At 41.3% G+C, this 72,089-nt stretch overlaps 2 protein-coding genes across 2 annotated transcripts; one reads left to right on the top strand and one right to left on the bottom strand.

Annotated features, from left to right (window-relative positions):
• Window positions 1-51,344: 51,344 nt before the first annotated feature.
• LOC138871902 (uncharacterized) lies at window positions 51,345-51,851 on the bottom strand. The gene has a single exon (XM_070149824.1). It carries the CDS (start codon window positions 51,849-51,851, stop codon window positions 51,345-51,347), a length of 507 nt encoding a protein of 168 aa, XP_070005925.1.
• Window positions 51,852-65,097: 13,246 nt separating this feature from the next.
• On the top strand, window positions 65,098-66,066 carry LOC104228823 (dof zinc finger protein DOF5.4-like). Its single transcript, XM_009781370.2, has one exon. It carries the CDS (start codon window positions 65,098-65,100, stop codon window positions 66,064-66,066), a length of 969 nt encoding a protein of 322 aa, XP_009779672.1.
• Window positions 66,067-72,089: the final 6,023 nt, after the last annotated feature.

Genomic DNA, 72,089 nt, shown 5'->3' with positions numbered 1-72,089 from the left:
CAAGGTCCCCTCCATTATCTTTTTGTCAGCCGGCCGCATCTGCTCACCCTATCGTGGTACCCATTGCCTGACCTTCATCGAGGGCTGCTTCAGTTGAATCTGCGGCCTTGGTTACTCCTGCGAGGGCCGCTTCTCAGGACGAGGTCTCGACCGATGTCGTTTGCCCAACAGGTGAATCACCATCTACTGGGGAAGAGGAGGGGCTGTCGAAGAGACGGAGAGTGGAGTTTGAGATTGCGCCCCCAATAGTAATTCATCTGGATGACTCTCCCCCGACGGGCTCTGGAGATGGTGTTGTCATGGCTCCCCATGTAGGGACGGAACAGACTATCGGAATTGTCGGTGTCTGTGATCGACAATAAGAAATTCCTGCCATTGCCTTAGCTCAATAAGAAATCCCTACTGTTGTCAGTGACCAACAACCTGTCGTGGTGGAGAATCAGACTTCTGGGGCTGCCGTTATGATTTCGGACGTACGCTCATCTTCTGCAGTGGGTCGTGCTTCCTCTTCAGCAGTAGAAAGAGGAAAAGCTGTGGTGGTTGACCACTACGAATCTGAGTCGGACCTGGACCCTGATGATGTTAGGATGTTTGAAGAGGGCCTTACTCATTCGATGGTTCATGCGGAGGGCTCGGCATATGTTCTTCAGATCCCTTCTGGTATCAATCTCTAGGGGGAAGGGGAGGATCTGGTGCCACAGTTCAGCCTGCTATGCTCCGAAGCCGAAAATGAGGCCCTTCGGTTTGTTCCTGATGCTGATTTGATGGACGAGGTGGCCGCTATGGGCTTAAGGGTACGTTGCATTTTACTTTTGTTTTCTTCCTTCGCCCTTCTCGAAAATATTAGTCTAACCCCGTATATGCATTTTTCAGGCGTATATGGTAGAAGTGGAAAGCATTCGCAGGGCCAACATCCGGGCCAAGATTTTCTTAAAGATGTTGGAGAAGTATCGTCGATACCGCAACAAGTGTCGCGAGATGCATGATAGGCTGAGGACAAACCCCAGTAATCGGGCTCTTGGTGAGGAGTTGGAGAAAAGGGACCAGGAGTTGATGCAAACTATCCGCCGCAAGAGTGCACTCGAGGAGAAACTTTAAATTAAGGATGAGGAGCTCGAGTTGGGTAAGGGAGTCGCCGCAGAATGGGAGCATCTGCAGGGTAAGTTGAGGTCGATGCAGTCAGAGATGGATCAGAACTTGATCAAGGTTGAGGCGATGAGCGTGGAGTGGATGAGAAAATTGACCGCGCTGGAGAATAAAGTCGCTGGGTTGGAGAGCATCGAGAATGCCTGGTCCGAGGCTTCGGCGAGGGCGGAAGCCTTGGAGAACACCATTCGTGTCCTCTAATACGAACATGAGTCGGAGAGAGTGACAACTACACTCATAGAGGCAAGGCTCGAGGAGCGCATCAGCGAGATCGATCAAGAGGCATCGGTTCTGGGAGATCAGGTCACGGCACTGGAGGCAGAAAATGAGAGATTATTGGCTCAAGTTGAGTCTTCCTCCACTGCCGTATATATATATATATATATATATATATATATATATATATATATATATATATATATATATATATATATATATATATATATATATATATATATATATATATATATATATATATATATATATATATATATATATATATATATATATATATTAGAGTTCGTGGGAGGCGGGTACTGTGATTGAGGCTGCCTATGAAGAAGCACGAGTGAAAGCGCGGGAGGCTCGCATCAATTGTGGGTATGATGCGGCGACGCCCGAAGCTAATGAGGGTGCGGATGATGGAAATGGGGAGATTCTTGAAGATGGTGATGGTGGTGGCTGTAATGACACCAAATGAAGAATGTAGTTCTTGCATGTTTTTACTTTCAGTTGTTTGTCGTTTGTTGTTGTTTCTTCCCCCTCCCTTTTTTTTTTATTCTTCTTCCTTCTTCCCCCATTTTTTTATCGTTGGCTTGGGCCATATGTAAGCGGCGATAGTCCGCATAATGATTTTGTATAAAGGAGAGTCTTTTCTTTGTTATTTACCATGTACTTACCTTTATTCCATCTGTTTATAGCTTTTGGAGCGAGATGAGCGCCTCTACGGCGAGTCCCGATCTTTTTTTCTAATGGCTTTTGGCCTTAGAAGCATTTCGACCTAATCGAAATAGTGCCTCGTCATTGTTTGATCTAGGTCAAAATTTTCTCTTATTGGCAGAGGCCCTTGGCCTTAAAGGGTGTTATTTCAAACTTATCGAAATAGTAACCCGTCGTCGTTGGATCGAGGTAAAACTCTTCTTCTTTTTGGCGAAGGTCCTTGGCTTTAAAGGGTGTTATTTTGAACTTATCGAAATAGTAACCCATCATCGTTCGATCGAGGTCGACTCTTCTTCTTTTTGGCGAAGGCCCTTGGCCTTAAAGGGTGTTATTTCGAACTTATTGAAATAGTAACCCGTCGTCGTTCGATCGAGGTCGAACTCTTCTCCTTTTTGGCGAAGGCCCTTGGCCTTAAATGGTGTTATTTCGAACTTACCAAAATAGTAACCCATCGTCGTTCGATCGTGGTCGAACTATTTTTATTTTTGGCGAAGGCCCTTGGCCTTAAAGGGTGTTATTTTGAACTTATCGAAATAGTAACCCATCGTCGTTCGATCGAGGTCGAACTCTTCTTCTTTTTGGCGAAAGCCCTTGGCCTTAAAGGGTGTTATTTCAAACTTATCGAAATAGTAACCTGTCGTCGTTCGATCGAGGTCGAACTCTTCTTTTTATTAGCGAAGGCCCTTGGACTTAAAGGGTGTTATTTCGAATTTATCGAAATAATAACCCTTCGTCGTTCGATCGAGGTCGAACTCTTCTTCTTTTCAACGAAGGCCCTTGGCCTTAAAGGGTGTTATTTCGAACTTATCGAAATAGTAACCCGTCGTCCTTTGATTGAGATCGAACTCTTCTTATTTTTGGCGAAGTCCCTTGGCCTTAAATGGTGTTATTTCAAACTTATCGAAATAGTAGCCCGTCATCGTTCGATCGAGGTCGAACTCTTCTACTTTTCGGAGAAGGCACTTGGTCTTAAAGGGTGTTATTTCGAACTTATCAAAATAGTAACCCGTCGTCGTTCGATCGAGGTCGAACTCTTCTTCTTTTTGGCGAAGGCCCTGAGCCTTAAAGGGTGTTATTTCAAACTTATCAAAATAGTAACCCATCGTTGTTTGATCGAGGTCGAACTCTTCTTCTTTTTGGCGAAGGCCCTTGGCCTTAAAGGGTGTTATTTCGAACTTATCGAAATAGTAACCCGTCGTCGTTCAATTGAGGTCGAACTCTTCTTCTTTTCGGCGAAGGACCTTGGCCTTAAAGGGTGTTATTTCAAACTTATCGAAATAGTAACCCGTCGTCGTTCGATCGAGGTCGAACTCTTCTTCTTTTTGGTGAAGGCCCTTGGCCTTAAAGGGTGTTATTTCGAACTTATCGAAATAGTAACCCGTCGTTCGATCGAGGTCGAACTCTTCTTCTTTTCGGCGAAGGACCTTGGACTTAAAGGGTGTTATTTCGAACTTATCGAAATAGTAACCCGTTGTCGTTCGATCGAGGTCGCACTCTTCTTCTTTTGGCGAAGGCCCTTGGCCTTAAAGGGTGTTATTTCGAACTTATCGAAATAGTAACCCATCGTCGTTCGATTGAGGTCGAACTCTTATTTGGCGAAGGCCCTTGGCCTTAAAGGGTGTTATTTCGAACTTATCAAAATAGTAACCCGTCGTCGTTCGATTGAGGTCGAACTCTTCTTCTTTTTGGCGGCCCTTGGCCTTAAAGAGTGTTATTATAAACTTATCAAAATAGTAACCTGTCATCGTTCGATTGAGGTCGAACTCTTATTCTTTTTGGCGAAGCTCTTGGCCTTAAAGGGTGTTATTTTGAGCTTATCGAAATAGTAACCCGTCATCGTTCGATCGAGGTAGAACTCTTCTTCTTTTCGGCGAAGGCCCTTGGCCTTAAAGGGTGTTATTTCGAACTTATTGAAATAGTAACCCGTCGTCGTTCGATCGAGGTTGAACTCTTCTTCTTTTTGGCGAAGGCCCTTAGCCTTAAAGGGTGTTATTTCGAACTTATCGAAATAGTAACCCGTTGTCGTTCGATCAAGGTCGAACTCTTTTTCTTTTTGGCGAAGGCCCTTGGCCTTAAAGGGTGTTATTTCGAGCTTATCGAAATAGTAACCCATCGTCGTTCGATCGAGGTCGAACTCTTCTTTTTTTTGGCGAAGGCCCTTGGCCTTAAAAGGTGTTATTTCAAACTTATCAAAATAGTAACCCGTCGTCAGTCCCAGTTTTTGGAGAGCCAGATATCTTCTGGGAGAGTCCTAGTCCGTTTGGCACTGCTCGCAACGGAGGGTACGACGTCAGAGAATGTGAAGCGTTGCTGTTTCGCTTAGGTTCGCTCTGCGCACAAATTGTAGTTTCTTTTTTTTGGCTCCTATCTTCTGGCTCGGAGGTATTGCCGGTGGGATGTATCACAATTGTTTTGCAGTAGTTTTTCGTCCTTTAATTGAAGTGTTTTTTTGTTCGCCTGCGTGGCCATTATATTCCTACTTGAGTAGAGACCGGGAGGCGAGTTAGAATGAAACTTTCCTTGCCCCCATCCGGTAGTCCGATGGGGGAGAATTGATTGGTAATGTCGTTCGCCTTGTTTGGCGTATCAGTAGTTGATGAGGTGAATATTTCTAAGCTTGATTGTTTTGCTCGGCTCTCCTCCCCGTACTGCGCTGCTCCTTCGTCTCGCGTGAGTTGGATTTTCTCTTTGCGCTCTTTTTGGTGAGCGATTGTATTTCTTGTCTTTGATCTGGGAGAAACTAGGAAATTTCACTAAGAAATCTCCACAGACGACGCCAAATTATTTAACTCAAAAGATATTGAAACTTTTTTGAACAAATCAATCAGAGATGAAGGGGTAAATCATAGTCAGACATAATAAATTCCAGATCAAAGAACTAACAGTATGGATCATACGTAGGATGAAGAGAATGTAATGATCTTATTGAGATTTAAAGTTGTGTCTCCCATCAATCGATGATGAGATTGCTTTACATATTTTTCTAGAGATTCATTCTTCTCTCTCAAGAATAATAGAAGAGAGCTATTTTCATTTTCTTCGAGAGATAGCCGGAGCAGCCCTCTTTTTGAAAATTTTCCCTTGCTATATATGGCACCCTTGCCCCTTTGTTTGGCTCGACGTCCTCTTGCCTCCAATGGGTCTTAGTCGTGATTTTAGGCGCCGTTCTTGTCGACTCGTCGGATGCCGGGAAAGGGGCATGGAGCGGGTTATATTATCTTTCACTGCTCGGTCACTTAGGCGGGACGTTGGTCAGCTCGGTCGTGATGGTCAGATTTTGACCAATACAATATGGATTTCATAGAGTAAAAAAAAAGTGGGACGTGCTATATATATTCAAAACGTACAAAATATAATAAATAACATAAAGACAGATGTAGTAGGAGTTACAAATCAAACGATACACAACTTGATTTTAGAAGTGTGTCACTAAAAATTATAAAACTGGTCATCTTTCATATCGAGTCAGTGAAACCGCTTTTTTGTTTCTCAAGAAAATATATGTTATAATTTGAAACAATTAATTATTGATAACTTTCGCGATCGTTTGGCAAATTTGTTGAACGACTTATTACCCTCATAATTACAAAAGTAGAATAAGAATTTCTATTAACCAATATGGATAATATTTCAAACAGTCCAAAACAACGATTATATGATTAAAGGAATTGATCATTGTAGTTATGGTCTAACAAGTTATATTTGACACGCATTAGTCGTTGAATTAATTTAGCGATTGACATTTAACTATTTCTAATAAGTTTTCAAGACTCCATAATTTCACATTTGACTTGTTGAGGACTTGATGTCTTGCATCCATTATATATATATATATATATATATATATATATATATATATATATATATATATATATATATATATATATATAATGTCACCTCTCTACCAATTGTCATAGGCATCTGTACATAAGCTATATATATGTTTTATATGAGCGAATTCACTGTTTGACCAAAAAGTATAATACTCTTTGTTAAACTAACTAAAAGATAATATGGGGTGAAAGGTGAATCCTAGTCAAGCATAACAATTTTTAGATCTAGCTAAGAATTTAAGTGGTACTCCCTCCGGTTCATAATAAGTGACCAGTTTCCTTTTAGCACGTCCATTAAGAAAATACTAAATCCTATACAAAAATACCTAGTATGACTAAACTACCCTTATTAAATATTGGTCACATAGTTATAATGAGGAGTGAGAAAACTTTTTAGGGCTATGCACATAAGAGTAAAAGAGTAAAAACAAATTGAATTTTTCTTGATTACCTAACTGGACACTTATTTTGAACCAAAATGAAAAAGTAAACCGGTCACTTATTGTGAACCGGAGAGAGTATCATTTACCTAGTGCTCAGAGTCGTGTATTCAATCATTAAATACACACTTTGGAGAATAAATGAAGAATGAATGATGAGCAATAAATATGAAAAATGACAGTAAATGTAAATAGGAAGAACTATTCACCCAAATATCAAATGATGTGGAAGATTCTTCCTTCTGACAACGAAATATGGCAGTAAACAAGAATATGAACAATGCTTTCTTGGATCATGTGAGTGAAAGGAAAGAGTAATCAATAAAATCAATCACTATGGAAAGGTGAACTTTGTATTTTCTTTCAAGGGTCAACTTCTTACAATAGTTTTTTCAGAATCAATCTCACGTGCCTCTTTCCTCTCTCTTTTTCTATTTGCACCAGATGTTCTCTAAAAACCCTAAAAAAAGTACAACAAAGAGAATATTCTCATCTCCAGTCTCGAGACTGCACTAGTTGTTACTCCTATTCCCCGCTATTCGACCTCAGCTTCTACGGCTTGCTCAGTGACTGCTCGTTGTTGGGCTTGGGTCAACCTCGACTTTGCCGCTCAAAGTCGACCTCTTATAACTTAACGACCTCCTAACGCCTGATTTCCTAAGTCCGATTTTGACCCATACATTCACCGCTAGTAATGAGTGAGTTAAACAGTAAACTAAATATCGATAATTGGGAGAAGTTTTATTGTGTGCCTCACATAACTGACATTAGTTGTGTGAGGCTCCTTTTTGTCTCACACATTTTTGGACCACAATCTTACATTTCTGGATCCACAAAAATCTGAGAAAAAAAGAAGTCTCATACAACTAGTGTTAGAGCTATGAGACACAAAATAAAATTTTCCGGCAATTGGTGTGAAACAATAGTTGCAAGAGTCGGACCTCGTCTTCCAGCTAGAGTGAACGTCAATCAGAATCGAATTTAGGACTTTAAATTTATGAGTTTTGAATCATATTATTTTTTTTTGGCTTATATGTTTTTGGATGGATTAAAAAAGGCAGCCTGGTGCATTAAGCTCCCGCGAAATTTTTTATTTTGTGTCTCATACAACTCACACTAGTTGTATGAGACATTTTTTTGTCTCACAGTTTTGTGGACCCAGAAGTATAAGATTGGGTCCACAAATTTGTGAGAGAAAAAGGAGTCTCACACAACTAATGTCAGTTATGTGAGACACACAATAAAACTTCTCAGCTCCCGCTATGCGCGGGGTCCGGAAAAGGACCAGACCACAAGGGTCTATTGTACACAACCTTACCCTGTATTTATGCAAGAGGCTGTTTCCACGGCAGCCTTACCCTGCATTTGGATGGATTATTTATATATATTAAGTAAATTTCTTAATACAAATATAAAGTTTAAGTCAAAATTAATAGGTTTTGCCGAACCTTAACTACTATTGTTGCTCCCGCGCCCTTGAACATCAATAAGTTAGGTTTAAGTTATATGATTTATATATACATTTAATTTAGTATAATATAAGATGGCCAATCAGTTAACAAGTTACATAATTAACTGGTGGAATAGCCAATATCATAATCAAATATATATATATATATATATATATATATATATATTACATTATGTATTGTATTGTGATTGCATAGTATATAAATCCAAAGAAGTGTAACAAATGTGAAACCGAACTGTAACAATGTCTGCACTATTTTTGCAAATAATATGTTTTTCAAAGTCCTTTACCTTAATTTACGGGTCTTGTGTCCTTTTCCATTTGGTTTCAAGCACAGTGTAGAGCTACTATGGAGTGTACAAAGGACATAGAATATGTGACCTTCCAACCATATTTGATACTATATATTTCCATGGATGGCGACTTCGTCCTCTCCCTTACTGTTCCTTCCTTTGTCTGCATCATTTGTTAAGGTCGTCCCTCTCAAAATAACTGTGCAATTTCCAATCTTCAACAGTTTGCACTTTGCTTATTAAGTTGCATAAGAATGAGCAAACTTAAAGAACAATAAATATACTGTCAACGCCATTAGTTTACTGTTTTAATTATCTTTCCAACATGCCCTAAGGTTGGCCAAGTGCAATGGCAAAGCTAGAAATTTTTCCAAGATTGTTCAAATTTTAAAGAAGTAAAAATAATTCTCGATAAAAGGTGTTCAATATGTGTTATATGCCTCTAAAACGTAATATTTTACTTCTGTACACAGTGTAATTTTTCGACGAAGGGTGGTTAGTTGACCGCCCTTATGACCGTGTGGCTTCACCACTGGCCGAGTGGTTTCCCATATGGGAAACTTGTGATCGATTTCTCTCACTAGCAGCTTCCTCATTCAGAGCTCGTCGCATATGGCATGTCTAGTGCGGTTTATATCTCCTGTGTAGTTTGTGAGCTATTGCACAATAAGCGGATTACTCAATGCGCACCTAAAGAGTAGCGGCTGCGGGTTTCCTTGGGAGTTTTTTTTTTTTTAAAAAAAAAAAACTATCTTTCCAACATGAATAGTAATGAGCATTTCTCTTTTCTTTATACCTATTTATTTATTTTTCACATATACAGGAAAGTTTGATCCTAGAGACACAGTATATTGGTTCGACGGCAATACTATATATGATATTTCTATTCATGCGGAAATTGATTATAATGAAAGCTTCTTATTCTTCTTCATTTTTTTTTTCTAGTTAACTTTTCCAAATTTGGTTTTTCTTTTTCAATTTCGGATGGGTAGCCTATTTCTTATTTCTTTTTCAATTACATCATGAACAGAAGAATAAAGGTTTGGTACCGCCCAAGACTTTGTAACAAAGACGAATAAAAATTGACATTTTCATAGTAATAGAGTTGTCTAATGAATTGACCTATCATATTTAACACTATGCCGATTTAAGTACGATGATTAGTTTGACCAACTCCTCTTTGAAACCCATAGCGTTTATCTAATTATGCATAATCTAAGACTATTTTCACCGGCCGATAGAAACTTCCTGACTATATATGTCGTTTTATCTTAAATAATTCCTATAATATTTAAACAAATTAAAAATTTAACGTCGTTCTAAGTTATAACACCGTACAGAAATTGAATCTGTTTTGAGTGTTTGACTTGCACTAAAATTTAAGGATATGTCAAATTAGTGTTTGCTTTTGACTTTCTTAATATATTGCAAATTTGTGCAACTAGTCCATTTCGAAGGAACATAACCATCCTTTTGACTTAAAAAGGAATGCTCCATTATTTCTTAATTATTCAAATAGCAGACACTTATTTCTATTTTTAAATAGGCAAATTTTTGGGTATTCGTCTCTCGCAACAGCTGAAGCCTGAAAGTATCTATCCATGCAATTTAAGATTTCCTCTCCTTTTTCTGGGCATAGCAATTGTTGATACAAGCAATATACTTCTCTCCGTTCATTTTTATTGGTTCACTTTGAACTTTTCACGCTCCTTAATAAATAATAAATATAGTATATATTTTACCATGCAACCCCTAATAATGATAGCCTTTCAAAAAGTCTTGAGAAATAAGTTTGAAAATGAGTAATTGAGGGTAAGACATTAAAAAAGATTGTCTTTCTCTTGATTTAGTATAGTGAACAAATAAAAATAAAAATATATTTTTAGAATAGTGGACAAGTAAAAGTGAACTGATAGTGAAAACTACCGTGTAGATTGAAATTTATAAATTACGGCAATTGAATTAACCCATCAATGATTTTAAAGTAGTCGGATCGATAATTAATGTTGGAGAGATGGACGCTATTCCTCGACTGTATGAAAGATTTAATTAAAGTCTTAAGAATATTGCATTGAAGCAAGTGAAGTTACTTGAAACAACTAGATTATAAGTAGTTGACATGAAACTATATTAAAGCTGGTAAAAGATGATTCGAAAAGAAGAAAGAAGAAAATGAGCTGATTATGTATTGCGTTCTATGCATGATATCCATCAACTATAAGAGAATACCCATTAGTAGTTACGAGACAAATCGTTATAGGCCTAACTTATTTTATTTTGCCGTGTTTCCCTCGGTAAAAGCTCAATAGTTCCAAGTTAGGGAATAAGAGACTCTTCGCTTGACAATGTATTTTCATTCTTTTAATCACAAAGACGAATTATTCGTTTCGATTTCACGTTCAGCTGATGTTTCCTTATTCCATACTTTGTGAGAAAGTGATTACTTGACTAATTAAACTATAACCTATATGTGTATTGGTCAAAATTTGGATTAGACTTAATAGCTGCAAATGGACGTGGTCGAGGATTAAGCCGACCACGACATAAGGGCGAGGAGTCATCTTAAGAAAGATTAACACCGAGGTCGAGCAACGGCCATATGAAAATAATGGTAGGATAAGTTAGAATAGAAAGAAGGAATATTCCATTGAATATTTTTCTGTTGTAATTTTTAGGGTTTTCCAAGGATATCCCCTATAAATAGGAAGAGATAAAGAACTAGAGGGAGATCTTCATTTTTTTGATAAGAGCACATTGTAAAGGGTCGACTAAAGGGAATATACCAAAGCTTGTTGACTGACTACATTGTCAATTTATGTAGTTCATTCACAAGATCCAAAGATTCCTTATACATCTCCATTTCCTAACACCCCAAGTTGTTGTCATGGAAGAAAATCGTCCAAGTCACCTAACATTTGGGGTGATAAATCCCTTTTTATTACATTTAATGCCATTATCTATATTTACAACATTCTTTTATTACTATATTCATTGACAATCATTGATCATACACTTGATATTTATTGTTCTTGAATACGGTCTCATCCCATTGATATTTTCTAATTTTAGATCTAGAATACATTATGTTTAACTAGGATTCTTCTCTATTTCCTCATTAATTGGTTTAACAAAAAGCTCAATACTTTTTGATCGAATAATTTGGCGCCGTCTGTGGAGAGTTTTTAGTTAAAGTTTTAGTTTCTTCTAGATCATAAAAAACGACATCCATCTTTTTCTCGTTTGCACGAACTAACAATGGCAGGAAAAGGAGATGAAAGACAGAAAGCAGTAGTGGGTGTCACTACCAACCTCTTGAACACCATCAACGAGAATGACAGAGAAGACGAGGAGAATGTGACGCCGAGTGCTACACCCAGGCGGAGTGATTCACCTCCCCTTCATGAAAGTGTAACCGCTTCACGCTAAAGGGGAGCCTCCACATCCACGGCTGAGGAAGCACCACCAACAGTGAAAAAATTACTGGAGGAGTGGCTGCATATTACTCTAAATAACATACTCGACAAACCCGTTCAAAGGGCAAGTAGAAATGCTACGCAAACGGATACCACAGCAACCACCGGCGAACAACCCGCTCCCCCAACAGGTAACACTCACACCGCTGTTGATGCAGGTAATGATGCACTTGCGGTCATTCTAAAGAAAATGGAAGAAATGGAAAACGAGAATAAAGTACTCCACGACCAGAAGAGAGAATGTTAAGAAAGGGTTGATAAGATACCTAGCGCCCAAAACTGCTACCAAAACGAGACGTCGACCAGTTCGTCAAACAACCCTATAGCAAGGAGGCAGCCCCACATGCCATACCCAAGACTTTCAAAATGCCACCATATTTGAAGATATACGACGACACAACAGACCCCGAAGATCACATCATTCATTACGTCACAGTAGTAAAAGGCAATGACCTTTCAAAAGAGCAGGTACCATCAATGTTGCTAAAAAGGTTCGGCGAAACCCTCATAGGGGGAGCCTTGACGTGGTACTTACAACTACCGGCACGTTCAATAAGAACGTTAGAAAAAATGGCCGATAAGTTCGTCACTGCCTATGCCAGGGCTAAGAAGGCAGAAGCTAGGGTGAATGATATATTCGCCGTCAAGCAATCACCCGGCGAAGGACTCGGGGACTTCCTCGATCGGTTCAACAGAGTGAGAATGAGCTTGCCGAATGTATCAGAAGGGATGGCAGTGGAAACTTTCCAAAATGGGTTGAACAGGAATGGGTCAAGGGCGACCAGAAAGTTGTTGAGTAGACTCATGAAATACCCTCCCACCACTTGGGAAGATATTCACAACGCCTATTGCACCGAGGTGAGAGCAGTTGAGGATGACCTCAATGGTCCAACACAATGACTAACGTCAGTCCAAACGGAGCCGAGGAAAGATCACCGTAATGATGGCCGAAGAGACCATTCAGGACCACACCCCAACCATATGTTAGAACGGCCATCCCTCCCTCTTCTCGCCATACCGAAGAGCCGTTTAGGCCACATACAGGGACTCAGCGAAATGAAAGAGGTATGCCTCCACTATTATATGCTCACAATTTTGTGTTTCCCCTTCAGAAATAATGTACGAGCTAGAGAAACTCGGACCAAAGTTAAAGTGGCCACAAAAGATGAAGTCTGGCCCAAGCACCAGAAAATTGAACATCCTCTGTGAGTTTCACCAAGAAGGGGGCCACAAGACCGAGGACTGCATAGCCCTACGGTAAGAAGTGGTGAACATGCTTCACTAAGGATACCTAAGGGAGTTAATGAGCGACCGAGGAAGAGCCAACTTCGGCCGCGGACGAGAAAAACACCAAGGCCCTCCAAAGCCACCCTCCCCCGCCCACACCATCCAAATGATCATCGGCAGGGGCGATGAAGCCGCAATCAACTATGTAAAGTTTACCATCACATATAAACTGAAGCGGTCGATCAACCACGAATGGTATAATGACCTTGAAGACAGTATCACCTTCGATAAGTCAGATACCCACAATTTGATCTTTCCTCACTTCGATGCTCTTGTTATTACTTTACGTATTTCAGATGCTGATGTAAAAAAGAAAAATGGTAGATGACGGAAGCAGCGCGTGTATTATTCACCCTCGAGTTCTCGTACAAATGAGACTCGAGGACAAGATAGTACCATGTTTCATAACACTAACAGGTTTTAATAATGCAGTTGAGCGAACCTCAGGAGAGATAATGTTGCCCATTCGGGCCAGGGGCGTTATCCTAGAAACAACGTTCCATGTCATAAACCAGTAGACAACTTATAACGCCATCATAGAGCGACCATGGATACACGCTATGAGAGCCATCCCGTCCAATATGTATCAAGTAATCAAGTTCCCTACTCCTTGGGGGATATTCAGCATCCAAGGAGAACAACGCACTGCCCAAGAATGCTACTGCATCGCCCAAGATTGTACATACACTCAACAGTTAAAGGGAACAGACTTAGAAGCATAGCAATTACCAAAGTCGGGGCCCGAACTCGACAAACGAAAAGACGTCATCAAGGACCCCAACGTCGTGGAAGCCATAAGGTCCGCGGTAGAAGATCTCAACACCGTCCAACAAGACATAGAGAAAATAGCAAAAGGGCTTACATAGGCCACAAACTCTCAGAACCAGGTAAATTTCATAAGTTTCTAATTGACAACGCTGATCTGTTTGCTTTCTCCTACGCAGATATGCCCAGTATCCTGAAAGAAGTTACCATGCACAAGTTGAACGTCGATCCACTCTACCTTCCAGTACGATAAGTAAGAAGAAAATTCAATGATGCAATTAATGACGCCGTCAGTGATGAGGTGGATAAATTACTCGCTAGCAGATCTATCCGAGAGTCGAAATACCCCAATGGGTCGGCAACGTAGTCATGGTGAAAAATAAAAATGAAAAGTGGCGGTTGTGAGTATATTTCACGGACCTAAACAAGGTCTGCCCGAAAGACTCCTTTTCGCTGCCTCACATCGATCAACTCATCGACGCAACGGTAGGGCACGAGTTGTTGAGCTTTTTGGACGCTTACTCAAGTTACAACCAAATCCTCATGGAGGAGGAAAACCAGGAAAAGACTACTTTCATCACTCATTAGGGAACGCACTATTACAAAGTCATGCCATTTAGGTTGAAGAACACATGGGCGGCTTATCAAAGGCTAGTCACAAAGATGTTCAAGGACCAACTCGGTAAAATAATGGAAGTTTACATAGACAATATGTTGGTCAAATAAAAAGGAAAGAAGACTACATCAACCACGTGAAGGAAGCCTTTGGTATACTAAGGCAATAAGGTATGAAGCTGAACCCAAAAAAATGTGCCTTCGGCGGAACTTCAGGCAAGTTCCTCGGCTTTCTAGTGTCATAAAAAGGCATCGAGGTCAACCCCGACCAGATCAAAGCCATCAAGGGAATACCCGAAGTACTGACCAGCAAGAAATAGGTATAAAAACTAATAGGCCATATAGCTTCCCTATTGAGATTCATCTCACGATCCTCTGACAGATGCCATAAATTCTTCAACGTGCTTAAAAAGGACAACGGGCTCCAGTGGAATTCAGAATGCATCGATGCCTTAAGAGAACTAAATGCATACTTGTCCTCGCCCTCGTTACTCACCAAAGCAGAACCCGGCGAGCGCCTCCTGATATATTTGGCCGTATCAGAGTTCGCAGTAAGTGCAGTACTGGTCCGTGAAAATAAAGGTACGCAATCTCCAATCTATTACATTAGCAAAACCCTGATCGACGCCGAAACAAGGTACCCCAACCTCGAAAAATTGGCCTTACCATTGGACATAGCTACACGAAAGCTTAAACCATATTTTCAATGCCACCCCATATCGGTGGTGATGACATTCCCCCTAAGGAGCATCCTACATAAACCCAAACTGTCGGGGAGATTGTCCAAGTGGGCCATAGAATTGAGGGAGCACGATATAACATATTAGCCGCAAACAGCGATAAAATCGTAGATTCTCGCCGACTTCGCCACCGATTTCAGTGCTAAAATAATGCCTGAGGTCGAGCATGAAACTTCTCGTATCTCTCCCAGGTTAACCGACCTATGGCTCCTATACACCGATGGCACTTCCAATGCGTCAGGATCTGGACTGGGAATCGCACTCGAGGTCCCAACAGGCGAAGTCATCCTCCAATCCATACGATGCCCCGATATGACTAACAATGAGGCCGAGTACAAGACTATAATTACAGGACTAAATCTAGCTCTCAAATACAGAGTAATATGAGTCGTCCTCAGATGAAACTCACAACTCGTTGTCAACCAAGTCACATGGACTTTCCAAATCAAAGAGCAGAGGTTACAAAAGTTCCAGGCAGAAATTCATAAACTACTACCAAAATTCGACGAATGTCAACTCGACGAGATACCTCGAGCGCAAAACATCAAGGCAGACGGCCTCGCCAAGTTAGCAGAAACCATAAAGAACATTGCAAAAGAAAACATGGTTACCCTACTCCACTTGTCAATAGACTAACTCGAGGTACACTATGTAAATTTGACTTGGGATTGGCGCAACCGTATCATACCATATTTGCAGGAGGGAGTACTCCCATCAGACAAAAAGGAAGCCAAAAAGCTTCGAATGCAGGCGACCAGGTACAACATCGTAAACACGACCTATACAAAAGAACATTTGGAGGTCCCTTAGTGAAATGCCTAAGGCCGAACCAAACAAGACTCGTCCTTGAGAAAGTACACATAGGCCACTGCGAAACCCCATAATGGTAACCGAGCCCTCATCAGATGCCTCATACGAGCAGGTTATTATTGGCCCACTATGAAAAAGGAAGCCGGCAACTACGTCAAGAAGTACGAGTAGTGCAAGAAATACGCTCCTATGATACACTAAGCGGGCGAGCACCTCCACTCAGTCACATCGCCATGGCCGTTCACCAAATGGGGAATGGACATTGTCAGACCCCTTCCAGCAAGACGAGGTAATATATGATTTCTTTTGGTTTTAACTAACTATTTTTCCAAGTGGGTAAAAGCAGGTGCATTTGCCCAAATATGCAAACAGGAAGTTATCATATTCATATGGAGAAACATCATATGCCACTTCGGCATCCTCAAAGAAATCAGTTGTGACAACAGACCCCAATTCACCGGAAAAAAGACCGCCGAATTCTTCGATAAATGGCACATCAAGCGAATACTCTACGCCATATCACCCTGCCAGCAATGGCTAGGCCAAATCCTCCAATAAAACAATACAAAACATCTTGAAGAAAAAGCTTGAGGACGCCAAAGGACTGTGGTCGAAATTGCTACCAGAAGTTTTGTGGGCATACCCCACCACGCCAAAAACAAGCACAGGAGAAACACCATATTCACTAGTTTATGGGACTGATGCAGTGATACCAGTTGAGGTCAGGGAACCAAGTTTGAGATACTCCAATGAGAGCGGACCAAACAATGGTGAGAGTAGAAAGCAAGATCTCGACGGAGCGGAGGAGCGAAGAGACATGGCTTACATAAGAATGATAGCCCAAAAATAGCAAGCAGAACGATATTACAACAAAAAGGCCAAAGTACGGCCACTCAAAGTCGGGGACTATGTATTCAAAGCCAAAACACAGTCAAGCAAGGACTCAAGAGAAGGTAAACTAGGAACCAATTGGGACGGGCCGTACAAAATCACGGCAACAACAAACAAAGGATCATTGCAACTAGAAACAATGGAGGGAAAACTACTACCAAACAATTGGAATGTCGTCCACCTCAAATACTTCAACTTCTGAGAACGAACGCCCTCCAAGTCGTACTCTTTTTCCCTCACCCGGGTTTTGTCCCAATTGGGTTTTATCGGGGAGGTTTTTAATAAGGCGACGAAGGGGATGTCTCGAAGTTAAAGTATGATTCATCGCCCCGCCTATCGAATACTTTTCCAGGCCGAACGATGAAGGGACTAGGTAGACTAGAACTTCTCCAATGTATGAATGAAACAAGCAGAAACATGTAATATTCTCCAATGAATGAAATAAACAAATTTACATTCGACCTCGCTCGAATTACTTTTCATTCGACCTCGCTCGAATTACTTTACATTCTACCTTGCTCGAATTACTTTACATTTGACCTCGCTCGAAATACTTTACATTTGACCTCGCTCGAATTACTTTTCATTCGACCTCGCTCGAATTACTTTACATTTGACCTTGCTCGAATTACTTTACATTCGACCTCGCTCGAATTACTTTTACTTTACGTTCGACTGCACCAAAACAGTACATGCAAACGGCCGAAAAGTTAAGGACTCCCTCGCATAGAAAACACAAAAAAAAAGAACGAGAATCTACAAATACATAGCAAAAGGTAATCGTTCCATTTCAATTGTCTAATTACTTTTTACAAAGGGGCTCGAGAACGCCCTCACAAAAATAGCAAAGCCAAAAAAAACTACGTACAAAAGCTTCACACCACATCGTACCTACCAGCATACTCGTCATCATACCAAGGATCGGAGGCAAGCCCATTCGCGACATCGTCATCATCATCCTCGCCGGGTGTACCAGGGTCGTAACCATAAGCTTTATGAGCGGCACTTGCCTTGACATGAACGCACTCAAACTCCACCTCAATGACCTTTCCAGCAACCAACAAAGATTTGTACATGTCAAGTGGAGCCTCGGCATAGACCCATATTTTGTACAACTCCTGCGACATGCTGAGATCGGCAGGAGTATGAGATATAGACGGCTGTGCCTACTGCTGTATCTTCTCGGCCCTCAAGGCAATGACTTGCTCATTTAATTCAGATAAATCTGCCTCCAAACCCATGATCCGCTCCTCCAACCTCACCAACATAAGCGCCGACGTCTCCGCCTCATTAGTTCACTCGGACCTGCAAACACGGAGAGCGTCATCTAGGGCCGCCGCCTCAACCATAGAGGCCATCCTGCCTTTCTCGGCCCAACCCAATTCTTCGATCTTGGCACTCAGCTCATCCTTCAGATCGGCAATCCTTGCCTCTCTCTGCCTGAGTTCAACAGTTAAGGATGCCACTTATGCCTGAGGGTCAACATTCTCATCTATCACCCCCTTACCCACCTGAGCTCGTGCTCTTTGGCCTTTAGCGCTACCTGAAGCTCGTTGCACCTACTGATGGCCCTCATGAGCTCATCGTCCCTCTCCCTTGGCTCTTCATCTTTCTTTGCCAGCTCATCATCCTTCTGTTTGAGCCCATCACGGAGCAACTGAAACTTGCCATCCTGGCTGAGAAGGTCAGCTATCATTCGATGCTTGGTACGGTACTCCTTGTACTTGGAGGTCACCTTCTTAAAAATGGCCATCCTTTGCTCCTCTCACCGGTCACGCTCAGTACCCATAATGAGAGTCTCTCATGCAAAAAATAAAGGAGGAGTCAGTGTAAGCATATTACATATACAAAACAAATCCTAACATAGAAAAGCACTTACTCGCAGGGCCATGCCAGATATACCCAACGATAGATCCACATCATTCATCGCCTGTAGCGATATGTTCTCAGAAGTTGCGCATAGGGGAGCAAAGGCTGGCATTGCCCGTTTTGAGTTGGCCAAGAGATCGTAGTCCGCAGGAATGACTATATGCCGGTTAGGACCCTCCATCCTTATCTCCACATGAGTAGTCCTCTCCATGAAGGTTCGTACCTCTTCAGGGTCGATATCCGAGCCAGATTTGTTATCCCCTGCAAGGATAGGTCTACTTCCTCTGACCGCCGATGATGAGCCACCTTCTGTGGCCCGTGTAAGCTCTTCGTTACCACGAAACCCCTCAACCCTAGAGGGTATCATCTCCATGACGATACTTGCCATAGGAATGACCTCGACATCTGGTGTAAGCACAGATTTGGCTTCCAAAGCAATAAATCTTTTTGGCTCAACGTCAGCGACAATGGCCTTCCCGGTCTCCACCCTTCGACTTTTCCTCGACGATGTCTCATCGCCATTAGATGGCTCGTCTACAAGGTGAAAGATAGGTCGAGAAGAGATTTCATCCCGCACGACAATAGTTTGAGGGACGGAGTTCCTCATTGGCAGAACTTGAGTCCGACCTCCTCGAGTAGACTCAACTAAGGCAAATTGCATTCCAGCCAATGCGATAGCTTGGGTGAAATGCAGGTACTGGAGCCTTCACTTTTTTTTGAAACTCGCCGACCTAGCACCAACAGAAGGTTGCGTCAAAAGGCAATAGTAAACATCAATAAGTTAAGGTATAAATAACACTTATTGGACGGAGTCTTGGGTCCAAAGCGCTTGTGAAAGGATGGCAAGTCGCAAATTCCCACGGTGTGGGGTAACATGCAAGTCACCCAATCTTTAATATCGAAGATGGGAGAGGGTGCACGCCTCTCAGCTGAAAATAAGGAAGCCATGAGATTCGAAAACAAAAGAGAAAGAAAGAGAATAACGAACACACGGCAGGACGCTTACGATTATAATTCCATTGCTCGAGAAACCCGGTCAGATTTGCCACAGGTGCTCGGTCTTGATGAAGAAGTATTTATGCCAGAATCGTCGGTTTGTCGTATCATCCATCCCGACCACCAACCCCTTGACCCCACGATGTCATAGATGTATCAACATGCCTCTATAAAAGCTGGGCGAGAATAGATGCAGCATATGGCAAATATTGACTTCGCAGCCAGCCAACTCTGCATACTTTGCCAACATCAGAAAAGCTTTGTATAGATAAGGGGAGAACTGCGCCGGGCAAACATTGTAAAAGCGGCAAAACTCCTTTGCTAATAGGGGAGAGGAAGAAAATAACCAACCAATAATGGGTAAACATAGAAAGCATAATATCCAAGTCGGTAAACCTGTACTATGTCATCTCCCGCCGGGATAATCTCGACGTGAGAGGGAATACGATACTTGGATCGGAGGTCGATTATTTGACGCAATCCCATCTCAGAAAGCTCTTGAGCAGGAGCATGAGCAGGTTCCTTTGGGAAATCATGTCTGACTAAAGGATTCTTGGGAACCACCTCCTCCATGGTAGGAAAACTAACTTCCTCCTCAACCACGGATTCCTTACCGCCGGGAGGAATAGCCACTGATAAAGGAGTGGCATCAGTGACTCCATTGTGAATGTGAGGGGAATTCAACATATTTCAGTAGTTGAGTGTATACAGCAAAGTCAGAGAAAAAAAGTCAACCAAAAAGGATCGGGGACTGAAATTTAAGAAATCGCAAGAAATCAAAAGTGGAGATCCAAGAAGCAGATCAAAGAAAATCGATATGCATGCAATAGAGGGAATGCTGAAAATTTCAAAAACGTAACCCCTCCTCTACTTTTAGGGTTGGGTAACACTGGAATCGAGGTAAAAGAGCCGTCAATGTCACCAAAACTGAAGCGACAGAAGCACAAACACTGCATTGGGAAGACGCGTAATAATGACGTGTGTGGCATGACGTCATCCTACGATAGCCACACCAACTGCAGCTTTACCTCCATTTCGACCTTGGGCGATTTGATTCAATCGTTACGACCAAATTTTTTCTGAACGGCTGCAGACAAGTGATAAGTTAGGATTTTAACATGTTTTATGCCCCTACTTGCCTATACTTTGATCATATATTGTTACAAAATAGTCCTAAAAGACTCATAAGTTGTGCTTGATTGCAGGTTTGATCAACAAAGTGACGAAATGTCAAAGATCGACTCAAAAAAGGAGTGAAACCTGCTCAAGTATAAAAAACCAAGAAATCTAAGGAAAGAAGGCCCAGTGCGGACCGCGCAAAGTTGAATGCGGCCGCACTAGGTGGTTCAGAGAGTTGGTAAATTAGGCCAGAAGAAGCGCGGCCGCGGTACACATCTCGCGGTCCGCGGTGAAGGCTCCGCGGCCGCACTACTCGTTTGTGCGGTCCGCGGTCATGAGATTCAGAGAGATAAAAGTTTTTAAAGACAATGCCATGCGGTCCGCGGTCGTGATTTTGCGGACCGCGCTATCTTCCTCCGCGGCCGCGGTCCATTTTACGCGTGACGTGCCAGCTCCCTCCGCAGCTGCGGTCTATTCTATGAGGTCCGCAGAGTCCAAGTTCAGAGAAGCACAAGTCAAAGTCAAAGAGGCCAGTGCGGCCGCGGTCCATTTAGTGCGGCCCGTACTGACCCCGCAGGGGTATGTTTGTCCAATTTTTCCAGCCTAGTATAAATAGAACATTTTACTATTTTTAGGTAAGGAGATATATTAGACAAGGGCTGCGCTCGTGAGAACGAATTTTGTAGCCATTTTTGGCACTTTTGCTGTACATTTACAATAGATTCTTGTAGTTTAATTTTAGCAATTAATTAATATGCTTAGTTCTTCATCTATTTCTTTATTTTCTTCTTCAAGCATGAGTAGCTAAACCCATCAGCTAGGGTTGTGGCTCAACCCTAATGTGGGTAATTGATGGGTGTTGTCATCTAATGTTAGATTGACTACGGGTATTTGCTATTTGGGTTGATTTTATGTTTTAATCTAGAATTGGTGGTTGCAAACACTGATTCAAGCTTTGTGGGTTTAACTCTTCTTGATAAAGAGAGTCTATGACTCCAAAATTGACCCAACAAGGAATTGAGATGGACTCATGAGAAAGGATAGTCCCAATTAACGAGTTAAACCTCGAGAGAGTAATTAGCCTACTTGAACCCTAGTTGCTTAGTCTAATTTGCCTACCCATTTGGTCTCTCGAGAGTCAATTGGACAAAATCACTTTCTCTACCGAGAGGTGTGAGAGTGGGTAAAATTGTGCACCGATTATAGCATAAGCCCCAGTTATGTCAATTGAACCTTAGTAACATCTACCCGTCAATTAGCCACCTAGGTAGTGTCACGACCCTAGTGCCCTTCCACCCATTAGATACGACTTAGCAATATTCTCGTAGCATAATTTAGTGTTAATCAATAGTTTTATAAAAATAGTTATAATTCGAAAACCCAAAAATGTTTGAAGTGACATTAGGAGTACAAACACATCTCTAGGCTAGACAGACAATCCAACTCCCCTACTAGCTCCTTGAGGAAATCGATCCCGACCCTCATATCGGGTAAAAGCTATTGCGACCCGCTCTTCCTACCTTAGTGTAGCGTTGAGTTGGCAGCGATCACTTTTTGGCGCCGTTGTCGGGGAGCTTACGGTGTTGACTATCTGTTTATTTAGTTTTGTGTTTTGATTCTCTTTCCTTCTTGTTTACTAATTCTGTTTGTGTCGATCAATCAGGTACAAATGGCTATTAATGCAAATGGCCCTCTCGGCAATGTGATAGCGGGGGAGGAGGTAGAGGATCTAGAACAAGATGAGGTCTTACCTCAAGTTCCATGGAGAGGCTGAAATGCCAATATAAATGCAAATGAGAACAACAATATTCCAGACCCTCCTCCGTAACCGCCGAGAGTGGCTCCCAGAGTTTTACAAAATCAAGGATACGCCAGTGCTATTGTTCCTCCCCAAATCCGGGCGGGGTACTTTCAAATCACAAATGTTATGTTTACCTTGCTAGAGCAAAGAGGGTATTTCACGGGCAACTCCGATCAAAATGCCTACAAGCACTTGAAGGGGTTCGTGGATACATGCTGTGGTAGCAAGCAGACAAACATGTCCGATGATGCGTTGAGATTGAGGCTTTTCCCGTTCTCTCTTCGGGATAAAGCATTGGATTGGTTAGAAAGGATCCCCAATCATTCTATTACAACATGGGATGAATTGGCAGACAAATTTATTGCCAAGTTCTTTTCTCCAAGTCATATGGTGGCTCTTCGGGATGAAATTCTAGCCTTCAAGCAAGAGCCAACGGAACCTTTGCACGAGATATGGGAAAGATATAGAACAATGGTGAAAGAGTGCCCTAATAACGACATGAATGAGGCTATGATTCAACAAACCTTTTATCGGGGCATCAACACCACGAATCAATGCATTGTGAACCAATTGGCCGGAGGGAACTTTATGAAACTTTCTTACCAAGAGGCATGCGATGTACTTGATGAAATGGCCGACACCTCTTCGGCATGGCAAAGCCGAGCAAATGTGCCCCAAGGTGACCCCACGGTCATCCATTTGCACAAGAAATTGCATGATCATGGCCAAGCTATTACCGAGCTTACAATAACTATGAATCAACTGGAGAAGGCGCAATCACAACAAATCCAAAATCCGCGCCAAGTCAACGCAATAGAAGGTGTCACTATGCTTAAGAGAAGGCAAAGAGGGCAACAATCTCAAAGGAATTGTGAACAATATGACAATGATGGTAGTGGGTTTTCAAATGAGTGTTATGATGACCAAAGTGAAGAGGTTCAATATGTCAACAACTATCCAGGTAATAGAAGCAACTCTTTCAACCAACAATGGCGACCTCAAGGAAATTGGGGAAATCAACAACAAGGCGGAGGAAATTGGAATAACAACAACCAACAACAAGGTGGTGGCAATTGGAACAACAACAATCAAAACAACAATTGGGGTAATCAAGGTAGCAATCAAGGCAATTGGAACGAGAACAAAAATAATTGGAGCAACAACAACAATCAAGGAGGGTGGTACAATAGAGGGAACCAAGGCAACCGGGGGCAAGGCTTTCAAAGGCCCCCAATGTATCAACAATCGAGCAATCCACCCCCTTTTCCTTCTCAAGGTCCTAGTTCTTCCGGAGGTGATATGGGAAGAATTGAAAGCATGTTCGAGCAAATGATGAAAAAGAACCAAGATTCCGATGCCCAATTGGCTTCTCATAATACATCTATTCGGAACTTGGAGGTGCAATTAGGCCAAATCTCTCATGCGTTGAATACCCGTCCCAAAGGTGCTCTACCAAGTGATACGGTAGTGAACCCGAAGGGTAGGAATAATAATCATGTGATGGCGGTTACAACAAGAAGTGGGAGAGGCGGTGATGTGAATGCCTCAAAGCAAAAGCAAGTTGTGGATGAAGATGTTGAGTTGCGGGATGATGATGTACCTTTGATTGTTGATGATGTGGTTAATCAAAATGTGAACAATGATGTGTGGATTGATATTGATGATGAAACCGAGGTAGAGACTCAAGATGCCGTGAACCCGTCTAGGGAACAGTGATTGACATGCCCGAGCCGGTTGTACCAAAGGCCAAGGCACTTTTTCCTAGGCCACCTCCACCTTATCCTCAACGGTTAGCAAAGCAAAAGAGTGACAATCAATTCAAAAAGTTCATTGACATGATGAAGAGCCTCACAATCAATGTGCCTTTGGTGGAGGCACTTGAGCAAATGTCGGGGTATGCTATGTTCATGAAAGATTTGGTAACAAAGAAGAGGTCGATGGAGTGTGAAACAATTAAAATGACTCATCAAGTGAGTGCCATAGTGCATTCAATGTCACCCAAGCTTGAGGATCCCGGAGCTTTTACTATCCCTTGTACTATCAGAAGTGCGGATTTTTCCAAGGCCCTTTGTGACTTGGGGGCTAGCATAAATTTGATGCCGTACTCGATTTTCAAGACATTGGGAATTGGACAACCTCGACCTACCTCAATGAGACTTCAAATGGCGGATCGATCGATGAAGTGACCTTTGGGCATAATTGATGATGTACTTGTCCTGGTGGATAAGTTTATATTGCCGGCCGACTTTGTCATATTGGATTGTGAGGTGGACTTTGAAGTGCTGATTATTCTTAGTAGACCTTTCCTTGCTACGGGCAAGGCATTGGTTGATGTTGAAGCGGGCGAGCTGACTTTCTGAGTGTGGGATGAGAAGGTGGTATTCCATGTTTGCAAATCAATGAGACAACCCAATAACACAGAGGTGTGTTCATTTGTGGACATTGTCACAGTTGTGATAGTGGATGACACAAGTTCCATGATCCATGTTGAAGATCCCCTTGAGGCCGTGCTTCTTAATATGGATGTCAATGATGATGCTAGTAGAGTGAAGTGTGTGAATGCATTGCATGGTATGAGTTCATATTCATATGAGCCTAGGAAGCTATCTTTGGATCTTGAAAACCGCAAAACTCCACCAACAAAGCCATCGATTGAGGAGCCACCGGTGTTGGAGTTGAAGCCACTTCCTCCACACCTCAGGTATGAATTCTTGGGTTCAAATTCTACTTTACCTATTATTCTTTCTTCTTGCCTTACTAACATGGAGGTTGAGGCCACCTTGGCAGTTCTTATGGCACATTCGCTTTCTCTAGAATGTCATTTGGATTGTGTAATGCTCCGGCGACCTTCCAACGTTGCATGATGGCTATTTTCACCGACATGGTGAAGGATATCTTGGAGGTCTTCATGGATGACTTCAGCATGGTTGGGGATTCATTTGAGGAGTGCTTGGTAAACTTGGATAGAGTGTTGAGCCGATGTGAAGACACCAACCTTGTTCTCAATTGGGAAAAGTGCCATTTTATTGTAGAAGAAGGTATAGTGTTAGGTCACAAGATCTCGAAGCGAGGAATTGAAGTTGATAAGGCCAATATTGAGGTTATTTTGAGGCTCCCTCCCCTACTTCTGTAAAAGGGGTGAGGAGTTTCCTTGGGCACGCGGGTTTTTACCGGAGGTTCATAAAGGATTTTTCTAAAGTGGTATACCCTTTGTGCAAGTTGCTCGAGAAAGATGCAAAGTTCTTGTTCGATAAGAGTTCTATGCAAGCATTCGAGCTACTCAAGCTCAAGTTGACTTCTACCCCCATCATCACCGTACCAAATTGGAGCTTACCTTTCGTACATGATGCTAGTGACATTGTGGTTGGGGCTGTTTGGGCCAAAGAATCAACAAGATGTTTCATCTGGTGTACTATGCAAGCAAGACCATGAATGAGGCTCAAAGAAACTATATAGTCACTGAGATAGAATTATTAGCTATTGTGTTTGCTATGGAAAAGTTTTGACCTTACCTTATGGGGCCAAAGTGATAGTGCACACCGATCATGCCGCCCTTAGGTATTTGATGACCAAGAAAGACTCCAAGGCGAGATTGATGAGATGGATGTTACTTCTTCAAGAGTTTGATCTAGAAATTATTGACCGGAAAGGTAGTGAGAATCAAGAGGCGGACCACTTATCCCATTTGGAGGAGGAGGGGAGGCCTTGTGACGGCCTTGAGATCAATGATTCATTTCTCGACGAACAACTCCTTGCAGTGTCAATGAAGGATATGCCATGGTTTGCCGATGTTGCCAATTACCTTGTGACCGGAATAATCCCGTGTGATCTCTCTTCTAACCAAAGGAAGAAGCTCAAGCGGGATAGTTTGGATTTCTATTGGGATGAGCCATACTTGTTCAAGATTTGCACGGATGGTGTGATTCGTAGATGTGTCCCGGAGGAAGAACAATTGAGTATCCTAGAGGCTTGCCATTCTTCACCCTATGGTGGCCACCATGGTGGGGTGAGGACCGCCTCGAAGGTTCTTACTTGTGGATTCTATTGGCCCACCTTGTTCAAAGATGCGGACGATTTGGTGAAGAGATGTGATAAGTGCCAAAGAGCGGGCGGAATTTCAAAAAGGGATGAGATACCCCTCAATACGATTCATGAAGTGGATATCTTTGATGTTTTGGGCATCGATTTCATGGGTCCATTTGTTAGCTCTTGTGGGAATACTTACATTCTCGTGGCGGTTGATTATGTCTCAAAGTGGGTTGAAGCCGTTGCTTTGCCTAATAATGAAGCCTGGAGTGTTGTTGCGTTTCTTAAAAAGAACATCTTCACAAGGTTTGGCACTCCTCGTGCTATCATTAGTGATGGGGGGGTCTCACTTTTGCAACAAGGCTTTTGACACGTTGCTTTCTAAGTACGGTGTCAATCATAAGGTTTTGACCCCCTATCATCCTCAAGCTTGTGGCCAAGTGGAAGTCTCCAACAGAGAAATTAAGAGTATCTTGTCTAAAACTGTCAATGCTAATAGGATCGATTGGTCAAAAAAGTTAGATGACGCTCTTTGGACTTATCGAACGGCTTACAAAACTCCGATTGGTATGTCTCCGTATCGGTTGGTGTTTGGGAAAGCTTGCCATCTTCCGGTGGAATTAGAGCATAAGGCTATGTGGGCCTTGAAGAAGTTGAACTTAGAATGGGATGTTGCGGCAAATCTTTGGGTTGAACAACTTAATGAGCTCGATGAGTTTAGATTCCATGCCTACTCCAGCTCGTCCTTGTACAAAGACAAAATGAAGTACCTTCATGACAAATATGCTGGGGGTAAGGAGTTCAAGGTTTGAGATATGTTCTCTTGTTCAATTCCCGGTTACATCTGTTTCCGGGTAAGCTCAAGTCAAAGTGGAGTGGGCCTGTTGAAGTTGTGTTCGTGACCCCATTTGGTGCTCTTGATCTAAGAAACAAGAATGGTGAAGTATTCAGAGTCAATGGACATCGGGTCAAGCATTATCTTGGGAAATTTGATGATAGCCACGTGGTGGCACTTCTCCATCTAAAGTAATGTGCTGGTAACACACGCCGTGTCGCGACATTAAATCAGGCGCTGCTTGGGAGGCAACCCATGTCTTTTTCTTTTTGTTGTTTTCTGTGTTTTCTTGGTAGTGTAGGCTTGATTTTTGAGCTAATTGATTGTGAGATGTTGCAGGGATTGAGTTGATGCAGTGCAAAGTAGTTTGAAAAAAGTTGAACAGTCTCTGAAGATTGCCAGTGCGGCCTCATTGCACTTTGTGCGGTCCGCACTATTGATGGTCAAAAGTGGTGCTCTCTGAAGTTTGCCACCGCGGCCGCATTCCATTTAGTGTGGTCCGCGGTGGACCTCTGCGGTCGCGGTCTGGTTTGTGCGGACCGCGGAGGTTGCCTACTCAAGCTTCATTTGAACAAAACCCAGCACGGTCTGCGGTCGGTTTTGTGCGGCCTGCGCTGGTAGGTAAGACTGGGTCCCACATCATGTTCTATAAATAGAGCTCAGGGGTCACCATTTACACTTTTCGAAATTTTAACACTCAGAGACCTAAAAGCTACTGTTCATACCCTCTTGTGACCGTAATTCTTACTTAGACTGACTAATTGCATTTCATCTTCACATCTGATAATATTTCACTCATTCCTTGTTCGTTTAATTGATTAATTTTGTTTTTATTTTATTACAATTAGCCTATAACTTCTTTTTCGTCATGTTTTCTCTATTTTTGTTAGCTTAGGTTGGTTTAAGTATTAGTTCTGGGGTGCTTAATTTGCATAATGACAGGGTAATTTGAGTAGGGACAAAGTAGGTGAAAACTTAAACAAAATTGCAAAAATTGGAAACCCTAACTTAGTGCCTGTGCAATATACTCTCCGAGGCCCGCGGTCACCTTTGTGCGGTCCGCAGTGCCCTGACGCGGTCTGCATTGGCATTTTGTGCGGATCGCGGTGCCTAAGTGACTGAAATTGAACCTACACCCAGCGCGACCACATTGCACTTTATGCTGTCCGCGCTGGACCACCACAACCGCGGTGCTTTTTTGTGCGGGCCACGATGGTTGGATTCAGAGAGGTGGTGTTACAGACCTCACCTCAGTGCGGGCCGCGGTTGCTTTTATGCGGTCCGCGGTGCCCCCAATGCGGCCGCACTACTTTTTGTGCGGGCAGTAGTGGGGAGAATCAGAGAGATGTTATCCAGGGCCTTGTCCCAATGCGGACCGCGGTGCCCCCAGTGTGGCCGCACTCCTATTTGTGCGGGCCGCGGTTCCATGTTCTACAACTGTTTCTGCAACATTTAATCTGCTGTCTGTAATTCAATTTCAACACTTGTTTCACTGCCTGTGCTGATATTAACCATGTTATATATGTATGCCTGCAGAAAATGGTCAAACAACGAGGTAGAGGTGCCAAACAACCCGACCGAGGTAATTCCTCTCGGGGAGAGAAGCAACGGATGGTAAAATTCACTCCCAGGCTAGACAAAACATAAAGGACATGAGGAAAGCAATCAAAGCGGCTGATAGAGCCCTTGACAACTTGGGGAGTGAGTACGTTCCCTCCCAGGAGATCTCTTCATATTCTATCCCTCTATATATCCCGTATCCGGAGAACTCCATTCATAGAGACACTCCTCCCTCTTCCCCCGATGCTCGATCTTCAATCAACATTTCTTCTGGGTCATATGAGTGCTCAATAGCAGGTAGTGGGGATGAATACTCTACCTCTCCCACAACGTCAATAACTCGAGAGGGTGCTAGAGGTGATGAGGGAGATGGGGAGTTACCGGGGGTGGTGTGTCTCAGGTTGGGGGTGTTGACCGGACTAGAAATCCCGCTATTTGGGAAGATAGATTCGTCAGCCAGGTGGCGTTCTATAAGTTTAGGGAATGGTGGCCGGCACGAAAGTTGATTCTCGAAAGGAGTTTCATTGACAAAGACCTTCTACCCCTACACCCTAATGTACATAGACAATTTTGAGCTCGAATGGGTTGTGAATGAGCACATGGTCAAGGAGTTTTATAGCAATGTGGCCCACATCTTGAAGGGCACTAAGGTTACCAAAGTGCGAAACAAAAATGTGGTATTTACCGGGAAGGCACTAAATGAATATCTGGGGTTCAATGATGAAGATGAGTCCCTTTACAATGAAAAGTTGGCAATGGGCGAGGAGGTTCGTCCGTGGTTTGCTTTATACCTGGCAATCACGGGTACAGTTCCAGAGTGGTTGCAAGCAGGGGCCAAAATACTTCGGAGAACCTTTAACTTTGAGGCTAGAGGGTGGTTTACTTTTGTATGCAGTCGGCTCGACCCCAATACCCATGATCAAACTATTCCACTTGCCCGGGCTGTTCTTGTTGCTTCTATTATGGCGAGATATCCTATCAACGTGGGCAATGTAATGTCCCGCGTCATTTCTACAGTGGGGGTTGAGCATGACCGGAACTACCCTTTTCCCAGCACCCTCACTCTATATTTCCGGGACCTGGAGGTGGAGAAGAGACCTGTTGACATCAAGGTCAAACCTGTGGCTCCGTTTTCATGGTACAGTTTGAAGGGGTCAGACAACCCCAAGGACAAAAATTACAAGCCATCTGCTTCTGCCCCAACCGGCCAGTCTGAAGAGCCGGTTGCGGTAGAGCCCTCCACTGAGCCTACCTCCATAGTTGCTGACATGCCTCCGGACCTTCCACTACTGTTTGTCCCTCTACTTCAGCTGGCCCGGGGATTCCATCTTCCTGAGCCCATCCTATCACCGCCCACCAGCTGAGCCAGACACTTCATAACTTGAACAACTAGATGGCGACTGCTTCATCCAAGTTGTCCGCCTTGACTTCTACCATTGCGGCTCAGTCGGCACCACAGCCAGTGCAGGTGCCCCAGTCTATCAAGGATTCACTTAAGGAGATTCTTTCCAACCAGCAAAAGATCCTAGATTCTCAAGCCGCCTTGGCTAAGGCAGTGGATTCACATGGCAAGGCCCTGAATCCTCTTCCCTATACTGTGGTATCAGAGCCAGCTCATCCTTTCGGAGGGAGGAACAGTTTGCTAAATATGTCTGAGTCATTTCCATCATCCTCTTCCCTAGTAAAAATGAATATGTCTCCTACATTATATAAAACCCTGTCCAAAAAATATGATTACCTTTATGAAGTAGATATCCTACCCGATGAACAAAAAGTATCTTCTACTGAACTACCCCTCATAAACCCCTACTCAGCTTTCGCCAAAAAATCTTTTGCACCCTGGACCCAAATTCGTTCCTTAGTCCAACACAGACCAAAAGGGGTCAAAGAATATGTTGCTGCCTCAAAACTTGACCAGCATCCTATTCTTGCCACTCGAGAGGAACAATTTATCACTCTTCAAATCCCAGATGATTTTCCCAGACAATGGAGAGATCATGGTTTTACCCATATCCATTTTGGTGCTATCCGAATTGCTTTAACATATCACGGAAGAAAAGGTCAACCTGTTGTAGCTCGACTTTCTCTTTTAGATACAAGATACTTAGAGTACCAACATGCAAATTTGGGTAATGCAGAAGTTACCTTGAATGTTGGAACTGTCTTCATAACTATCTTTCCAAATTTCAACATGTCCCTTTATGATCCATACTTAACTGAAGCTCTAAAAATCCAAGTCCAAATCCAAGGAGCTCCTCAAGCTAAAGATTTCATCCAAGCCACTCTTCATCACCAAATGGCGTGGCGAGTTCAAAATCATGCCATGGATCTTTGCCTTCCCGGAGGAGAAAATGCTTTACTCTTAAATATTGATGCTACCAAAGGAAACACCATGTGCACCCAAATACACAGACAAATTTCCAGAGATGAACTTGTCAAAATTCTTCCTGATTCCTGGATCACAAATTATGAGAAGTTAAGAGAATCGGAGGAATCCCTGCAATCTGGTGAACCAACTTTTACCAAAAGAAATGACAAAATCGTTTGCATAAGCTTTGACCATTCTCATCTCAAAAAACCAAATAAAACTATCTTCTCTTGCCAAATGATTCAACCCAAAGATACAACAGATACATATCCTGAACCGGATGGAGAGTTCTTTTGGAATATACAAAGTATCATGGAAGAACATGACTGGTGTCAAAATTTTGATAAAGAAGGAAAAAGAACTTGGTGGTTCAAATGCCCCTTTACGGGACACTGCCCTTGGGATCTTGATTGCGACTGTCAAGACTGTTTCGAAGATCCAATTGGAGAATATGATGCAAGGTTCGGCATCAACAAAAGCAAACCAAAATCCAAGAAAAAGGGAAAACCACTGAAAAACAATTTCGAGCCAAATATGAAAATAAAGATCCTTCAATTGGCTCATTAAGCCGTCCAGGTAAATATGAATTTCTTGTCAGTTACAAACCCCAGGAATGACCAAAATTACTAGAAAAATTCACTCCAAGCTGGGAGGATAATGAAATCACACCTAAACCTAAATCACCATCAGCTCATACCCCAGAATCCAAAAATCTACCTAAACCTGAAACTACACCAACTCAAAAAACCACAAATCCCACACAACCACAGATATTCATGCTAAGTCCTTCAAGCTCCAGTCATAACCTTGATTTTCCTTCACTTCAACCTTTTGAAAAAGAGGGTATAACCCATGCTCCAAAAATTCCCAAGAAAAATATAGTGCTACCCACTGGAGAAAAACCCCCAACAAGTGACATCGAAGCAACAATGAACTGGCAATCAGAAAACTCCATCTGCCAAAACAAGGTGCTGAACAACATAGGCAACACCATAAAGAACGTGGCCCATACACAAAACAAAATGATTAGCAAAGTGGAAACAATTGAGAAAAGGATAGAGCAGACATCGTCTCAACATGCCGGACTAATCAAAGCCTTGGAACAAAGATTGGCAAATTTACAATATGAGATTTGTCCGCCAGGAACTTCACTTTTCAAGTTCTTCCAACAACAACAAAAGGAGACGATTTCTATCAAAGAACAAATTCAACTTCTGAGAAATGACCACTTTGAGCCATAAAAAACCCCAGTCTACTCCTCAAAACCTACCTTCTTCCCTATGTCTCCACAAGCATATTCCCCACCTAAATTAGACTAACACCATTTCTACTTTGCCACCTATCTCACAAAATCCAATCTCTTTCACCCAACCCTTAAAAGAAGAAAATGATTTTGATATCGCAAAAATGGTTTGGGAAAGGAAAGATGCCCTTGCAGCACAGAAACAAACCAAGAAAAGGCGAGACCAAGGAGAAAGTTCAAAAGGGTCCAACCCCGACAATCTGATGATTTCTGACCAGAAGGCTCCAGACCTCTATGTCTCCTAGCCAAGGTACATATCAGAAGAAGATACTCCATGGTCGGAATCTCTGAATTCATCAGACGATGAAACAATGGAAGATAGTTCTCAATCAAGCAATGAATCCACAACAAACTCTTCCGAAGACAACAATCCTCCAATATTTGTAAACCAGCCAAGAGACCCGGAAGAATCTGAAGTAGATGAGGAACAAGAAGGCATGAGAGATGAGCCAATCCCAGAAAGGAGATATGAGCCCATGGCATCAAAACCAGTAGGAACTGGATTCCACACTTTCACCTTAGATGACGTCAAGGTTTCAAGATGGCCTCAAAGGATCCAAGACTTCTATACTTGGATGGTGACCAAAAATTTGGTGGAACGAGAAAAGTATATCATCCTGTCAGAACTGACTTCACGGTTCTTAGGAATCCTCAGAGATTGGTGGAACTCACTTGGAATTCAAGACAAAAATACTTTTCTTACTTCCTAAGATTTTTCCCTCAACATCAGAATCCTACATGAAGTTTTCTGTGGAGATGCTAGCCAAAGACAGGAGAAAATGCGAAGACAACTCTTCGAGATGAAGTGTATGTCTTTCGACATAAATGACATTGACAGGCATTTTCAAAAAATGGCAAAGATATACTTTGAAATCGGAGGAGACATCAATCTGAAGCAAGCCTTTGTCTCTTCCCTTCCAAAGTTGTTGGCAAGCCGAACCATGATCATCATTGAAGAAAAGTTTCAGTCTATAACAATCCCACAAATTGGTTACATTAGGCAAGCTATTTTCGTTGCATTGGATGACATTTGTACAAAGCGCTCAGCCCTAAAACAAATCATCCAGCACAGTCCAGCGCTTGGCAGAGCATGCCGCAAATCTGATCTAATCACCGGATCGGAATGTTCCTGCCGCACATCCAGGCGAAGGAGAGAATTCAGGAGATTCAGATGGCCAAGAATTCCAGAAGGGAAATCAAGGTCCAAGAGACGCACAAAATATTTCAGACGCAAAAGGCCAGGAAATTTTCACAAGAACAACAGATGCTTTATTTGCCATAAGATTGGACATTTTGCAAAAAATTGTCCACAATCAAGAAGATCTGTCAAACTCCTTGAAGAAATCGAAGATTACACTGGCATACATCTTGGAAAAGTGGAGGACCTTGAATCCATATTCTCTGTGGATGATGAACCTAATGAAGAAACTTTATTCTCTCTTGATATCTATAAAGATCAAGGCAATGAGCAATACCAAATTTCAGAACCAGTGATCGAAGCCCGAGAGGAGATCAACGCTCTCGCAGTCATTCCTCAAGTAGAACTCAAGGTCTATTCATCCAAATGGGATAAACCAACTCGAGTTATTGCTTTCATCGATACCGGAGCTGCTTCTTCACGCATAAATCCTGCTGTTCTCCCTGAAGATCAATGGGTGCCGCATTTTAAGGATTTCAACACTGCATCAAATGCAATCTTGACCACAACTGTTGTTACAAAGCACCCAGTCACAATTGAGTTCTTTCCAGGATTAAAGTATAGAACCAAGCTGCTAGGATCTGATGTACCAGGAAAGGATCTTATTATTGGATTCGACATTTACAGACAACTTAGAGATCAACTCCAGATCAAAGCTAACGGGATAGCTTTTAAAAAGCAGTTCAGACCTTATTCTGAGATTCCAAGGCTATTCCAAATCACCAACGACGAACAAATCAAAGAGATTGAGCAGAACCTCATTGAACATTCATGTGCTGAATCCCACAAGGACTTCATGAAGAAAGGAAAATGCCCGTTATGGAAAAACGAAGAGTTTTTTATTAAACTCCCTTTCAAGAAGAATGAAAATATCAATCCAACAAAAGCCAGCCATTCAGGAATGAATCCAGACCATCTTCAGCTTGCAAAGAAAGAATGTGAAGAACTTTTGGAATTTGATCTGATAGAGCCATCAGACTCACAATGGGCATGCGAAGCATTTTATGTCAACAAAAGAGCTGAACAGACAAGAGGAAAACTCAGGTTAGTCATCAATTACCAGCCACTTAACCATCTCCTCCAAGATGATAAGTTCCCTATCCCAAATAAACTTACCCTTTTCTCCCATTTAGCCAAAGCCAAATATTTTTCCAAGTTTGATTTAAAATTTGGATTTTGGCAATTGGGAATCCACCCTGAAGAAAGACCCAAGACGAGATTTTGCATCCCCGATCATCACTTCCAATGGAAAGTCATGCCCTTCGGGTTAAAAACCGCACCCTCTTTATTTCAAAAAGCCATGATAAAAATCTACCAACCCATCCTCCATACCTCCTTAGTATACATTGATGACATCTTGCTATTTAGAAATACATTGGAAGAACATGTCAACTTGCTTCGTCAATTTGAGGCCTTAATAACACAGTACGGGATCATGCTTTCTGCAAAAAAGATGGTTCTTGCTCAAAAGGAGATTGATTTTCTCGGAATGCATTTTGCCCAAGGGGAATACAGTCCAGGACCACATATATGTCAGGAATTACTCAAATTTCTGGATACCAACCTCACAACAAAGCAGATCCAACAGTTCTTGGGGATAATAAATTATGTAAGAGATTTCATCCCAAATATCTCTACATACATTTCACCGCTCACAGAAATGCTCAAGAAAAATGCTCCAGCATGGAGAGAGAAACAAGATGAAGCAGTCAGAAAAATAAAGGAAATATCAAAAAATGTCAAGTCTCTCTACATCCTATCAGATGGAAAAAAGATATTGCAAACTGATGCCAGCCACGAATATTGGAGTGCTGTTTTATATGAAGAAAAAGATGGCCAGAGGAAAATATGCGGATACGCCAGTGGAAAGTTCAAAGATGCCGAGCAGCATTATCACTCCACTTTTAAGGAAATTCTTGCAGTAAAGAATGGAATCAAGAAATTCAATTTCTTCCTTATCCATACAGAATTTCTAATAGAAATGGACATGAAGGCCTTCCCGAAGATGATCCAGATAAATTCAAAAATTATTCATAATCCTCAGATTCTCAGATGGACTCAATGGTTCTCTCCATACAAATTTCAAGTTAGGCACCTGAAAGGAAAGGATAATATTCTTGCAGATTTTCTATCTCGACCAGAAGAATTCTCAAAGAGATTTTCACCCACAAAAATGAAGACAAAACAGGAGCTAATCAGCCACATCTTCATGTTTTCAAATGCATCAGGAACAGGTTCACTAAAGCCATCAGATCATCCACCGGAGTTGTTCAACCTCATGGATCCCTTTGACCCGTAAATTATTATGGAAAGAAGAACTCATTATGAGCTCCATGTTTTCCGGCAATATGGAGGATCCATTCTCAAGCCTTATGGTGTCAATCCAGAATATCCATTCTGCCACATATTCATCGCTCAAGCCAAGGATTTTCCACAAGAATTATTATGGTTTTTCTGGTACCTATGCCATCAGTATTATATTTTCATGGAATTCAAATGCAACGTCTTCAAGGATTTTGATAACATTGCACCAGCTCTTAAAGTATTTTTATTATGGTTCAAGCCTATAAGATATTGGATGAAATGCTTCAGCGATTCCTACACAGCAAAGGTATTCATGTTTTATAGGCCAGTAAAGATCATCAATGGAAAAGTCCAAGCACAAGCAGAGGCATCATTCTGGTGGAAATTTCCCGTGTCAATTTTATCAATGGAGGAAGAATATACTGAGGCACAAAGAATCCTTTTTCAGCAAAATAGGTGCATCCCGAAAGAGATATGGCCAAAAGATTAGGCAAGCTGGAATTACACCAACACTCATCCTCACTGGGAAAGAGTCCGAGAAGCAACAAAAGAATATCAAACTCCATACGAAGTCATCCGAGAAAAGATCACTCATGACATTTCCAGATTAAAGTTGCGGATTACATCTCTCAATCCAAAGGAGAAAGAGCACAGCGGAGAAGGACCGTCCAGTTCAAGGCATTATTACACAAGGTCTTTGAAAAGATGCCTAGAAGACAACCCTAGAATAAATTATCTAAATCCCTGATAATCCCACCATAATCTTACATTACCTACCAAAAACCCTAAAAAATATCCTACCCATGCCAAGACAAATTCCCACATCTTTCTATACTATCCGGGCCCCACTTTTACTTGTTTTTCACATGCTTCCACATGCATCCACATGCTTCATCACATGCAACACAATACTTTCACATGGCGTCACATGCTCCCTCATGCATTCACATGCTACACCATGTATATTTCACCACTTTCACATGTTTTCAGGTGTTTTTTAGTTGGTTTGCCCTAAAGTCCTTCACATGCCAAGAAGGACCCACATGTATATAAGTTAGCCATGTAAGATAGGTTTATTTTATCTTAAAAGTTTGTCTTGTAATAACCTCCTAGCCCTATATAAAGGAGGCCTTGTAGTAATGGTAGGATCATCTTGTAACCTTTGTAAATCTTTTGTGATATATTACATATGAGTGCTTTCTAAATTTCTCTCTTGTTCTTTCTTTCGAATGGATGGAAAGGCCGGTCCATGTATGAAAATAGAGTAAGAATACTCTTTTAAAGTTAGCTTATTGTAGTACAAAAGTTTTCTGAGTTATAAACAGATAACGTTGGTTATAGTACAAAAGTTTTCTAAGCTGTGTAGCTTGGCAAGCCGTCCCTTATGGGTTGTTGAAGCCAGCCCCTTTGTAGGAAAACTTTTGCGACTATAAACAAATTAACTGTTTGTGTAGCTTGGCAAGCCGTCCCTTATGGGTTGTTGAAGCCAGCCCCTTTGTAGGGAAACTTTCGTATCTATGATATAGTTTGCTCTCTTGGAATCTCTTACTCTGTTCCTTATACTGTGGTATCAGAGCCAGCCCATCCTTTCGGAGGGAGGAACAGTTTGCTAAATATGTCTGAGTCATTTCCATCATCCTCTTCCCTAGCAAAAATGAATATGTCTCCTACTTTATATAAAACCCTGTCCAAAAAATATGATTACCTTTATGAAGTAGATATCCTGCCCGATGAACAAAAAGTATCTTCTACTGAACTACCCCTCATAAACCCCTACTCAGCTTTCGCCAAAACATCTTTTGCACCATGGACCCAAATTTGTTCCTTAGTCCAACACAGACCAAAAGGGGTCAAAGAATATGTTGCTGCCTCAAAACTTGACCAGCATCCTATTCTTTCCACTCGAGAGGAACAATTTATCACTCTTCAAATCCCAGATGATTTTCCCAGACAATGGAGAGATCATGGTTTTACGTATATCCATTTTGGTGCTATCCGAATTGCTTTAACATATTATGGAAGAAAAGGTCAACCTGTTGTAGCTCGACTTTCTCTTCTAGATACAAGATACTTAGAGTACCAACATGCAAATTTGGGTACTGTAGAAATTACCTTGAATGCTGGAATTGTCTTCATAACTATCTTTCCAAATTTCAACATGCCCCTTTATGATCCATACTTAACTGAAGCTCTAAAAATCCAAGTCCAAATCCAAGGAGCCCCTCAAGCTAAAGGTTCCATCCAAGCCACTCTTCATCACCAAATGACGTGGCGAGTTCAAAATCATGCCATGGATCTTTGCCTTCCCGGAGGAGAAAATGCTTTACTCTTAAATATTGATGCTACCAAAGGAAACACCATGTGCACCCAAATACCCAGACAAATTTCCAGAGATGCACTTGTCAAAATTCTTCCTGATTCCTGGATCACAAATTATGAGAAGTTAAGAGAATCGGAGGAATCCCTGCAATCTGGTGAACCAACTTTTACCAAAAGAAATGACAAAACCGTTTGCATAAGCTTTGACCATTCCCATCTCAAAAAACCAAATAAAACCATCTTCTCTTGCCAAATGATTCAACCCAAAGATACAACAGATACATATCCTGAACCGGATGGAGAGTTTTTTTGGAATATACAAAGTATCATGGAAGAACATGACTGGTGTCAAAATTTTGATAAAGAAGGAAAAAGAACTTGGTGGTTCAAATACCCCTTTACGGGACACTGCCCTTGGGATCTTGATTGCAACTATCAAGACTGTTTCGAAGATCCAATTGGAGAATATGATGCAAGGTTCGGCATCAACAAAAGCAAACCAAAATCCAAGAAAAAGGGAAAACCACTGAAAAACAATTTCGAGCCAAATATGAAAATAAAGATCCTTCAATTGGCTCATTAAGCCGTCCAGGTAAATATGAATTTCTTGTCAGTTACAAACCCCAGGAATGACCAAAATTACCAGAAAAATTCACTCCAAGCTGGGAGGATAATGAAATCACACCTAAACCTAAATCACCATCAGCTCATACCCCAGAATCCAAAAATCTACCTAAACCTGAAACTACACCAACTCAAAAAACCACAAATCCCACACAACCACAGATATTCATGCTAAGTCCTTCAAGCTCCAGTCATAACCTTGATTTTCCTTCACTTCAACCTTTTGAAAAAGAGGGTATAACCCATGCTCCAAAAATTCCCAAGAAAAACATAGTGCTACCCACTGGAGAAAAACCCCCAACAAGTGACATCGAAGCAACAATGAACTGGCAATCAGAAAACTCCATCTGCCAAAACAAGGTGCTGAACAACATAGACAACACCATAAAGAACGTGGCCCATGCACAAAACAAAATGATGAGCAAAGTGGAAACAATTGAGAAAAGGATAGAGCAGACATCGTCTCAACATGCCGGACTAATCAAAGCCTTGGAACAAAGATTGGCAAATTTACAATATGAGATTTGTCCGCCAGGAACTTCACTTTTCAAGTTCTTCCAACAACAACAAAAGGAGACGATTTCTATCAAAGAACAAATTCAACTTCTGAGAAATGACCACTTTGAGCCACAAAAAACCCCAGTCTACTCCTCAAAACCTACCTTCTTTCCTATGTCTCCACAAGCATATTCCCCACCTAAATTAGACTACACCCTTTCTACTTTGCCACTTATCTCACAAAATCCAATCTCTTTCACCCAACCCTTAAAAGAAGAAAATGATTTTGATATCGCAAAAATGGTTTGGGAAAGGAAAGATGCCCTTGCAGCACAGAAAAAAACCAAGAAAAGGCGAGACCAAGGAGAAAGTTCAAAAGGGTCCAACCCCGACAATCTGATGATTTCTGACCAGAAGGCTCCAGACCTCTATGTCTCCCAGCCAAGGTACATATCAGAAGAAGATACTCCATGGTCGGAATCTCTGAATTCATCAGACGATGAAACAATGGAAGATAGTTCTCAATCAAGCAATGAATCCACAATAAACTCTTCCGAAGACAACAATCCTCCAATATTTGTAAACCAGCCAAGAGTCCCGGAAGAATCTGAAGTAGATGAGGAACAAGAAGGCATGAGAGATGAGCCAATCCCAGAAAGGAGATATGAGCCCATGGCGTCAAAACCAGTTGGAACTGGCTTCCACACTTTCACCTTAGATGACGTCAAGGTTTCAAGATGGCATCAAAGGATCCAAGACTTCTATACTTGGATGGTGACCAAAAATTTGGTGGAACGAGAAAAGTATATCATCCTGTCAGAACTGACTTCACGGTTCTCAGGAATCCTCAGAGATTGGTGGAACTCACTTGGAATTCAAGACAAAAATACTTTTCTTACTTCCCAAGATTATTCCCTCAACATCAGAATCCTACATGAAGTTTTTTGTGGAGATGCTGGCCAAAGACAAGAGAAAATGCGAAGACAACTCTTCGAGATGAAGTGTGTGTCTTTCGACAGAAATGACATTGACAGGCATTTTCAAAAAATGGCAAAGATATACTTTGAAATCGGAGGAGACATCAATCTGAAGCAAGCCTTTGTCTCTTCCCTTCCAAAGTTGTTGGCAAGCCGAACCATGACCATCATTGAAGAAAAGTTTCAGTCTATAACAATCCCACAAATTGGTTACATTAGGCAAGCTATTTTCGTTGCATTGGATGACATTTGTACAAAGCGCTCAGCCCTAAAACAAATCATCCAGCACAGTCCAGCGCTTGGCAGAGCATGCCGCAAATCTGATCTAATCACCGGATTAGGATGTTCCTGCCGCACATCCAGGCGAAGGAGAGAATTCAGGAGATTCAGATGGCCAAGAATTCCAGACGGGAAATCAAGGTCCAAGAGACGCACAAAATATTTCAGACGCAGAAGGCCAGGAAATTTCACAAGAACAACAGATGCTTTATTTGCCATAAGATTGGACATTTTTCAAAAAATTGTCCACAATCAAGAAGATCTGTCAAACTCCTTGAAGAAATCGAAGATTACACTGGCATACATCTTGGAAAAGAGGAGAACCTTGAATCCATATTCTCTGTGGATGATGAACCTAATGAAGAAACTTTATTCTCTCTTGATATCTATGAAGATTAAGGCAATGAGCAATACCAAATTTCAGAACCAGTGATCGAAGCCCGAGAGGAGATCAACGCTCTCGCAGTCGTTCCTCAAGTAGAACTCAAGGTCTATTCATCCAAATGGGATAAACCAACTCGAGTTATTGCTTTCATCGATACCGGAGCTGCTTCTTCACGCATAAATCCTGCTGTTCTCCCTGAAGATCAATGGGTGCCGCATTTTAAGGATTTCAACACTGCATCAAATGCAATCTTGACCACAACTGTTGTTACAAAGCACCCAGTCACAATTGAGTTCTTTCCAGGATTAAAGTATAGAACCAAGCTGCTAGGATCTGATGTACTAGGAAAGGATCTTATTATTGGATTCGACATTTACAGACAACTTAGAGATCAACTCCAGATCAAAGCTAACGGGATAGCTTTTAAAAAGCAGTTCAGACCTTATTCTGAGATTCCAAGGCTATTCCAAATCACCAACGACGAACAAATCAAAGAGATTGAGCAGAACCTCATTGAACATTCATGTGCTGAATCCCACAAGGACTTCATGAAGAAAGGAAAATGCCCGTTATGGAAAAACGAAGAGTTTTTTATTAAACTCCCTTTCAAGAAGAATGAAAATATCAATCCAACAAAAGCCAGCCATTCAGGAATGAATCCAGACCATCTTCAGCTTGCAAAGAAAGAATGTGAAGAACTTTTGGAATTTGATCTGATAGAGCCATCAGACTCACAATGGGCATGCGAAGCATTTTATGTCAACAAAAGAGCTGAACAGACAAGAGGAAAACTCAGGTTAGTCATCAATTACCAGCCACTTAACCATCTCCTCCAAGATGATAAGTTCCCTATCCCAAATAAACTTACCCTTTTCTCCCATTTAGCCAAAGCCAAATATTTTTCCAAGTTTGATTTAAAATTTGGATTTTGGCAATTGGGAATCCACCCTGAAGAAAGACCCAAGACGAGATTTTGCATCCCCGATCATCACTTCCAATGGAAAGTCATGCCCTTCGGGTTAAAAACCGCACCCTCTTTATTTCAAAAAGCCATGATAAAAATCTACCAACCCATCCTCCATACCTCCTTAGTATACATTGATGACATCTTGCTATTTAGAAATACATTGGAAGAACATGTCAACTTGCTTCGTCAATTTGAGGCCTTAATAACACAGTACGGGATCATGCTTTCTGCAAAAAAGATGGTTCTTGCTCAAAAGGAGATTGATTTTCTCGGAATGCATTTTGCCCAAGGGGAATACAGTCCAGGACCACATATATGTCAGGAATTACTCAAATTTCCGGATACCAACCTCACAACAAAGCAGATCCAACAGTTCTTGGGGATAATAAATTATGTAAGAGATTTCATCCCAAATATCTCTACATACATTTCACCGCTCACAGAAATGCTCAAGAAAAATGCTCCAGTATGGGGAGAGAAACAAGATGAAGCAGTCAGAAAAATAAAGGAAATTTAAAAAAATGTCAAGTCTCTCTACATCCCATCAGATGGAAAAAAGATATTGCAAACTGATGCCAGCCACGAATTTTGGAGTGCTGTTTTATATGAAGAAAAAGATGGCCAGAGGAAAATATGCGGATACGCCAGTGGAAAGTTCAAAGATGCCGAGCAACATTATCACTCCACTTTTAAGGAATTTCTTGCAGTAAAGAATGGAATCAAGAAATTCAATTTCTTCCTTATCCATACAGAATTTCTAACAGAAATGGATATGAAGGCCTTCCCAAAGATGATCCAGATAAATTCAAAAATTATTCCTAATCCTCATATTCTCAGATGGGCTCAATGGTTCTCTCCATACAAATTTCAAGTTAGGCACCTGAAAGGAAAGGATAATATTCTTGCAGATTTTCTATCTCGACCAGAAGAATTCTCAAAGAGATTTTCACCCGCAAAAATGAAGACAAAACAGGAGCTAATCAGCCACATCTTCATGTTTTCAAATGCATCAGGAACAGGTTCACTAAAGCCATCAAATCATCCACCGGAGGTGTTCAACCTCATGGATCCCTTTGACCCGTAAATTATTATGGAAAGAAGAACTCATTATGAGCTCCAAGTTTTCCGGCAATATGGAGGATCCATTCTCAAGCCTTATGGTGTCAATCCAGAATATCCATTCTGCCACATATTCATTGCTCAAGCCAAGGATTTTCCACAAGAATTATTATGGTTTTTCTGGTACCTATGCCATCAGTATTATATTTTCATGGAATTAAAATGCAACGTCTTCAAGGATTTTGATAACATTACACCAGCTCTTAAAGTATTTTTATTATGGTTCAAGCCTAGAAGATATTGGATGAAATGCTTCAGCGATTCCTACACAGCAAAGGTATTCATGTTTTATAGGCCAGTAAAGATCATCAATGGAAAAGTCCAAGCACAAGCAGAGGCATCATTCTGGTGGAAATTTCCCGTGTCAATTTTATCAATGGAGGAAGAATATACTGAGGCACAAAGAATCCTTTTTCAGCAAAATAGGTGCATCCCGAAAGAGATATGGCCAAAAGATTGGGCAAGCTGGAATTACACCAACACTCATCCTCACTGGGAAATAGTCCGAGAAGCAACAAAAGAATATCAAACTCCATACGAAGTCATCCGAGAAAAGATCACTCATGACATTTCCAGATTAAAGTTGCGGATTACATCTCTCAATCCAAAGGAGAAAGAGTACAGCGGAGAAGGACAGTCCAGTTCAAGGCATTACTACATAAGGTCTTTGAAAAGATGCCTAGAAGACAACCCTAGAATTAATTATCTAAATCCCTGATAATCCCACCATAATCCTACATTACCTACAAAAAACCCTAAAAAATATCCTACCCATGCCAAGACAAATTCCCACATCTTTCTATACTATCCGGGCCCCACTTTTACTTGTTTTTCACATTCTTCCACATGCTTCATCACATGCAACACGATACTTTTACATGGCGTCACATGCTCCCTCATGAATTCACATGCTACACCATGTATATTTCACCACTTTCACATGTTTTCAGGTGTTTTTTAGTTGGTTTGCCTAAAGTCCTTCACATGCCAAGAAGGACCTACATGTAGATAAGTTAGCCATGTAAGATAGGTTTATTTTATCTTAAAAGTTTGTCTTGTAATAACCTCCTAGCCCTATATAAAGGAGGCCTTGTAGTAATGGTAGGATCATCTTGTAACCTTTGTAAATCTTTTGTGATATATTACATATGAGTGCTTTCTAAATTTCTCTCTTGTTCTTTCTTTCGAATGGATGGAAAGGCCGGTCCATGTATGAAAATAGAGTAAGAATACTCTTTTAAAGTTAGCTTATTGTAGTACGAAAGTTTTCTGAGTTATAAACAGATAACGTTGGTTATAGTACAAAAGTTTTCTGAGTTGTGTAGCTTGGCAAGCCGTCCCTTATGAGTTGTTAAAGCCAGCCCCTTTGTAGGAAAACTTTTGCGACTATAAACAAATTAACTATTTGTGTAGCTTGGCAAGTCGTCCCTTATGAGTTGTTGAAGCCAGCCCCTTTGTAGGGAAACTTTCGTATCTATGATATAGTTTGCTCTCTTGGAGTCTCTTACTCTGTTCCTTATACTGTGGTATCAGAGCCAGCCCATCCTTTCGGAGGGAGGAACAGTTTGCTAAATATGTCTGAGTCATTTCCATCATCCTCTTCCCTAGCAAAAATGAATATGTCTCCTACTTTATATAAAACCCTGTCCAAAAAATATGATTACCTTTATGAAGTAGATATCCTGCCCGATGAACAAAAAGTATCTTCTATTGAACTACCCCTCATAAACCCCTACTCAGCTTTCGCCAAAAAATCTTTTGCACCCTGGACCCAAATTTGTTCCTTAGTCCAACACAGACCAAAAGGGGTCAAAGAATATGTTGCTGCCTCAAAACTTGACCAGCATCCTATTCTTGCCACTCGAGAGGAACAATTTATCACTCTTCAAATCCCAGATGATTTTCCCAGACAATGGAGAGATCATGGTTTTACCCATATCCATTTTGGTGCTATCCGAATTGCTTTAACATATCACGGAAGAAAAGGTCAACCTGTTGTAGCTCGACTTTCTCTTCTAGATACAAGATACTTAGAGTACCAACATGTAAATTTGGGTACTGTAGAAGTTACCTTGAATGCTGGAACTGTCTTCATAACTATCTTTCCAAATTTCAACATGTCCCTTTATGATCCATACTTAACTGAAGCTCTAAAAAACCAAGTCCAAATCCAAGGAGCCCCTCAAGCTAAAGATTCAATCCAAGCCACTCTTCATCACCAAATGGCGTGGCGAGTTCAAAATCATGCCATGGATCTTTGCCTTCCCGAAGGAGAAAATGCTTTACTCTTAAATATTGATGCTACCAAAGGAAACACCATGTGCACCCAAATACCCAGACAAATTTCCAGAGATGAACTTGTCAAAATTCTTCCTGATTCCTGGATCACAAATTATGAGAAGTTAAGAGAATCAGAGGAATCCCTGCAATCTGGTGAACCAACATTTTTATAGCTCCACTACTAGCTCCTTGAGGAAATCGATCCCGACCCTTATACCAGGTAAAAGCTATTGCGACCCGCTCTTCCTACCTTAGTGTAGCGTCGAGTTGGCAGCGATCAACAAGATCCACTTATCAAGGACGTCCAAGATCACAACCTTAACAATCAGAGGGACAAACTGTATTGGTCAAAATTTCGATTAGACTTAATAGTTGCAAATGGACGTGGTCGAGGATTAAGCCGACCATGGCATAAGGGCGAGGAGTCATCTTAAGAGAGATTAGCGCCGAGGTCGAGCAACGGGCGTATGAAAGTAATGGTAGGATAAGTTAGAGTAGAAAGAGGGAATATTCCATTAAATATTTTTCTATTGTAATTTTTTTTAGTGTTTTCCAGGGATATCTCCTATAAATAGGAAGAGATAAAGAACTAGAGAGAGATCTTCATTTTTTGATAAGAGCACACTGTAAAGGGTTGACTAAAGGGAATATACCAAAGCTTGTTCACTAACTACATTGTCAATTTATGTAGTTCATTCACTAGATCCAAAGATTCTTTATACATCTCCATTTCCTAACACCCCATGTTGTTGTCAGGGAAGAAAATCGTCCAAGTTGTTTGACCAAAAGATATTGAAACAGATTAAACCAATTAATGAAGATGAAGAAGTAAATCTCGGTCAAGCATAATAAAATCTAGATTGAAAGATGCAAGGGATGAACAAGGTGAATAATGCTTCTTAATATGTCAAAACCAAACGATTAAGCGTAAATATAATAACTTCGAATGTAGAGAAATATTTCAATGGATGCTATTGACCAAGGTAATAAATGATGTGTGGATTCCCGAACTATAATAAGTAGAAGTTGCCTTTTTTGTATTCACTTTTCGATCCCCCTTTACAAAGTTTTTCCCCTCTATTTATAAGGGACCATCCCCTCTTGAACCCTAAAAATTGTAATATAAAGAATATTCAAAAAGCATATTCCTACTGTCTTTTGATATGCCTACACTATTACAAATGTTGTGCGTTCATTGACCGTTGTCAGTCGTCACCCTCTACAACGACCAAAGGACGTTGCGTCATAAGGGCCTCGTCCCTTTCCATACTCGTCAGTGGTTATGGTCATCCAAATTTGGACTTATATAGTTAGTCCCTCCGCTTGTTGAGGTTACGGCTTGGTGAGTCCTCGATAAGTAGACATCGCCCACACCTGCGGAGAAATTTGGATTACGAATTGTAATGGTTTGGCCAACAACGGAAGGTTAGCGTGTTTCACGATATCCTGGGTGGTTTGTCTTGTTGGGAAATGATGTCATTCCACGTGCGTCATCATTACGCGCATTTCCGAGAAAGAGGCTGATGGTTTGTCGCTTCGATTTTGGTGCCATTTTGTAGCCTTCCGCTTCGATTCTGGCGCTACCCAACCCTTTAAATAGGTAGAGGGTTTGTTTTTTCAAAAACTCTTGGCCATTTCTTCTTTGGTTATTCCTTCTTATACCCTCAGCTTTTGCTCTAGCGATTTCTTTGCTTTCTCTCTTCCGTTCGCCGTTCTTAGGTTTTTCTGTTTTATCAACACATCTTTCGCCATAGATATTCCTAGAACACATTGATATCGTGAGGGGATTTCTGACGCCACCCCGCTGTCCATGGCGCTCCCTCCTGGTGGTGAGGAGATGACGGTGGAGGAAGGGGATAGTTTTCCCACCGTAGACGAGTTACTGCCGAGACACCCCATGTCTCGAAGTGACTTTCTTAAAGAACCTGCTCCTACTCCCGCTTTGGTAGTATCTGAAATAGAGCAGCCCTATATTTATGCCATCCGCACTAAATACAACATTTTCCCTCATATCGAGATGGTTCCAATGGGAAGGGACTTCGTGGAGGTCCATAGAACAGGGTATTGTGCTTTTTATGAATGCCCCTTTATGATTGGTCATTCCTTCCCCCTTCTCCCGTTAGTAGAAGAATTCTATCGATTTTATCAGGTTTGCCCGGCGCAACTTTCTCCGTACACGTACAAAATACTTCTGGTGTTGACAAAATATGCGGAGTTGGCAGAGTGAGAAGTTACCGTTCACCACCTACTGCATTTGTTTTCTCCTAGCTTTCACAGGGGTACTATGGTGCATCTGAGGCACCGTGGAACCAAAGGACTAGTGGTCGGAACTGACGATAGGGCGAGTCGCATATTTTGGCATAAGTATTTCTTTGTCAGAACTGAAAACATCGTGTCAGACCCCGCTAGATTCCCGAAGCGGTGGAATGAGAATCGTAGGTGTCATAAATTTCTTACTTTTTTTTATGTCCAACTTAGTGTTTATTTGCGGCTCTCTTTTGCAGATATGGGGCATCCACCCCGTCCCATCGCCAGTATAAGGGATTGGGTAACCCGTTTGCTGCTTCATGCAGTGGAGACTCGGGACTAGCCCGCTTTTGTGAAACGCTTTGGGCCGGAGGTCTTATCCGGTAAGTTTCTTCCTCTATACCACTCTTCGGTTGTTTGCCATTGTATACTGATACGGCTCTTTGTGATGACAGGTCGTGGAGCTTCTAGGCGGAGGGCCCCAGTCCCTGCATTTTGCCAGGCAGTCGCCTCCACAAGAATGCATATCACTTTGGATGAGTTCGTCCGAGAGGGTCGTGCTCAGCCGGTATAGGTGAGAGACTCCTCCCGGGATATGGTTATGAGGGAAGAGATCTCTTCTTTACCGGTTCATCACATCGTGGATGAGTCCTCTAATGGGGACGAATCTTCATTGAGAAAAAAGAGGGGCAGAGCTCGGGAAAGGTGTGGCCGTTGATACTAGTAAGAGTGGGACAGGTGCGTCGGAGACGGCACTGGTGCCCCCGTTTATGGCCAATGCCATCTTGGCGGGGATGTCTCCCTAAATAGAAGGGTTTTACCAAGGAGGGGGTCTATGCGCTCTGCCGAGGGTGGCACATCATCTACTGTCGGAGGGGCTTTACGTGCCGAGGGCGACGACTCGAGTTTGGACGTCGACCTAGGGGATGTACGTGAATTTTTGTATTGTCACACTCACGTAGAGGTCAGAATGGAGGGTTCTGATCGACACATAGTTGTCCCTGAGACTATGACTTGCTGTCAAACTGTGATCAGGTGGCGTCCGTTTTTGCCCCTTTATGTATTGCTCTTGAGAGCAAGGCACTTAGAGCGATGAACGATGCGGAGTTGTCATGGAGCATTTCCAGCATGGCTCTTCGGGTGAGTGCCTTTATTTTCTTTTCATCGTTGGATCTGTTTTACTATTCTTGGCCCATCTCTTTATTTTAACTTGGTTTTTCATATTAGACCCTCATCATGGAGATAAAGCGTGAGCATCGGGAAAGGAGGAGGACGAACATCTATGGGAAAATGTCCTCTAAGTATCAAGAATACTGCACCAAGCATCGTGCGATGGCCGGCATTTTTACTCAGGATCGTGAATTTCAGCTGTTCCATGATGAGCTTAAGCAGAGGGAGGATCAGTTGGCGTGTAAGGTCGAGGAATTGAAAGAGCGAGACGAGGACCTTATGAAATCCGTCGCCCGTTGTAGTGAGCTTGAGGCAGCCCTTAAGGTCAGGGAAGATGTGCTTAAGCAAAATAAGGGAGTGATGGCCGAAAATGCCGACCTCCAGGCAAAGGTGGCCAATTTAACCACCGAACTAAACACAAAGGCAGTGGAGGTCGTTGACCTTAAGAGTGAATTGAGCGCAACTGCTGATAGTCTGGCCCATGCCGAAAAGGACAAGGAAGCCACCGTATCGGAGGCAACGGCTTTAGAAGATGCCCTCCGTGTTTGTAGGTTGGAGCAGGCCAAGGAGTCGGAGGTGTCTACACTTAAGGTAGCGTGACTTGAGGGGCGTATTCAAGGTTTGGAGGCGGAGTTGTCCGCATTAAATGAGCAGGTGGCTTCTTTGAAAACGGAGGACGTGCATCGTCAGTTGCAGGCCTCTACATCCCATGTTTCGGCTGATCCTGTCGTGCCTCGCCATTTGTTTGAGTTGTGGGTTCACGCTGAAGCCCGGCTTGATATGTACAAGGCTCTTTATGCTGACGGGAGGGCATCCAAGACAGAGCTTCAGGATGTGCGTGCCAAGGCCCGTGCAACTCGTGAGGCATGTGGGTATGACCCCATCACACCTGGCGGGGATGATATTAGTTCTGGTGATGCGGACAAACTCGCCTCCAATTCTTGGTACGAGGAGGTGTATGCCACAGGGAATGATATGGCATAGTTTTCGGTTGTATTTACTTTTGTTTCACCATTTTTGTGAGGGCATCTCTGAGCCCTTTGTAAAAACAAATATTTGTAATATATTTGTTGTAATAAAAATTGTTTTGGTCGTGTACATCTGAGTTATTATTCCATTTCTCTTGTTTGTTTGACGATGACTTTTTCCGCACTCATGTTACTCCGAATCTTTGTTGAAATGTTAAACCTGTTGGGTTGTGAGTTTAGTTGAACTCTTTTCATTAGCAACGACCTTGGACGTAGGGATATTTCTTTCGAGCTGGTACTGAAGTACTATCCCGTCGTGGTTCGAGTAAAGTCAAACTGTTTTCTTTGACAATGGCCTTGGCCATTGGGATGTTACTTTCGAGCTGGTGCCGAAGTAGTATCTCGTCGTGGTTCGAATGAAGTCGAAATCTTTTCTTTGATGGCCTTGGCCATTGGGATGTTACTTTCGAGCTGGTGCCGAAGTAGTATCCCGTCGTGGTTTGAATGAAGTCAAAATCTTTTCTTTAATGGTTGCCTTAGCCATTGGGATGTTACTTTCGAGTTAGTGCTGAAGTAGTATCCCGTCGTAGTTCGAATGAAGTCAAACTCTTTTCTTCGACGATAGCCTTAGCCATTGGGATGTTACTTTTGAGCTGGTGCCGAAATAGTATCCCGTCGTGGTTCGAATGTGGTCAAACGCTTTTCTTCGACGATGGCCTTAGCCATTGGGATGTTACTTTCGAACTGGTGCTGAAGTAGCATCCCGTCGTGGTTCGAATGAGGTCGAACTCTTTTCTTCGAAGATGGCCTTAGCCATTGGGATGTTACTTTCAAGCTGGTGCCGAAGTAGTATCCTGTCATGGTTCAAATGAATTAGAACTCTTTTCTTCGACGATGGTTTTAGCCATTGGGATATTACTTTCGAGATGGTGCCGAAGTAGTATCCCGTCGTGAGGGTGGCACTCTGTTTTATTTATTGGAGTGTCATAAATGCCGGTTTTATTCATACATTGGAGGCGTGTTGATTTCGTGTACATAATGGAGTGATTTTATTCATATGTCGGATATACATGTCGACTTCACTCATTCAATGGCGGTACATGTCGATTTCATACGTATAATGGATATTCTTTATATCTAGTCCCTTCATTGATCGATCTGGAGATGTAATCAGTAGGCGTGGCAATGAATAATACTTCAAACCTTGAGATGTCCCCCTCGTCGCCTCATTAAAAACCTCCCTGAGAAAATCCGATTGGGACAAAACCCGGGCGAGGGAAAAAGAGTATGACTTGAGCGACGTCTCTTTTCAGAAGTGGAAGTACTTGAGGTGGGCGACATTTCAATTATCTTGTAGTAGTTTTCCTTCCATTGTTTCTAATTGGAACACTCCTTTGCTTGCTACTTCTGTGATTTTATATGGCCCATCCTAGTTTGTTCCCAATTTCCCTTCATTCGGGTCTTTCGCTACTTGAGTTTTGGCTTTTAGCACGTAGTCCCCGACTTTGAATGGTCGTACTTTGGCCTTCTTGTTATAGTACCTTTCTCCTTGTTGTTTTTGGGCCACCATCCTTATGTGTGCCATATACCTTCGTTCTTCGACCTCATCCAGGTCTTGTAATCTGCTTTTGTCATTGCTTGGTCCACTCTCATTGGAGTATCTCAGGCTAGGTTCCCCGACTTCAACGGGTATGACTATGTTAGTACCGTATACCAGTGAATACGGCGTCTCACCCATGCTGGTTTTTGGCATTGTGTGGTAGGCCCATAGCCCCTCTAGTAGCAGTTCAGGCCATAGCCTTTTGGCGCCCTCGAGCTTTTTCTTTAATATGTTCAATATTGTTTTATTGGAGGATTCCGCTTGACCGTTGCCAGTAGAATGATATGGCGTGGAGAGTATCTGCTTGATGTGCCATTTTTCGAAGAACTCAGTCATCTTTTTCCCGATGAACTGGGGTCCATTGTCGCAACTGATTTCTTTGGGGATGCCGAAGCGGCATATGATGCTTTTCCAGATGAACGTGATGACTTTTTGTTCACATATTTGAGCGAACGCACCTGCTTCCACCCATTTGGAAAAGTAGTCAGTAAAAACCACAAGGAAGCATATCTTACCTCGCCCTGCTGGGAGGGGCCCGACGATATCCATCCCCTATTTTATTAACGGCCATGGAGAAATGACGGATGTAGGAGTTCCCCCGCCTGGTGTATCATAGGTGTGTATTTCTGGCATTGCTCGCATTTCTTGACATATTCTGCGACCTCTTTTTTTCATAGTGGGCCAGTAGTATCCTGCATGAATAATACACCTAACGAGGGCCCGATTGCCTGTATGGGCACCACAGTGGCCTTTGTGTACCTCTTCTGGCACACGCCTTGTCTAATTTGGTCCAAGGCATTTGGCTAAAGGGCTGATGAACGTCCTTTTGTAAAGGTCATGGTTTATGAGGCTGTATGTGGACGCTTGTATTTGGAGCTTTTTGGCTTCTTTTTTATTTTGTGGGAGTGTTCCCTCCTGCAAATATGATATGATGCGATTATACCAGTCCCAAGTTAAATTTATAGAATGTACCTCAATTTGGTCTATTGACGAGTGGAGGAGGGTGACCACGTTTTCCTTGGTGATGTTTTTAGTTGCTGCTGCCAGCTTGGCGAGACCGTATTCTTCGATGTTTTGTGCTCGGGGTATTTGTTTGAGTCGGCATTCGTCGAATTCTGACAGCAGCTTGTGGATTTCGGTCTGGTATTTCTGAAACCTCTGCTCCTTAACCTAGAAAGTCCTAGAAACTTGGTTCACAACAAGTTGAGAGTCACAGCGGAGGATGACTTGCCGAGCACCATACTTGAGGGCCAATTTCAGTCCTGTAATTACAGCCTCATACTCGGCCTCATTGTTAGTCATTTCATGGCATTGTATAGATTGGCGAATTACTTCGCGCGTTGGGACTTCGAGTACGAGTCCCAGTCCCGATCCCGACGCGTTGGATGCGCCGTTGGTGTAGATGACAAAGAAGTCGGGTCGTTCAGGTGAAGCGCGAAACACTTCTTGCTCGATTTCGGGCAATGTCTCCGCACTGAAGTCGGTGACGAAATCGGCGAACACTTGCGACTTTATTGTTGTTCACGGTTGATATGTTATATTGTGATCGCTCAATTCTATAGCCCATTTAGCCAACCTACCTGAAAATTTGAGTTTGTGCACGATGTTCCTGAGAGGAAAGGTTGTCACCACCTTTATGGGGTGGCACTGAAAATATGGTCTAAGCTTTCGTGAAGTTACGACTAATGCTAGAGCCAGTTTTTTAAGATGGGTGTACCTTGTTTCGGCGTCAATTAAGGTTTTGTTGATATAGTAGATTGGAGATTGCGTACCTTTGTTTTCTCGGACTAGAACTGCAGTTATCGTGACTTCGGATACAGCTAGGTAGACTAGGAAGCACTCGCTTGGATCTGCCTTGGTGAGTAAGGGTGGTGATGACAGGTATGCTTTCAGTTTCCTTAGGGCGTTGACACATTCTGAATTCCACTGAAGTCCATTGTCTTTCTTTAATACATTAAAAAATTTATGGAATTAATCCGATGAATGTGAGATGAACCTCGACAAGGCGGCTATCCATCCTGTAAATTTTTGTACCTGCTTTTTGATGGTCAATGTTTTGGGTATTCCTTCAATGGCCTTAATCTGTTCCAGGTTGACCTCGATGCCTCTTTTTGATACCAAGAAACCGAGGGACTTACTCGAGGTTACGCCAAAGGCGCATTTTTCGGGGTTCTGTTTCATGCCATACTATCTTAATATGTCGAAGGCTTCCTTCAGATGATCGATATGATCTTCTTTCCTTTTTGACTTAACCAGCATGTCGTTGATGTAGACTTCTATTGTTTTACCGAGTTGGTTTTTGAACATCTTGGTGACCAATCTCTGATATGTTGCCCCTGCATTCTTTAGTCTGAATGACATGACCTTATAGCAGTACATTCCTTGGTGAGTGATGAAAGTGGTTTTCTCCTGGTCTTCTTCTTCCATGAGGATCTGGTTGTAACCCGAGTATGCATATAAGAAGCTTAGCAACTCGTGTCCTACTGCTACGTCGATTAGTTGGTCGATGTATGGCACTAGAAAGGAATCTTTGGGCATGCCTTGTTTAGGTCCGTGAAATCTACACACATCCTCCACTTTTCATTTTTCTTTTTCACCATGACCACATTGGCAACCCACTGAGTGTATTTTAACTCTTGGATGGAGCTATTTGCGAGCAGCTTATCGACTTCTTCACTGACGGCTTCGTTGATCACAACATTGAACTTCCTTCTTATTTGTCGTACTGGCAAGTATAGGGGGTCGACATATAGCTTGTGTGTGGTGATATCCTTTGGGATACCTGGCATATCTGCATAGGAAAAGGCAAATAAATCGGCATGGTTAGTCAAGAATTTATGAAACTTACCTGGTTCTGAGAGGTTGTGCCCGATATAGGCCTTTTTTGTGCTGTCGTTGTTGTCTAGTAGGATGGGATCAAGATTTTCTATCATTGACTCGGACGCTTCCACGATGTCAGGGTACTTGATAACATCTGCCTGTATGTCAAGTTTGGCTCCTGACATCGCTGATTGTTATGCTTCCGCATTTGCCCCTTTGAGTTGCTGGGTGTGGGCGCAATCTTGGGCGATGCGATGGCATTCTTGTGCGGTGCGTTGCTCGCCTTGAATGTTGAATACTCCCCATGGGGTAGGAAACTTGATCACTTGATAGAAATTGGAAGGGACCGCTCGCATGGCATGTATCCATAGGCGCCTTATGATGGCATTGCAGGCTGTTTCTTGGTTCATGACATGAAACGTCGTTTCTAGGGTGACTCTTCCGGCCAGGACGGGTAGCACTATCTCTCCAGAAGTCCGTTCGACTGCATTATTAAAACTTGTTAGCGTTATGCAGTGCGGTATTATTTTGTCTTCGAGTCTCATTTGTATGAGGACTCAAGGATGGATAATACACGCGTCACTCCCGTCATCTACTAGTATTCTTTTTACATCAGTATCTACAATACGTAAAGTTATAACAAGAGAATCATTGTGAGGGAAAGACAAACCGTCGACATCTGACTTATCGAAGATGATACTATCTTCGAGGTCATCATACCGTTCATGGGTGATTGATCATTTGAGTGTGAAGGTGAACTTGACATGATTGATTGTTGCGCCATCGCCCCCACCGATGATCATTTGTATAATGTGAGTGGGAGAAGGCAGTTTTGGAGGTCCCTGGGGCTGTTCGCGTCCGTGGGCGAAGTTAGCCCATCCTCAATCGCTCAGCAACTCTTTCAGGTATCCCTGGCTCATTATTCGCACTACCTCCTACCGCAGTCCTATGCAATCTTTGGTTTTATGACCCCTTTCTTTGTGAAATTTGCAGAAAGAATTTGACATCCTGGTGTTGGGGTCTAATCTCATCTTTTGCGGTCATTGCACCTTTGTACCTAGTTTCTCTAGTGCGTACACTATTTTTGAAGGAGAAACACAAAAATTGTGAGCAGATAAAAGTGGAGGCATACTTTCTCATGTCGATATGGTGTTGTGTATCGAGAAGGAGCATCCGCGGCGGATGTGGGGTAGACGTCGTGACGTAAGGCTGATGCCTTTCTCGGCCGAGACGGGGCCCCGACTGATATCTTCGTCCGTCGTTACGATGGTCTTTCCTTGGTTCAATTTGAAATGACGTCAACCGTTGGGTCGGGCCATTGAGGTCATCCTCGTTGGCTCGTACCTCGGCGTAGTAGGCGTTATGGATTTCTTCCCAAGTAGTTGGAGGGTATTTCATTAGCTTGCTTAGCAATTTTCTGGTCGCTCTTGACCCGTTCCTGTTTAGTCCGTTCTGGAAGGATGCTACTGCCATTTTCTCTGACACATTCGGTAAGCTCATTCTCACCCTGTTGACCCGAGTTAAGAAGTCCCTGAGTCCCTCGTCGTGCATCTGTCTTACGTCAAATATATCATTTACCCTAGCTTCTGCCTTTTTGGCTCCTGCATAGGCGGTAACAAATTTGTCTACCATTTCCTCGAATGTTGCTATCGAGCGTACCGGTAGTTGAGAGTAACAGGTCAAGGCTCCCCTTGTTAGGGTTTCGCTGAACTTTTTCAATAGCACCGATGGTACCTACTCTTTTGAAAGATCGTTACCTTTTACGGTTGTGACGTGGTGGATGATATGATCTTTTGGATCGGTAGTACCATCATATATCTTTAGGTGGGACGGCATTTTGAAGGTCTTTGGAATGGTGTAGGGGGGCGCTTCTTCACTGTATGGTTGCTCGACGAATCAACCAACGTCGCGTTTTGGCAATAACTTTGGGTCGCCTGATATTTTGTCAACCCTCTCTTGGTGTTCCTTCATTTGGTCACGGAGTGCCTTATTCTCATTTTCCATCTTCTCCATTTTCTTTAAAACGGCTGCAAGCGTACATTACCTGTGTCATTAGCGACATGAGTGTTACCTGTACAGGGGGCATCTTGCTCATCACTGCTTATCGTGACATCTGCATGTGCAACAATCCTGTTATGCCTTTGGGAAGGCTTATCAAGTATGGTGTTCAGAGTACTTGTTAGCCATTCTTCCAGTAGTCTTCTTACTGCTGGTGGTGCCTCTCCTATTGTAGATATGGAGGCTTCCTTCTCACTCGAAGCAGTTACGCTTTTATGCGGGGGAGGTGAAACGTCTCTCATGGGTGTGGTGTCCAGTGTCTCGTTTTCGTTATCTTCCCTGCTGTCTTCGTTGATGGTGTTCAGGAGGTTGGTTATGATTCCTACTATTGCTTTTTGCCTTGCATCTCCTTTCGTTGCCATTTTTAGATTGTACAAAGCTAAGAAGAGGTGATTATCCATTTCAAGAGTCTAGATGAGACTAAAATCTTAGCTAAAGAAATCCCCACAGACGACGCCAAATTGTTTGACCAAACGATATCGAAACCTTTTTGATTAAACCAATTAATGAAGATGAATAAGTAATCTCAGCCAAGCATAATAAAATCTAGATTGAAAGATGCAAGGGATGAACAAGGTGAATAATACTTCTTAATATGTCGAAACCAAACAATTAAGCGTAAATATAATAACTTCGAATATAGAGAAATATTGCAGTGGATGTTGTTGACCAAGGTAAAAAATGATGTGTGGATTCCCGAACTATAATAAGAAGAAGTTGTCTTTTTTGTATTCACTTTTCGATCCCCCTTTACAAAGTCTTCCCCCTCTATTTATAAGGGACCATCCCCTCTTAAACCCTAAAAAGTGTAACATAAAGAATATTCAAAAAGCATATTCCTATTGTCTCATGTTGTGCCTACACTACTACAATGTTGTGTGTTCATTGACCGTTGTCAGTCATCACCCTCTACAACGACCAAAGGACGTTGCGTCGTAAGGGCCTCGTCCCTTGCCGTACTCGTCAGTGGTCGTGGTCGTCCAAATTTGAACTTATACACAAGTCACCTAACATTTGGGTGACAAATCCCTTCTTATTGCATTTAATGCCATTATCTACATTTATTGCATGCGTTTGTTACTATATTCATTGACAATCATTGGTCATACACTTGATATTTATTGTTCTTGAACACGGTCTCATCCCATTAATATTTTTTAATTTTAGATCTAGAATTCATTATGTTTAACTAGGATTCACTCTCTATTTCCTTATTAATTGGTTTAACAAAAAGCTCAACAATTTTTGGTCAAGCAATATGTATATCGAGGAGCTTACCTGGCCTGTTACTCTTATTGTAATGAGGATGACTAAAACATCTGGGAATGTTGCATTGCGCTTTCTATTTAAATTATGTGCACTCTCACCGTAAAGGACTTGTGATGGAGAATTTAACTATTAATCACTTTGCATACCCATCTTTCTAATACCCTTCGAGTAGGATAATTCCCTCAAACCAATAACTCATTTTTCTCAAGCCAAAATCGAGCATGGATATTGGATTTGATGCTTATTTCTGTATGGGTCTAAATTTGAACAACCACGACCATCGACGAGTACGACGAAATGGCGAGTTCCCCATAACCTGACACCTTGCAGAGGACGACCTTGAGACAAACAAGAGATTGTACGATCCTTGTAATAATATAGGCCCGTTAGGGATACTAAGAATATTCCTTATAATCTGTCTTTTATAGCTTAGAGGAGACCGACTCCCTATATATATAGCGAACCATAACTTTGTAAAAGGGAGATGGAGAATATTGGCTATAATTCTACTTATGAATTAGAAATGTTCTTGAAAGGATTTTGCTGATTCAGATCGATAAAGCAATCTTGTTACCCGTCTTCTTCTTATCCATATTTCCGTCTAGAGATTATTATACTTAGCTAATATTTACCCCTTCTTCTTTGATTGATTTGATCAAAAAGGTTTCAATATCTTTTGAGTCAAACAATTTCGGCGAAATGGCTTCCTGGCCACTCAAACTTGTAGGGCTTTTAAAAGCCGATGCATAAACTTTTATCTTTCCCATTTAAACACTCAAACTCCTGAAACCTATAACTAATAAACACAATTTTTCCTTGACCCTAGGCACGTGTATTATACATTCGCTAACGTATCCATCCAGTCAGCAAATGACCAATGAGTCCGGTACACGTCAATGGCGCGAAATTAAACCCAACCGATTGGGGTCCCCCTCTTTTAATCAGTACACCGACAAACCCTCCCCCACTTTTCGTCTTTTTTCCTCTTTCTAACCATCCCTCCCCTCTCAAACCTAGGTTAAGCAATGGCTGATTAACCTGGTCATCTCCTTCCAAAATAATCTTAATCACTCCAAAACCAAACGATTGGGGTCCCCCCCTCTTTTAATGAAAAGCTGATCGAGATTCGTCTGAGCTTTCGATTTCAGTAACGTTAGTCTCTGAAGGTTAGTTTGTTTCTTTTGATGTCGTTTTCATCTTTGTCTTCTAATTTCTTATGAAATAATGTGGGTAATGTTTGATGTGATTCAAATAATGTGAAAGATATGTATGTCTGCATGCATAATTTTTCATCTGATATAGTGGAAGCCATTTCGCCTTTTGGGATTTTATATTAGGGATTTTATATTTGGGGGAAACACTCGAATATTCACTCTTTTAGGTTTTTTTTGTCTTTTTTATGACTGATCTGGCATTTGGGGTTAAAAAATTAGGGCTTTTGTCTGCATGCAAATTATGGGATTTTATATTAGGGTATAGGGAAAACAGTCGTACGTTCACTTTATTTTAGGGGTTTGTCTTTTTCATGAGTGATATGGCATTTAGGGTTAAAAAATTAGGTCTTTTTTGAATATCAAAATATTCTTGTCTCCCATTTTGTTAAAGTTTATGACTTTTTAAGGTTAAAGTGTATTTGACTTGTCCCCCTTTTTTTATAGGTTTCAATGGTTGTCTATGTGAAATTACAGTTTCATCATCTAGGGTGGTTAGTGGCTGACCCAATTATGAGGTATGTAAATGGTCAAACTTGGTCAGTTGTTCTTCAAGCTGACATTGATGAATTACATATAATTCAATTTCATTATTGGGCTAAGGATATGAGGTACTTAACCGTAGATAAATATGCATGTAAAATTAACCAAAAAGGAGAATTTAGATTTCTGAAATATGATGTTGATGTGTTAGCTTTCTGTCAAGACCTCAAGGATGGGGATTTTATTGATATGTATATATGTCACACAATTAATACACCATGTATTAATTTGGACCTAGATGAAATATTAAGTAGTGGTGGTTTAAATGTGGACCTCACTAATGTTAAGCCATTTGGCTTTAATGAAATGTCACATGGGCAAACAAGTGATGTTAATGCTAGGGCAACACACTCACCTAACAATGATATAAATAGGGGTGATAACATTCATGGGAAGGGTAAAAAGAGGGCTGCTGAAAGTTCTTCTGAAACAGAAGAGTCTAGTGAAGATGAAGGTGACTTCTATACCTTTCATTTAGCAACTAATTCTGAGGGTGATGCTGAGGGTGATGCTGAGGGTGATGCTGAGGGTGATGCTGAGGGTGATGAGCTAAGTACTGAGAGTGATAAAGATTATGAGGCTATTTCTGAAGATGATGATGATGATGATATAGATGAGTCATTATATGGTTCTGATCAAGTGACCTAGAACCTGAAGTTGTTGCTGCTAGACAGGCTAAAGTGAATGCAAAGAGTAGTAAATTAAGATCTTCTGAAGTTAATACTGATGAGATACCTAGTGGACCTGTAGGTATAGACCCTGGTTTTGAAGACATGTATAAAGATATGGGATTCAAATATACTGGAAAGTTGGGAGGGGATGAGCAATATCTGGACAGTTCAGATCCAAGTAGTGAGGATACAGATGATGAAGTAGATGAAGAAGATGGGGTGCATAACCCTCAACCAAGAAGATACAGCAGTAGGGTACACTTTGATCCTGCTTGTAAGAAAATTTATTTCCAGTTGGAAATGGTGTTTGAAAATGTGAAACAGTTCAGATCTGCTTTGCAAGATTATACTGTACAAAGAAGAGTTCAAATTAAGTTGAGGCCTAATGAACAACATAGGGTTAGGGCAAAATGTGTGAACTCAACAAGATGTAGATGGCATATTTTGGGAAGTTTGGAGGGACACACAGGGAATTTCATTGTCAAGAGCTACTATCCTGTTCATAAGTGTTTTAGAGCAACCAAAAACAAGATGTCTAATACAACATGGGTAGCTAAACATTTCAAGGACAAGATTATCAACCAACCTGACATTAAGCTTAGGAAGTTGCAGGATTTGATTAGGATAAAGTATGTTATGTATGTTGGAAAATCCATATGTGCTAGGGCTAAACATCAGGTCATGGGTCAATATCTTGGTGATTACAAGAAGGAGTTTGCCAGAATATATGATTATGCTGACATGTTGAGGTCTACAAATCCTGGCAGCACTGTTTTTGTGAAGACCTCCAATAAGACAATACCTAGTAAGGAGGTGTTTGTGGGTATCTATATTTGTCTACATGCTTGTAAAGTTGGTTGGTTGAAAGGGTGTAGAAATGTTATTAGCTTTGATAGAGCATTTCCAAAGGGTGTGTGTAAGGGTGAGCTATTATCATGCATTGGTAAAGATGGTAACAACCAAATGTACCCTGTTGCCTGGGCAGTGGTGGAAAAGGAGACAAAGCACACATGGTCATGGTTTTTTAGGTGCCTGATGCATGATCTACAGCTCACTGAATCCCAAGGTAAGGGGCTGACCATAATTTCTGATATGCAAAAGGTATATACTACACCCCTGGTCTTCTTTTAATTACTTGGATACTTTATATATGTTTCTGATATTCTAATTTTTTTTTGTTGCTTAAGGGACTTGTTGCATCTGTTTCTGAGTTGTTACCAAATGCTGAGCACAAAATGTGCTCAAGACACATATGGAGCAACTGGAAACAAAAGTGGAAAGGGGAGGAAAGAAGGAAGAAGTTTTGGGCCTGTGCAAGGGCTTAATTTGAAGCATATTTGAAGGCTAAGATAGTTGAGCTGGCAGAATTAGGTGATAGTAAGATCATTGAGGACTTGCTGAGATACCCAAAACAATGTTGGTGTAGAACATTCTTCAAAGATTGGAGTAAATGTGATTCTGTGGAGAACAACATGTGTGAGACCTTTAACAGTTGGATCTTGTACGTTAGGCACAAGTCTATCATAACCATGTTAGAAGAGATTAGAGTGAAGTTGATGGAGAGGATGACTACCATGAGAGAATTTGCAACAAGGTGGATTTCTGATGTATCTTCTATGGCAATGGGGTACATAGAGGAACAATCTCAATATGTTGTTAAGCATGAATTTAAATGGAATGGGGATACTGGGTATGAGATACAACATGGGGTTTAAAAACATATTGTTGACTTCTCCAACAATACATGCATATGTAGATCATGGCAACTCAAAGGAATATCATGCTCCCATGCAATATGTGCAATATTTTTTAAGATATTTGAGTCTGCTGACTATGTAACCCACTGGTACAAGAAAGAAACATACCTGAAGGCTTTTAGTTGCACATACAGCCAGTAACCAACATGGAGATGTGGCCATCAATACAGAATCTAACTGTTGAGCCTCCTGTGATTACCAAGATGCCTGGTAGACCTAAGAAAAATAGAAAAAGAGCTCAAGATGAACCTAAGAAGAAGTTTGGTAAGAGATCAAGGAAAGGGACACCAATGACATGCTCTAATTGTAAGACAGTAGGTCATAACAAGAAGGGGTGTCCTATCCTGGTAATGCATTCAATTTGTATCTGATTATGTGTTGTACTTTGGTTGTTTCTATATCTCATTTTTTATTTTGGAAATTTCATAAAGGACAAGGATTTGGAACAACATGAACCAGTAATGCTGGTGCTACCCAACCATCACAGGCTGCTCAAACAACAACTTAACAATCAGGTCCTACAAGTGATTCTGGAACTGCCAGGGACAGAAATACTCAACCATCAGTTGTTGCAAGTACATCTGTAAGTATTCATTTTAGTTAATTTAGTTAATCTGTATTAGGACCAAAATTTTTAAATTACAAGAAAGTACTTTATCTTACATCAGGATACTGGAAGTACGAGATCAAGAACTTCTGAGGATATTATAGCTAGTATTAGAGGAAGGCCAAGAGGTAGTGGACTACGAGGAAGACCAAGAACTACTGGATTTGGTATATTGTTTAGTGATACATGAACAGTGATAGAAATGGTAAGATCATTAAGGATTTGAATTTTTATTTATATATTAGTAGTTTGGGTACTAATTTGGCTTCATAAGCAGTGTGGAGCAAGAGATAGGGCACATTCTGCTCCTACAAAAGTAGTGGATGCTGGGCAGACCAATATCGATCTTGGATACAGTGCACCTGGACTAAGGTGGCAAAGAAGAAATGCTATATCACAAAGGCAACTTCAACAACAGTTGAGGAGAAAACAAACTCAAGCAAGCCTTAGCCAACCTCAAGTCCATTCTTCATCTCAGCCAAGCAGTCTCCATGTCCAAACTTGAGCCAATCTCAGCAAAACATCAACCAATCTCAACCTTGAAGCTGACTGATTGTTTGTTTTTGTGGTAAGTTAAGTCTGTTAATTGCAGAACTTAATTTGTAGGTTAACTTAAATCTGTTTAACTATGACTTTTCTTTTGGAACAATGTTTAAACTATTTCTGCTACTAGACAGCAGTTCAGTACTAATTTTGTCAACCAAGAAGGCTGATCGAACTTGGTTGTTTATATATGTGTGCTTGTTTATGTTAAAATTGCTTTTCATTCCACAAAAAGTACATCATTCATTCCGTCATTATCATTGTATATAGGGTTATGAAGTTAGTGCTAACTACACTAAGAAGAAAAGTATAATTATTAGTGCTACTACAACAACTAAAGTTACAATGATCTTCACCCTCTTACTACGTTGTAGTCGATCTCTCTCTTTAATTCTTGATAACAGCCCAGAAATCACCTGTTTATAGTGATCTGGAAGAGGTGGGTCAAACCACCTAAAAAAATTACAAGAATTGGCTCGACCATAGTTTGAGCACCCATAAAACTTCCTTCCTGGATTTGTTAGCTTCCAAGTGATGCAAATATGAGCTTCGACTCCACAATGACAAAATACAGGACTTTGATTCATTATCACAATCTGGAAAAAGAAAAAAAAATTAAAGAAAACTTCAGATTTTAAGAAATAGGCGAAATGAAGCTTCAAATGCATATAATAGAGGGATAATGTGTATCCAATTGAAAGAATAAGACCTCACTTAAATAGGCCCTATTTTTTACCGTTGGGCGTTAGGAAGGGGGTCTCTCGCGCTCCTAAAAGTCGTGACATTCACGCAGGGGGCTGACTAGGACCAACTGACGCCACATGGGATGGGTCAACGGTCAATTGTGTTTATTAGTTATAGGTTTCAGGAGTTTGAGTGTTTAAATGGGAAAGACAAAAGTTTATGTATCGGCTTTCAAAAGCCCTACAAGGTTTAAGTGGCCAAGAAGTCATTTCGCCAACAATTTCTTACCCAAATTGGACTACCTATATTACTTTTGACTCATTTTTGATATTAAACACGTCCAATAGTGGTTAACTAATTCAACTGGTCACAATACAAAGTAATCCTTGAGTGGGCCTTAACTTCTGTTCTGGCTCATCCAAATTGTAGTATAAACAATATGTTGACGTCATTTCAGGAACTTCATATTACGCAAATACCTTCCTCTCCTATTCTCTAGGTCAATTTTTTTCGTGGCTCTTCATAATTTTTTTTAATTTTATAATTTTATCTATTTTTTGCACATAAAAAATTTATTTTTATACGTAATAGATCTGTTATTTATACATAAAAAATCTAAAAAGATTATTTACTTAATTTTAAAATTATAAAGAAGCATGATATACAAATAGTGATAGTGTAAACTGTAGATGATAGAAAAGAAAAAAGAAATATTGTCCGCCTGTATTTTGATACTTGTATTTTGATAAGATGTCAAGAATTATTTCTAAATTTAATCAAAATAGTGTGATTTTAAGATTTTTCGCAAACAAAGGAACATCAAAACAGTTGCCGCCAGCAACCCATAAACAAAGCGGATTAACAACAACGTGGCAAGTTGTGGATCTGTTGTAGCTGACACCAAGCTACCCACTACAGAAATATCGTATTGGCCGACAACTCAACACCCTATGATTCGTAATCGTTAATAATCAACTCACTCTCCACCGTTCACGTTTCACTCTCGTCCACACAACACAAATCATCCCATTTTCACGGACTGTACGGTCACATCACGGTCGAACCATGTCGACCCCCACTCACTCAACCATCGTCGTAACAACAAAGAAACACAAACAAAATGGACTCCACATTTTCCGCAGAGTCCGAATAGTAATTTAACAGTACATTAGGGACATTTATGTCTTTTCGTCTTCTTTCCTGTTTTTAATCATAAAAACATTTAAATATAAGTTAACACTATTTTTTTGGAAGATATGCAAAGGATATTTGTCAGATAAATCTCTCTGCTTTAAAAGAAGCTGCTATACTCAGAGTCGCAGGTTTTAAAGTTGGCAAATGTGAAATCTCGCCGGAAACTTCACCGGGAAAACGCCAATATAAGCTGCTACGTTCATATTTACAGTATTTGTTTGAGAAATGCAAGATATACATCCGATCGGCGGCGGTGGAGGACGGTTTTTTGGTGGTGGAGGAGACAGGAGGTTAAGGCCTGACAATCACCAAAACCAGCAAGTTTTAAAGTGTCCACGTTGTGATTCTCCAAACACAAAGTTCTGTTACTATAATAACTACAATCTTTCTCAGCCGAGACACTTCTGCAAAAGTTGCCGGAGATACTGGACTAAAGGAGGAGTCCTCCGTAACGTTCCCGTCGGTGGTGGCTGCCGGAAAAGCAAGCGTTCAAAACCAAAGCCCGCTCCTCCTTCCGACGCTGCTGCCGAAGCTGCCGACGAGGCTTCGGAGGAACATAAGTCAAACTCTAATTCTAGCAGTGAAAGTTCCAGCCTTACTGCAACCACAACCGCCGCCGCAGCAGCGAATACCTCCGGTGCTGCCACCGCTGAGGTTGTGTCGGCAGCTTCTTCAAACTCAGCTTCAACTTTTCTCAACTTTCACGAATCCAACTTCTTCCTACCTACTAGTACGAACTCAAGCTTTGATCATCAGCCATTAATAGATCATTCTGCCGAAGGCCATATTTTCCAGGACATTGGGAACTTTACGAACCTGATGACGTCGTCGAACGATCCATCGGTAGTAGGGTTTAACATGATGGAGATGCCGGCGTACCGGTTGCCGGAAAACCAGAACTCAAATGAGCATTGGAATCAACCGGCGAAGATGGTGGGAACAGATCAGCCGGTTAATGACTTGAAGATGGAACAAATGGATACTGGTTTCATGAATCAAACGGGTCGGGTCGAGTTTGGGTTACAGCAGAGCAGGGTAAACAACAATGAGATCGCTCCACTAGATTGGCAAACTGGAGGTGGGGGTGGAGATGGTGAACATGGGCTGTATGATTTAACGGGAACCGTTGATCAATCTTACTGGAGTCAAACACAGTGGAGTGAAAATGATCATTCCCTTAATTTTCTCCCTTGATCTTTTTCTCCTTTTCTAACCTTTGAAAATATCAGATAAAAATAAACGAAGTTGGAATTTTGAGAAAAGAAGTGGAGAATTATATATGTTTGGTATGTATATTAAATTCTCATATTTTTAAGTTTAGACCTGTTTTAGATTTGGCTGGAGTTAGGGTTTGATGTTTATAATTTCAATATGGAAATGTAACTGACCTCTCCACGCTAATTACTTTTTCTTTTTGTTTAACTTCCCGGCGAGGGGTATATTTAGATATTTATGCAAGTGTATCTTAATTGTGAAAGTCAAGTTAATTGTGAACGAAGTATAGGGAACAACTTATGAAATGTTAATTGTGTACGTGTTGGTGTACTATTCATTTCTACTCGTTGCATTAATTATCCATTTTCTTCCTTAACTGCTTAATCAATGATAGAACTTGCATTATCCATTATGGTTCAACCTCCGTAGGTAAGTGTTGGATCTGCATACACATTATTCTTTTGAGATCCTACACGGTAAGAATATACTAGCATATTATTGTTGTTGGTTCATTTTAAAGCGTGCGTCTGCACAAAGATCATTCATAGTTTTATACTCTTTGCTTTTATTACGCTCATTAAGAAAATACTAAATTTTATAAAAGAATATCTACTATGACTAAATTACCTCTAATTAAACGTTTAATGTGAGAAGTAAGAAAACTAAAAAGAATAGGAACGTAGTATTATTTTGTAAAGCCAATTACATAACATACTATAATGTTTTCTTTCATATTGGTATTAGAGCCGCTCGAAGCCCTGAATTAGAGTGTACTGAATTTTTTGTGCATGGCCAATGAAAAATAATTGAATGAAGCCTGCGTGAGAAGCGTGTTGAAGAGACAATAATCATTTTTAATGAATATCCTTGAATATGGATGCTGGAGATGGAATGCGAATGTAGTTGAAGAAGGGCCACGTAGGCGTTGTAGTTGGATTTAGATAATAAGATAGGATATTTAGGGAAATGTACGGACAGCAGTGATTTGGTGCGGCCGGAGAGTAAATGAGCAATGGGGTTGTGGGAAAGGCATGTGGACCGCCATTGGAGAAAATCCATAACTAAAATGTGATTTTTTTTTTGATAAATAGTACCTTAATAGGTGTAAAAAAAAGATGATATTTTTTATATATAACGTCCAAATACTGGGTATTATACATTAATGTTAATTATACCGTTAATGTATAGCGTCCAGTATTTGGGCGCTATACATAAAAAACTGACACTATATGTATAGCGCCCAAATACCCGGCGCTATACATATTTTATAAAAATCGATCGTCTTCTTCAAGACGACGATTCTGCTTCATCTTCCTCAATATTTAACATTTTCTTCTTCTTGGTCCTCCACTCTCATATCCGCTGCCCCACCATTTAAAAAAAAAATTGGGTCCCCCGTTACATAAAATGTGAATAACGTAGGTCCCACATTCAAGTAGAGCTTCGTATTATTGTTGATTCACACTTTCGGAGTCAATCTCAATCTATTTGCTTTCAGAAAATTCTAAATCGAGGTATTTCGGTTTATTTTAAATTGAAACTTTTATAATAATGCATATTATTTGATTTATATGTGTTTTATTTCGGATTGTGTTTTTTTTTTCGAAACTAGTATGTTAAATTTATCCGGATTTAATATTAGTGTTTTATAAAAAAAAATATAAATTTTTCAAATAAATTTGTCTGTTAATATCCTGATTTATATATATGCGTTTTCATGCCGTTTGTATTTTATTTGCAACTAAATTTATTTGTTGTTTATGTTTAGTTTAGATTATTTTTTAGCGTAGTAAAATCTAGATATTTTTAGCGTAGTAAAATGTAGACCCTTTTAGCGTAGTAAAATTTAGAGTCTTGTAGCGTAGTAATGTGTAGTATTTTAATTTAGAATTCCATGATGGACGTTTTCAATTAGGTGATGACTGTCGGATGGGCCACTCGTAAAATTCATATCCGGCTGGTAGCCCCTATTAAATATATGAGCTTTAATACAAATTCAATACACCAAAAATATACATAATTAACACAAATGAAAATTGAAGTTTACCACTCGTCTTGTGAATTATGGAAAGCAGAGTATAAATTATTTTCTCACTGCTCATTCGTCGGCGGTGATAAGTTTAAATCAAGGAAAACTCTTTCATCCGGAACCTTTCCGGCAAAAAATGCTCCAGAATAAACACCCGATGACTGGGGGTTATCTCTACTACGCACAACCTCGTTTTTTGGAAGGTCTTCGATCTTCACGTACATCTCCAACATTGTGATTACAAGAAATTTTCGGCATTCATCCGGAGTCCTCCAAAAACCACTCAAAGTTTCATCATCGCCGATGTTAAACTCCGAGTAAAAAGTAACCTCTTGCGGAGTAACGGAATACAAATATCTTCCGATTACTTTAAGTATCACTGAACGTTTCCTCACACTTATTTTTTTGCATAACAACGATATCAATTTGTCATACTCCATTGTAAGTGGCAATTTAACATGACACTGAGCAGGTAAACTGTAGCTCACAGAGTTATTCTCCATCACAACCTCACCCTCTCCCCCCCAATATAATAAAACTCTGATTCTACGCTCTTCAGACATAATAAAAAAATGCTGGAGAATTTAACAACAATAAACGTTTCAACAAGAGTATGGAAATGGCTAGCCGGGAAATTTCTATGCTACACACCTTTTGAATGAATTTTTATACAATCCTAACCTCTTTATATAGAAAATGGCTAGCCAGATTTTTTTTATATATAGCGCCCAAAAAGTGGGCACTATACGCTTTTGAATTATTGAAGTCAGGAATTATTAGTGGAGCTAGGAAAAAGGTATAAAGCGTCCATATACATAAATTTTTATGTATAGCACCGGGTATTTGGGCGCTATACATATAGTGTCACCTTTTTATATATAGCGCCCAAATACTAGGCGCTATATATTAACGACACAGTTAACGTTAATGTATAACGCCCAGTATTTGGGCGCTATATATAAAAATGTTATCTTTTGTTTTACACCTATTAAGGTGCTACTTGTCCAAAAGAACCACATTTTGGTTCTGGACTCATTGGAGAAAGGGTCGAAAATCCCTAGCTCGATTGTATAGAAATTCATTCAAAAGGTGTATAGCATAGAAATTTCCCGGCTAGCCATTTTCATACTCTTGTTGAAACATTTATTGTTGTTAAATTCTCCAGCATTTTTTCATTATGTCTGAAGAGCGTAGAATAAGAGTTTCATTATATTGGAGGGGGTGAAGTTGTGATGGAGAATAACTCTGTGGGCTACAGTTTACCTGCTCAGTGTCATGTTAAATTGCCACTTACAATGGAGTATGATAAATTGATATCGTTGTTATGCAAAAAAATGAGTGTGATGAAACATTCAGTGATACTTAAAGTAACCGGAAGATATCCGTATTTCGTCACTCCGCAAGGAGTTGCTTTTTACTTGGCGTTTAACATCGACGAGGATGAAACTTTGAGTGATTTTCTAAGGACTCCATATGAATGCCAGGAATTTCTTGTAATTACAATGTTGGAGATGTACGTGAAGGTCGAAGGCCTTCCAAAAAACGAGGTTGTGCGTAGTAGAGATAAACTCTAGTCATCGGGTGGTTATTCTGGAGCAGTTTTTGCCGGATAGGTTCCGGATGAAAGTGTCTTCCTTGATTTAAACTTATCACCGCCGGCGAATGAGCAGCGAGAAAATAATTTATACCCTGCTTTCCATAATTTACAAGACGAGTAGTAAACTTCAATTTTCATTTGTGTTAATTATGTATATTTTTTGTGTATTGAATTTGTATTAACGCTTATATATTTAATAGGGGGTACCGGCCGGATATCAATTTTACAAGTGGCCCATCCGGTAGTCATCATCTAATTAAAAACGTCTATCATGGAATTTCATCACATTACGACTTGTAAGTGAAGTGATATAGACATATGGAAAGCATTTATTAATTCAATAGCTTATATTTTTGTTGGTTGTGCAGTGAAAACGAGCAAGTTGAACCACCCGTACTCACTCAATTGCCCGAAAACGACGTATTACATCGGGATCTGGCAGATGCACAGAGTGAGGAACAGAACAGTGATTACGATAACAATGCCGATGAATCCGGAGACGAGACACCCTTTCCTCGTGAGGATGGTGATCCGCAGGATGAGGAGGAAGGCCTTATTTGAAGAGAGGCCCCCTAGACGAAGAGTGTACGAGTCAGAAGTGCCATTTCATTCAAGGGAGATTCCTTACATTGATAACTTGCCAATCGTGCCGGATGTGGAAGCTCTCACAAGGGATTTTGATGAAATTCGGACAGCAATGTGGGATGAGTCTAGACCAACGGTGCTTGCAAAGGGGATGCTTTTTCCTGATAAAGCGCGCGTAAGCAAGGCTTGTAAAATACACAACGTAAAAGAGTGTCGTGAGATGCAGGTATGGGAGTCAAGTCCGATGGTATACAAGGTTGTTTGACGCAGGTGGTTTTGGCCATATAATTGGATGTTGCTTGCGACTAAGAAGAAGACAGGTATGTGGAAAGTAGGTAAATATATTCCCACCCACACATGTGAAATGGACACATTCAACGGGAATCACTTCAACTTGGATATTGACTTGATTTATCTTGTACGTATTCCGCACCTCGAAGCGCCCATAAGGTATAAAATCAAAGAGTGCATTACATTAGTCCACCAGGAATATAGCCATACCATTACGAAAAGAAAGGCATTTCTCGAGCGCAAACGAGCGTTTGAAATTGTCTACGGTAATTGGGATAAGTCATTTGCATCTCTGCCAAAGTACATGGCCGCACTTTAACCCCGGGACAGTTGTTGAATGGAAGCTTGAGCGGAGTTCGGGAACACCAGAATACATATTCAATTACGTGTTCTGGGCGTTTAAGCCAGCAATTGATGGTTTTTCGCATTGCCGGCCCGTAATATCCATAGACGAAACTTATGTCTATGGAAAGTATGATATCAAGCTATTGATAGTCGTGGCAGTAGATGCTAATGGACAGATATTTCCTCTAGCTTTTGCTATTTGTGCCAATGAAAGCACAGAGACGTGGACGCTGTTTTTGAACCACCTGAAAGAGCATGTTGTCAAATAACGTTCAGGTATTTGTCTAATATCCGATCGGCACGGTGGTATATTAAGTTCTGTGGAGAACTTTCCTGCATGGAAAGAACCTTATGCATACCACCATTACTGTGTGAGGCACTTTAAGGCCAATTTCCAGAAGGCACATCCCAACAAGGGTCTACATGATTTGATGTGGATGGCAGTAACAGACCACCAACAACATAAATTCCGAAGGCATATGAATTCTATCAGGCAAGAAGACGAGGCAGCCTATTGTTGGTTAATGCGACATCATCCGAAAAAGTGGACTTTGTATGCGGATGGTGGCAGACGATGGGGAATTCTTACTACAAATGTGTCAGAGTCTTTCAACTGGTTATTGAAGTCGGCAAGAGAATTGCCCGTCACAGCCATGGTACGGATGTCGTTCAAGCATATGGTGGAGAGGTTTGTTGAACGGTCTGCAGTTGCAACAGAATTGATGGAAATGGGTGTTGAATTTATGCCAGTGCCGATGCAGAGATTTGAGAAATACAGATGGCGAGCACATTGACATTCATTTTTGCAGTATGATAACGAAAGAGGTGTTTTTGAAGTTCGCACCGCCATCCATAATAATCGGGGTAATAATGTACATACTATAAATGAATCAGCAAGGTTATGCTCTTGTGGAAAATGGTCCATCTACCACATGCCTTGCTCACATGCCATCAAGTGTTTTCAACGTGTTGGTTATGCTGAGACCAACTATGTTGATCAACAATATAGTGTTTCCAAGTACCTAAACACATACAGTGGTAAGTTGCAGCCAGTGGGTGCTGAGCATTATTGGCCTCCAGAACCATTTAAAATGGTGTGTAACAAGTCTTATTTGCATAAAATACAGGTGCAAAAGAGAACGCGTATACAGAACC

The sequence above is a fragment of the Nicotiana sylvestris genome, chromosome 6 (assembly GCF_000393655.2).
Source record: "Nicotiana sylvestris chromosome 6, ASM39365v2, whole genome shotgun sequence".
NCBI lineage: Eukaryota > Viridiplantae > Streptophyta > Magnoliopsida > Solanales > Solanaceae > Nicotiana > Nicotiana sylvestris.
The sequence above is the reverse complement of the archived record's forward strand: the minus strand, read 5'-3'. Positions and strand labels throughout refer to the sequence as shown.

What these genes read in the sequence shown, in the direction of transcription:
- LOC138871902 (XM_070149824.1), bottom strand. Translation starts at nt 51,851, where the DNA reads ATGACTGAGTTCTTCGAAAAATGGCACATCAAGCAGATACTCTCCACG.
- LOC104228823 (XM_009781370.2), top strand. Translation starts at nt 65,098, where the DNA reads ATGCAAGATATACATCCGATCGGCGGCGGTGGAGGACGGTTTTTTGGT.